Genomic DNA, 60948 nt, shown 5'->3' with positions numbered 1-60948 from the left:
TCACTCACCCAATTTAATTTTAATCATGGCAATTACAAACACCTGAAAAATTACTTATGGTTTGGGGCTGTAATATCCGAACAGAATGTACATTCCATGAGGGCAAGCTTGATTTTCTCCTTCTTAACACTCATAGTTGTGCTTCACACATACTGTGGAGAGAATCAATGAATGACAGAATGAATAACTTTAAATTTGTTGAGAGAGGCACAGCTAGACAGGCTGAGGATTCTGCTAGGGAATATACTCAGGGATGACAAGATGATGACAAAGCTGTGGTCTTTTTCTCACCTACACGGTGTCCTTGGGTCCCCTTGGAGATGACCCCTTTCCTAACCGAAAGGAAAGTCCTGTTGTCCTGTCACCTGTCACTCGCAGTCAGCGACAGAGGCCGTCCCCACGCCAGGCCTTCAGATCCCATTCTCAGAAGCTTTATCTCTCCTGCCAGTTGGGGGACTGTGGCTAGCTTTCCCCATGACACCTATTCTGTATTAAACAGAAAAGCACAAACAAGCACCAGTGTCCAGCACAGAGAAAATTCTTTGAGTACTTCCTGTTACAATAGTGGCCATCACAGAGGAGCCATCTTTAGTTTATGAAGACTTTTTTCTGAAACCAAGAGTGTGGTAATCGGTGGGGTTTTCATTCTGACTTTGTCTTTCCATCCTTTGCATATCATCCTGGGATGGTAGGGGCATCTACGTCTGTTGTTCCCCAATCTCACCACCAAGGGGCGCTGGAGATGAAACAGTTCTGTCCTGGGATGTACCACTGAGGCGTAGCAGTGGAACCACCCACTCTGGAAGGTACCATTGGGGGAGTGCGTGTGACAACACAGAGGGTACCCTGACACCGCGTCGGGCCTCGACCACAGTTCCCAGCGGAGGCGCTCATGGCGCCACTGGATCCAACCGCATTTGCTCCACTCTGTCTTCCAGCCTCATTTGAATTCGAGTGGACACCGATATTAACCTGCAACTTAGTCTCTGAACTTACTCTCTTTTCCAACTCCACCTCTTCTTTTATACATGGTCACATCCAAGGTGGGGATAGCTACAGAGCGAGAGATTGGTTGCCGCTTTGGGGGTGCGGCGACCGGGAGATTACCGGAATTAGTTCTTCCGGGGCGCGAGTACACACGGAAGTCCGGCTACTTCCGCCTTCCTTACTCTCCTGCTGAGTTCCTATTGGCTGCCTGTCTTAGACAGGCACTGAGCTCGCAGAGCTGGAACTCCGGGCGAGAGGCGTGTGTATACCAGTGCGCCTGCGTTCGCTTGCGCGGCTTTTCAGAGTGTGCAATTTTTCTCCGAGTTTTACCGCTTTTCCCGAAGGGGTTGAATAGCTGCCTTGGTTAGTGGCGAGGCTCGGCATAGTCAGTGGCTGTGCAGGGTGACGGTGTTTCAGTCTTAATTAGCTCTCACTCAGTCTGGATCATGTGGCAACGCGCGGTGAGTCGCACAGATGCATGCAATTCATGACCAGGGAGAGGTCTCTGGGCTTGTTTCGTGTCTCTCCCTGGAGAGTAACCTGTGTCAGGGAGCTTGGGGTTGTGTATGGCTACATATGACATCACAGATGCTGTTTGGGGTACAGTTGATCTCTCTGAGCCGTTGGCCAGGATTGTGGGTGATGGGATATTTGATCTGAGTGGATTTTGCGAGCCGTAGTCCAGAGCGTCTAGGATGTGTGTGCCTGTATGCGGCGATGTGCATTTTTGGAGCTTTCGGGCATTTGAGCCCCTGGGTGTGAGATCTCTGTGTAGGCATCTGCGCCCCGGAATTGGACATCTCTGAGCTTTTGATTCTGTGTCCCAAGTTGTGATGGCTCTGAGCTGCTTTGAGGAGGAGTTTGTCTTAAGGTGTCAACTATCAGCTGCTTGGGGTCTGTGCACAGGGTGCAGGTTTTCCATTTGTCTGGGGACTTTATCTACAGGTTGTATGATGCTCTTGAGTTACTCAAAGTTCTTTCTGTTTAGGGGTTTCTGTTTAGGGGTTTCTGTATTAGGTTGATAAGTGTCTGGAGTGGTTCGGAAGTCAGTCTGCGAGATGTGAAGTATCTGTGCAATTCTCATTTGTTTCTGTCTTGAAGACCTTGGTCTGTTTGGAGGCTCTTTGTCGCAGTGTGTTTGGTCTCTGTCGTGTTTGAGGGTCTGAGACTCGAGTTGTGAGCTCTCTGTGCAGATATTCAGTGACCTCTTTTTGGTGTCTCTGGGTTTGTACCTGAGCTGTTTGGAGTCGTTGTGTTAGAAATAAAACCTCTTGTGTTCTTGGCTGTGAGGTCTCTGTCCAGGAACTGAAGATTTGGAGGCTGGCAGATATGATTCGGAAGCCTGGAACCTGACATGCTGACTGTGTGTTGTTGAGCGTGTTACTCATCTCCTGGAATTCCAGTATGTGTGAGAATTAATACAGTGGGGCCAGTGTCCGGCTGAGAGGGTACCTGTGCGTGTTAGCAATGTGTGTAAAGGGCCTGGCTCCTGACTGTCCTTCAGCAAATGTTTTCTGAGCACCTGCAATATACCAGAGCACTATTCGAGGAGTTTGTGACAGGACAAAACGGACCAAGTTTCTCATTTCATAGACCTGGTAGTCAGTAAGTAAATCAAGGGTGGCAGGCACTATGAAGAAAGATAATTCTAGATCAGGGGAAAGGGTGTGTGTAGGTATGATGTTATTATTTTATTCAAGATAATGAGGGAAAGTCTCCCTGAAAGATGTCAATTAAGCAGAGATATGGAGGAAGTGAAGGAACAGGCCCTGGGGTTTCCTAAGGGAAGAGCATTCCAGGCAGAAGGAACAATAAATGCAACAGTCCTGGCAGGGAAATCTACTTGACATACTTCTGAATGTCAAGGAGTTCTGTGATGCTCTGGGTTTGGGATGATTCAATGGGTTTAGCACTCATTAAAAAGGGTCTGGTGCTGCTGTCTCTGTTTCTCCCACAATTTGTAGTCATCCGCATTCACAGAGGAAGGATTCAAGGCTCAAACGTGTTCCCTGCATCTTCTCTACTAGCTATACCTGAAATTAGGAGTGAGACCTTCTGGTCCATGATGAGAGACAGAGATCTTGAGTATACCAGCAGTAGGGATGATAGCATCCATACTGAATGTCAGTCAACCAGCAGATAGCAGTTATAATGCGAGAATCGTGCCTCATAATATTGCTACTCTTGATGGAGGGCAGGACTTAAGAAGGAGAAGGCAACTGGGGCAAAGGAGGGAGGCAGGAAGGGGAAGCTGGACGACAAAGAAAAAATAAAAACCAATGGCTTCATCACATTGCTTGGATTTGGCCCAATTTACCTTGAGTAACTGATTGCATTAGAATATAGTCACATTTTCTCTGTCCCTACCTATTTTTTCCCTCCCTTTCTCTTTTGGACCAGGAATACCACCTGAGCATGGAGATTTCTGTAAATTTTTCAACTACTAGCTCGGTTTTTCAATAAATTATTTATTTCTTTTCTATTTGGCTGAACTTAGTTAGTTAGTTCATTTCACTGAAATTGCAAGATGTAGTTATGTAGAATTGTTGACAGAATCCTTTTAATTTCTGTGGGATCTGAAATCTGTTTTACTCCCGATATTGGGAAGTGTTGTCTTTAGTTATCTTGCTTTTTTTGGTCTATATGGGTAGAAGTTTATGAATTTGTATTAATCTTTTGAAAGAGCCAGCTTTGGGTTTTGTTGATCATCTCTATATTTTTTTCTCATATCTGTTCTGATCGCTATTTCCCTTATTTTGCTGACAGTCTCACTACTAAAGGAGTTTAATAAAGTCCCTGAGAGTTTCCCAAGCATAGTGAAAACTGACAGGTTCTAGGGCACTATTGTAGCTGCACTAAGTGAGATTCACTGAGTGCGGATCATGAAATCTGATTTTTTTTTTTTTTTTTTTAGAATTCCTGAGTTCTGATTCACTTGGACAGAGGAACCTGACAGGCTGCAGTCCATGAGGTTGCAGATAGTTGGACACAACTGAGTGACTAACACTCTAATAGTGAGTGATGACGAGTGTCTCTTAATGTCTTTATTAGCCCTCTGTATGTCTTCTTTGGAGAAATATGTTTAGGACTTTTGCCTACTTTTTGACTGGGTTGTTTGTTTCTCTGGTACTGACTTGTATGAGCTGTGTGTACGTTTTGGAAATGAATACTTTGTCAGTTGCTTCAGTTGCTATTATTTTCTCCCATTCTGAGTGTGGTCTTTTCACTTTGTTTATAGTTTCCTTTGCTGTGCAAACACTTTTAAATTTTATTAGCACCCACTTATTTATTTTTGTTTTTATTTCCTTTATTCTAGGAGGTTTGTCCTAGAGGATCTTACTATGATTTATGTCATACAGTGTTCTGCCTATGTTTTCTTCCAAGAGTTTTATAGTTTCTGGTCTTACATTTAGGTCTTTAGTCCATTTTGAGTTTATCTCTGTGTATGGTGTTAGGAAGTGTTCTAAGTTCATTCTTTTGCACTTAGTTGTCCAGTTCTTCCAGCACCACTTACTGAAAATGCTGTCTTCTTCCCATTGTATATTCTTGCCTCCTTAGTCAAAGATAAGGTGCCCATATGTGTGTGGGTTTTTCTCTGGGCTTTCTATCTTGTTCCATTGGCCTATACTTCTGTTTTTGTGCCTGTAATGTACTGTCTTGATGACTGTAACTTTGTAGTATAACCTGAAATCAGGTAAGTTGATTCCTTCAACTCCATTCTTCTTTTGCAAGATTACTTTGGCTATTCAGGGTCTTTTGTGTTTCCGTATGAACTGTGACATTATTTGTTCTAGTTCTGTGAAAAACGCCATTAGTAATTTAATAGGGATCACATTGAATCTGTAGATTGTGTTTGGTAGTATAGTCATTTTCACAATATTGATTTTTCCTACCCAGGAACCTGGACTATCTCTCCATCTGTTTATGTCATCTTTGATTTCGTTCATCAAATTATAATTTTCTGTATACAGTTCTTTTGTCTCCTTAGGTCAGTTTATTCCTAGATGTTTCATTCTTTTTGTTGCAGTGGTGAATGGAATTGATTCCTTAATTTCTCTTCCTGGTTTTTCATTGTTAGTATATAGGAATGCAGATGATTTCTGTGTATTGATTTTGTATCCTGTGACTCTGCTGAATTCACTTATTAGCTCTAGTAATTTTCTGATAGTATCATGGTTTTCTATGTACAGCATCCCATCATCTGCAAACAGTGAGTGCTATACTTCTTCCTTTCTGATCTGGATTCCTCTTATTTCCTTTACTTCTCTGATTGTTATAGCTAAGACTTCCAAAACTAGACTGAATAATAGTGGTGAAAGTGGACACCCTTGTCTTGTTCCTGATCTTAGGGGGCATGCTTTCAGGTTTTCACCTTTGAGAATAATATTTGCTGTGGGCTTCTCATATGTGGCCTTTACTTGTTGAGGTATGTTCCTTCTATGCCCATTTCTTGAAGAGTTTTAATCAGGGCCAATGTCCCCACAGACTGAGGGGTCCAGAAGTAATAATTTTAGAGTCCCACACCACTTGATTTATGCTGGATGACTCTGCAAACCCTCCAAGCGTTCTTATGGGTACAAACATACACAACAGCACAGCAGAAATTGTGAGCCTGTCTTTGTCTCCTGAGGTAATTGCAGATTTGTGGACTCACTACCCAGAGTTTTCACAGGCCATCCTTTGCTCTTTCTTGTCCTGGACAGGGGCACCGCAGAGATGCGAGGACCAGTCTCCCGTAGTCTGTGGACGTCTCCTGCCTCCTCTACTGGTTTTTAGACATCTCATGTTCTTTCGCCTTCATCTCCGTGTCAGCAGGGGGCTGGGCTCATGCACACACACACAATCACAGGTGACACAAGCACACACCTGTACACAATGCATGTCCAAGGCACAGGGACACAAATGGAACAAATGTGTCAGTACCTGAAGGACCAGTGATTCATACAAAATACAGTGATTTCTTATTTCTATAGGAAACTCTCCATTCTGATCTTCAAATGTGAAATATGCAGAAGTCCAACTTCCATGAAAGAGTGTTCGAGCCTAGATTTTGATATAAGAAATACAAAGGATTTTATATGTCAGGAAAAAACAGTGGTGACATATTTTCATTTGTGAAATAGAGATAATTCCAATACCATATTGGTTCTCAAAATTCTAAGAAAACCAAAGCCATGATTTTCATCTGTGAAATATAGAGACTTCCATATTTGATGTAAGGAAGTCACCACTTGAATTTTCATATATGAAGTATAGAAAATACCATATTTCTATAAGAAACTCAGCATACAGATTTTCATAAAGTAAAATACAAAAAGTTCAATACTTCATGACATAAATTCAGCACTGACATTTTCATATGTAAAATATAGAGAATTCCATTTTTAACTGAGTAAAATTTTACCCTGATTTTCATATATGAAATATGCATATTTTAGGTGGTAAAATAGGTGCACAGACTTTGATATCCAAAATATGATATGATTCCAGATTGCACATGTTTTTAGCACCCAGTTTTTCATGTGTGACATACATAATGTTCAGTACTTCCTAGAGGATAATTTGAGCAGAGATTTTAATATGTGATATATAGAAAATTTCATAGTTTGTGGTAAATGGGTGGTCAGGTTTCAAATGTGATATATAGAGAATTCCAGATTTCATGTGGGAAAATTGGCAATCATATTTTCATATATGAAATATAGAGTTCAGTATTATTTTGTATGAAAATCTGTTCACTGATTGATAAATGTGAAAAGTAGAGATTTCATATTTCATGTAGGTATAGTTTTTCCCAGTTTTGTATAATGTGAAATAGAGACAGTTACATATTTATGTAATAAAATCTTAATTAAGATTTTCACGTATGAAAAATACCCAATCCCATGTATCAGTATAGCAGAAAAACCTTTCCTCCAATTATCATCTGTAAAATATACAGAGGTCCATATTTCATTTAGGAAAACTTCCAATGTGATGTCCACATGCAAAACACAAAATTCCACATTCACATTTGAGAATCTATGCCTACAAAACCCATGCTAATGTTTTAATATGTGAAGTTTAGGGAATTTAATATTTAGTGTAGAAAAATGAATGTCTATATTTTCAAATGCTAAACACAGAGAACTCCATATACCATGTAGGAAAATGTGCAACCAATATTTATAAATGCAGTACAAAAAATTTGGTATTTCATTTGTGAAATATAGAGAAATACATATATTGTAGAATACACAGCACCCGTATTTTCATATGTGAAATATAGATTAGTCTATATTTAAATCAAGGAAATCTGTGCTCAGATCTTTTATATGAAATGTAAAGAGTACCACACATCATGTAAGACAACCTCTATGTAGATTTTCATTTGTGAAATATACACATTTTGTATTACGGGAATGAATATTTGCTTCTGAAATTTCATATTTGAGCTATAGAGAACTGCATATCTCTTGTCAGAAAATTTAATTGAGAAATTCATTTATGAAAGTAGGATTCCATAATTCAGCAGGAGAATGTATGCTCAAATTTTCCTATGTGAATAATATCAAATTCCCTATTCATGCAGGAAAATATGTGTCCATATATTCATATGTGAAACATGCAGTATTCCATATATCATGACCAAACATACACAGCTAGATTTTCTACCATGAAATACAGAAGATCGCCAGCCCAGGTGGGATGCATGAGACAAGTGCTCCGGCCTGGTGCACTGGGAGGACCCAGAGGAATCGGGTGGAGAGGGAGGTGGGAGCGGGGATCGGGATGGGGAATACGTGTAGATCCATGGCTGACTCATGTCAATGTATGACAAAACCCACTGAAATGATGTGAAGTGATTAGCCTCCAACTAATAAAAAAAAAAAAAAGAAAAGAAAAATCTGCACCCATATTTTTGTGTATGAAATATTAAAAATTACATATTTCTGATAGGAAAGTCCTCATTCAGGCTGTCCTATATAAAATATGGAGAATTCCATATATTACGCAGGAAAATCTGCATTAATACTTTAATACAAGAAATGTACAGAATTTCATATTTCATGTAGAAAATCTACACCTAGATTTTCATATGTGAAATATAAAGAATTCCATCTTTCATAAAGTTAACCTGTCCTCATATTTTGATAAGGGAAATACAGAGAATTCCATATTTCATGTGGAAAAATCTAGACCAAGATATTCCTATGTGATATGTAGCAAATTACACATATTATGGAGCTAACTCAGGGTCCACATGTCATGTAGGAAATACAGAGATTCTGTATTTCATAGAAGCATATCTAAGGTAAGATTTCCATATTTGAAACATAGAAAATTCCATATTTCATGTAAAAGATTCTGAACTCAAATTTTCATCCCTAAAATATATACGGTTCATATGTCATGTAAGAAAATCTATACCCTTGTTTTCATATGAGAAATGAACAAAAGTCCATATTTCTTTTTTTTTAATTGATATTTTATTTATTTTTTTTAATTAATTGATTTTATTTTTTTCATTTTTTTTTATTAGTTGGAGGCTAATTACTTCACAACATTTCAGTGGGTTTTGTCATACATTGATATGAATCAGCCATAGATTTACACGTATTCCCCATCCCGATCCCCCCTCCCACCTCCCAAAAGTCCATATTTCATCTCAAAAATTCCTCATCTTGTTTTTACTTGGGAAATATAGAGAGTGCCATATATTTTCTAAAATATCTGGACTGAGATTTCCACATATGAAATGTGAAAATTTTCATATGTGATGTGTGAATATCTGTACACTGATTTCTAGATGTGAAATACAGAGATTTCATATTACATGTAGGAAAATCTGTTCCCAGATAATTAGAATTACATATTCTATGTCAAAAAACCATAACAAAGGTTTTCTTATATGAAATATGCAGAATCCCATATAGCAAAATAGCAGAAAATCTACACTTATCATCTGTAAGATATACATGATTTCATACTTCATTTAGGAAAATCTGCACTCAGATTTCCACACGTGAATCATACAGAATTACATATTTTCACAGTTGAAAATCTAGGCCCATAAAACCCATGCTAATATTTTAATATGAGTTCTATAGAGAATTTAATATTTAATGTAGGTTAAGGAATATCTATATTTTCCAAAGTTAAACCAGAGAATTCCATATATCATGTGCAGAATGTGCACATAGACCTTAATTAGTGAAAAGTAAAACATTCACCATTTAAGCAGGAAAAACTTTTTCCAGATTTTCATATGGCATATTTCATGTTTAATGCAGGAAAACCTCTGTCTAGATTTTCAAATGGGAAATACAGAGAGTTCTATATTTAATGTAGAAACATCAGCACCCATGTTTTCATATGTGAAATATAGAGTATCCCAAAACAGGGAAATCTGTGTCCATATTTCTTTATGTGAAATATAAAATATATCAACTTTCATGTAGGAAAATCTGTACCTAGATGATCATTTATGAAATGTACAGATTTTCTAGTTAAGTAATGAAAATTTGCCTCAGTGTTTCACATTTGAACTATGGAGAATTATATACTTCATGTCTGAAAATCTTAACTGAGATTTTCATTACAAAACTGCAAAATATTCCATACTTGATTCAGGAAAATATGTGCTCAAATTTTCCTATGTGAAATATACAGCATTCCGTATTTATGCAGGGAAAAGGGTGCAGAGATATCCAGATGTGAAATATACAATAGTCCATCTAACATGACCAAAAATATACAGCTAGATATCCAAAGGTAAATACAGATTTCAAATTTAATGTAGAAAAAAACCACACCCATAACTCCTGTGATATAGAGAAAATTGCATATTTCATGCAGGGAACTCATCGTTCGGGTTTATATATGCATAAAGCAGGGCATTCAAAACCAGTGCTCTGGAAAACCCATAGGAATAGGGTAGGGAGGGAGGTGAGTGGGGCTTGAGGATGTGTGGGACATGTGTATACCTGTGGCTCATTAATGTTGATATATGGCAAAAACCATCACAGTATTGTACAGTAATTATCCTCCAGTTAAAACAAATAATTTGAATTAAAGAAAGAAAATAGTGGAAGGAACTCTACTCAGTGCTCTGTGGTGACCTAAATGGGAAGGCAATCCAAAAATGAAGGGATCTATGTATGCCTATGATAGATTGACTTTGATGTACGACAGGAACTGATATAAGGTGGTAAAGCAATTCCATTCCAATAAAAATTGTTTTAAAAATATTACAATTCAACTATAGCTCCAGCAGTGAAGGAATGAATGGTTTCCCCATTTGCAATATATATCTCCTAGGGGACATTATGCTTTTTAAGTATAATATTTCAGTTAGAGGAAGATAAAAAACATATCATCACATGATATTGTTAGTTAATTTACCTAAGTTGTAGAAAAAGAGTAGAATGTGATTATCTGGGACTAGTGGAAATAGACCATGATGTTTTAAGTTCCCAACTTTGAGTGAAAGGTTGAATACTCTCACCAAGGAAGATACTGTAATAGTGGCAAGATGGGCATGGAGCTGCTGTCCTTAGCTGAAGACCATAGAGGTTAGAAGACCAGGTCCTCCAATAGTCAGCCTGTCAGCAGAGTTTAGTAAAATATGTATTTCAACCTTCGTCCATGGCCCTTCAGGTCCTCTGGCCTTGGTCTGGGTAGCAAGGTGTGGAGCCTCAGGACAGGCTAAAGACTGAGTCTCGCAGAGGTCCAGAGACCTTGCTAGAGCCTCTCACTGGCCTGGCCTAGGGTTCAGAGCAGTAGGCAACCTACCTCTGCCATCCCCACCTCCATGACCTAACGCTTGAGGCAATCTGATTGGGTCAGAGTCTACAGGACCAACCACCAACCCTCAGCCCCACCCCCGCCAATTAGGGTAGACTGAGAAGACTGAGGGCAGCTGTGGGCTGGGCACCTGGCTCCCTCATTTAAGGTGGCTGGGTAGAGTATGGGGACCTTGGTAAGAGGAGGGCCCAGAGACTGAGAGCTGACTCTTCAGCTGTGACTGGCCACTGGTGGGAGGACCAAGACTGGGTGCTGGATGAATATCGCAGACAGGATAATCAGCTTGCCTGGGAACTCTCTCCTCCTAAACAGGACTTGGAGTGTGAAAGTCAAGCTTGGAGTCTTACCTTTCAGCATAGAGAATAGTATTGGTTTTGCTAAAGGTTTACAGGAACACAGTTACCTCACCGTGACTTTTCTACGTGTACCCCAATGTTCATAGCAGCACTGTTTATAATAGCCAGGACATGGAAGTAACCTAGATGCCCACCAGTAGACGAATGGATAAGAAAGCTATGGTACATATACACAATGGAATATTACTCAGCCATTAAAAAGAATACATTTGAATCAGTTGAGATGGATGAAACTGGAGCCCATTATACAGAACGAAGTAAGCCAGAAAGATAAACACCAATACAGTATACTAACGCATATATAGGGAATTTAAAAAGATGGTAACGATAACCCTATAATGCAGGACAGAAAAAGAGACACAGATGTATAGAACAGGCTTTTGGACTCTGTGGGGGAAGGCGAGGGTGGGATGATCTGAGAGAATAGCATTGAAACATGTATATTATCAAGTGTGAAACAGATCACCAGCCCAGGCTGGATGCATGAGACAAGTAAGTGCTCAGGGCTGGTGCACTGGGAAGACCCAGAGGGATGGGATGGGAGGGAGGTGGGAGGAGGGATCAGGATGGGGAACAGATGTAAATCCATGGCTGATTCGTGTCAATGTATGACAAAAACCACTACAATATTGTAAAATAATTAGCCTCCAACTAATAAAAATAAATGAAAAAAAAAGACAGTGAAATAAAAATAAATAAATAAAATTAAAAAAAAAAGAATAGGCTATCTGACAGCAAGAAGTTTGTCACAGTGAATCACATCCCTCCCTTAAGTTTTGTATAAGTAGACATTCTTGAAAGATTTTGGGAAGTCCAGGATTTTTAAAGGCATCAACCACCCATCTCCGTGCATAGCCCTGCAAGAAAATCTCTTCTTTAAACTCCAGTGATGTAGTATTGTTTGTCTAACTAACCCATGGGTACATCAGTTCAGTTTAGTCACTCAGTCGTGTTCGACTCTTTGTGACCCCAGGGACTGGAGCACGCCAGACCTCCCTGTTCATCACCAACTCCCGGAGTTTCCCCAAACTCATGTCCATTGAGTTGGTGATGCCATCCATCCATCTCATCCTCTGTCATCCCGTTCTCCTCCCGCCTTCAATATATCCCAGCATCATGGTCTTTACAAATGAGTCAGCTCTTCGCATCAGGTTGCCAAAGTATTGATGTTTCAGCTTCAACATCAGTCCTTCCAATGAACACACAGGACTGATCTCCTTTAGCATGGACTGGTTGCATCTCCTTGCAGTCCAGTGGACTCTCAAGAGTCTTCTGCAACACCACAGTTCAAAAGCATCAATCCTTCGGCACTCAGCTTTCTTTATAGTCCAACTCTCACATCCATACATTACTACTGGAGAAACCATAGCCTTGACTAAACAGGACTTTGTTGACAAAGTAATGTCTCTGCTTTTTAATATGCTCTAGGTTGGCCATAGCTTTTCTTCCAAGGAGTCTTTTAATTTCATGGCTGCAGTCAGCATCTGCAGTGATTTTGGAGCCCAGAAGAATAAAGTCTGCCACTGTTTCCACTGTTTCCCCATCTATTTGCCATGAAGTGATGGGACCAGATGGCATGATCTTAGTTTTCTGAATGTTGAGCTTTAAGCCAACTTTTTCACTCTCCCCTTTCTTTTTCATCAAGAGGCTCTTTAGTTCTTCTGCACATTCTGCCATAAGGGGGCTGTCCAAGAGACTCAGGAGTCTACTGCAACACCACGGTTCAAAAGAATCAATTCTTTGGCACTCAGCATTCATTATGGTCCAACTCTCACGTCCATACATGACTACTGCAAAAACCATAGCATTTACTATATGGAACTTTGTCAGTAAATAATGGGTCTGTTTTTTAATATGCTGTGTAGGTGTGCCATAGGATTTCTTCAGAACAGCAAAACATTTAATTTCATGGCTGCAGTCATGTTCTGCAGTGATTTTGGAGTCATGGCTGCAGTCATGTTCTGCTGTGATTTTGGAGCTCAAGAAAATAAAGTCTGTCATTGTTTCCTTTGTTTCCACATCTATTGCCAGGAAGTGATGGGACCAAATGCTGTGATCCTAGTTTTTTGAATGTTGAGTTTTAAGTCATCTTTCTTCAGTCGCCTCTTTCACTTTGAACCAGAGGCTCTTTAGTTCCTCTTTGCTTTCTGCCATTAGGTTGTTGTCATCTGCATATCTGAGGTTATTGATATTTCTCCCTGCAGTCTTGATTTCAGCTTGTGTGTCATCCAGTCCTGCGTTTCCCATGATGTAATCTGCATATAACTTAAATAAGCAAGATGACAATATTCAGGCTTGACATACTCCATTCCCAATTTGAACCAGTCCGTTGTTTCATGTTTGGTTCTAGCAATTGCTTCTTAACCTGCACACAGATGTCTCAGGAGGCAGGTAACGTGGTCTGGTATTTCTATCTCTTTAAGAATTTGCCACTGTTTGTTGCAACCTACACAGTCAAAGCGTTTAGCATAGTCGACAGTTTGCTAGGATGCATATTTAAATATCTCTTTTCTCTTTGCAGTCTTTTAGTAGTTTGCTTATCATGTGCATCACATTATGCTTTAATACTTATTCGATAATAGAAATGTTTTCCATCCATTATGTCTTTGTGGAGAGCATTTCTAGATTGATAAGAAATTTGAATGTTGTTTTCATCTGCATTACTCCCAAACAATCCAGTTTTTCTTAAGCACCTGCTTTCTGTGTTCAGGCGACCTGGTTAGTGGGATGAGCTTTGGGAGACAGATGACTACATAGCAGTACCAAGTTGAGAGAAGAAAATCAATATTATGAATAAATTGTATTCTCTCAAAATTTGTATGCTGAAGATATAACTCTCTGTACATTATATTTAGTCAAAATGTGAGTAGATTGCCCTTTCTTCTGACCCTATTTGGAAATAGGGCCTCTAAATAGGTAGTTGGGTTAATTCGACTGCTTCTTTATAAGAAAAGGAGATCAGTCACAGACAACACAGAGACATTACTGTGTGAAGACAAAGCCAGAAAATTCTGGACTGACACAGTCCAGAACAGAACAAATCTCCTGATCCTTTAACTATTGATTTGATCCCCAAAAGCTTGAAAAAACATTTTTAAAGCTACCTGGTATGGTTCTCATTGTTCTGGCAACCCTACAAAACCAGTACACCCACTTCCTCTTGAAAAGAGGCTTTCAGTTTCAAATGAGGCCTCCTTTTCTTACCTAGGTTCTCATGGGAAGGAAACTGGTAAAGGAATCTCTAACACTAAACTGATGATCCTCACAGATACCTAACTCCCCCTAAGAGTTTTCATTGTTTCTTTAGAGATCCAATTGGGCTAGTACTTGTTCCTATTTCATCGGTAAAGTTGGCCTGGGAGTACTAGAATGAGCATCATTTACAGTAAGCGGTAGAAGAAAATAAGCCTATCATGAAGGCAGCCCCGCCTCATAAAATAGATGCAGTCCTCTCCTTTCATCTGTAAGAGGCAAAGGGAAGTGATCAAGGCATTGCTGCCTATTGCTTTAGTAATGACACAGAGTCGTGAAGTCATGGCAACCGTGCCTCCCTAAACCTCCCCTAACCAAGACACTAGGCTGTAGTAGCCATGGGGAAGCCTAGAGAATCACAGGCCCTCCCAAACTGTTAAAACCACCTGGGTTTTCCCCCAGAGAGTTTGCGAGGTGTGTTAATGGTACCTTCTCCATGGCAGAATTTGGAGTCTGTGGCCGCCACATTTATCAGCAGTCCTCTGGTTTCCTGAGAACCGCAAGAGACCACCATTCCTACTTGCAAAGTACATATCTGGAAGAAAAAAAGAGAGAGAGAGAGAGAATGCAATCCATTCCAAACTAAAGGGCTCAAACCCATGGAGATGTACAGGGTCCTTAATCCCAACAAGGGCTGTACGAGCAGGAAAACCACAGTTCCAGGCAACCTCAGCATTAACACCTGCAGCCATGTCAGGGATATGTCACAAGTTCCACACTTCAAGAGTGCAGACTTTAAGGCCTCTACAAACTCGAGAAATTGTGCCAACAAGATCTCTTGACTTCCATCTTAACCAAGCCTAAAAGACAGACTCCGTAGTGTAGCACATCAGGCCAAATGCATGATCAACTGAGAATATTTGTATGTAAGAGTACCAGGTACAGGGTATTGTGGAGAAGATGTGCAGTGCGAGTGAAGTCACATGAAAGTCTTTTGTGCCACTTTCAGAGGGAAGCTATTCATCTTCCAGATGATCCAGTCGATAGGATTCATATCACTAATAAAATTCAACTCAGCCACAAGGCAGTGCAGGGTCCCTCTGTGGAACGTAGTAAAGAAGTTCCCATGCAAGCCTGTCTGCAGCCTCTAATTTCCATTCCTCAAATGTTGTCATGCAATCAGCAGACAGTTCAAAATATGGACAATGGGCAGGCACTCGTGGAAGATGATGAAGACTGCAAGAACAGAGCATCTTTCCAGGGCAATGAACACAGAATGCTGCAGGTTGGTGATAAGATGGAAGAAAGATGGACCGGAGAATGAAGGGGAGATTTCAGAGCTAGGATCTGGCTTTTTGGGGTGTGGTGGGAGCTGCTCCAGACCTGCCTGCAAGCCTTGGAGACATATTTCAAAATGTAATAACCAATGTGATCTCTGGCCTCAATGAGCTTTGACAGTCTTAATGCCTCAGCATACTAGGCTAGACCAATTGCAGTGCAATGGCTTAGAAATTCAGGAGATATTATTTGGGGGAAGGGGGATCAGTGACTTAGAGGAGACTTGCTTGTTGAAACAGTGTGAATACTTAATAGAGCTGGAGCCGGGATTCACCTATATACAGACTGTTCTCTTAAGCATATTTCAGTTTCGAGATCATAACGAGATAACCATGTATCTGTGATTTCATTTTCTTTCTCGTTGAATACTTCTCTACTTATACAACCAGAAGATAGCATTAACTTGGAAGTTACATTTTTGTATTAGGACTTTTCTCTCACTTTTCCAACTGTACCAGTTGTGCTAAATGACTTCCTACCAGTAAAGATGGCCCAGTTCAGAGTAATTCCTCCTGCCATACAGGACTCTCTCAGAAAACCAAAAAGACAGATAGAATGCAAAAGCACAGACAAGCCAAGTTTCTGAAGACTGTTTGAAATAAAGAAAGGCCATGGGAATATAGGCCATGAGTTGGCTGATTGCATAGTAGTGTTGTTACAGAATCCGTGGCACCAGAAAGAGACAAGCAGCACTCAAAGAGGCAGAACAGCCAGGTATATTCAGCAGCGGTGTGGGCTCAGTGGAGTCGCCTCCAAAGACTGAGTGCCCTGGCTTTGTTCTGGGTATCTTTTTGTTGTTCTTGTTTGTTTGTTTTTCAATTATTTGTATTAGTTGGAGGCTAATTATTTTATAATATTGTAGTGGTTTTTGCCATACAGTGACATGAATCAGCCATAGATTTACATGTGTTCCCCATCCTGAACCCCCCTCCCACCTCCCTCTGGGTCATCCCAGTGCACCAGCCCTGAGCACTTGTCTCATGCATCCAACCTGGACTGGTGATCTGTTTCACACTTGATAATAGACATGTTTCATTGCTATTCTCTCAGATCATCCGCCGATAACCCTATATGCAAGACAGAAAAAGAGACACAGATATATAGAACAGACTTTTGGACTCTGTGGGAGAAGGCGAGAGTGGGATGATCTGAGAGAATAGCATTGTTCTGGGTATCTTGTATACACCGTAAATTTCCTGCTCAAACGGCTCAGATCCCTCCCTTCCCTAGGTAGCCCTAATTCCGGACAAGGTAACTAGCAAGCAAGAGATCAGACATGGAAGCGGTGATTGATGAGCAGCAGCTGTTAACACAAGATAAAGGAAGGGAAAGCAAAAGATTGTTACTTTAGTTGGGGGCTTTGACTGGTTTCTACCTCATTCCCCCCTCTTGATGTTTAGGGTGCATCTGCAGCTGTCAGAGGACATCATCATTCAGAACTGGCTGGTAACCCTTTAAAAGCAACAACTAGGTGGCTGTTCTCCGTTTGACAACTGTTTCTGTGAATGAACCCTGTTACGTTTTTTATTAGGATGGGTATGAAGCAGGGAATAAGCAGACATTGGTGAGTATGACTACGGCAATCCCAATCATTGTTTTAAACAGAAACATTGTCTGAACCAGAACATATGCAATCTTCCCAATAGTTTTAGCTTTGTTTGCCACAACTTTTCCATTGTCAATTATTTGGATGCAACAGTCACAGCCAGTTTGGTAGAATTTCCGACAAGCTCCTCCTTCCTCCACGATTCGACTTGGAGAGATGGCAGTCCTCATCTGGGATTGTTGCTGTGCCAACAGCAGTTGCAATTTCATTAGTTAAAATCTCAAAGACCGCCTGCAGTCAGATTATTTGGTTGAGCATGTAAATGGGGGCCCTGCATCCCCAACTCCCGTCTTGTGCCTATATGGCCGGACCATAATACTGGATTATCTGTTGGGGAGGACCCTCATCTTTGCCCCAATTTTGTTTTCCCCCTAGCTCGAGGAATCATTTTTCTCTGTGTCTCAGGTTGTCGCAAACTGGGAACACCAGCGTGTCCCCTGGTGTCGGGTAAGAGGAAGAAACCTGGCTAAATTATTCTTATGGTGCAGATTCCTCCACATCTGGATGGGAGACCTGATTAGGCCCTTCTCCCGCAGAACCAAAAAGCCCCTCTCGGGGCTGCCATAAGTCTGGGTTTGTGGAGTAAAGATGCTTCCAATATGGGCTAATGCCTGGGATTGCAAGAAAGGGATTAGTATCAGGTTGATTTCCTGTACAGTTTTGCTCTAGAATCCCAGAAGTGGAGTTGAAGGGAGTGCAAGTGTGATTTCCATTCCCTCCTTTTGGGGGAGCCCAATACCAGGTTGGGGCCCCTGGCATCCATGGAAGTTTCTTACAGGTATCATTATACACCAGGGCTCTTCTGCATTTTGTTTCTCCGACCCAGGTATAATTTATTCCTTCTCGGCTTAGGCATTCTTTGCCTACTGTTTCTGTGGACAGGGTCCAACTCTGAATAGCACCCCCTGCCCGCCTGCTGATTGTTTGATTCCATCGGAATAGCAGAAAGGCATCCAATGCAGTAGACTTCCAAGGCCATGTTTTACACATCAGATCCCCTCCACAAACCCAGCAGCTAGTGACATGAATTCTGGGGCCCCCTCCTCGGCTAGATGGATAAAAGAATTATTTCCAATAGTGGGCATTTCTAACTTAGCTTTGAGGAAGGCTCGAAGCTGGTTGTACAGTCCAGAGGACCCCGTCTTTAGACCTGATGCCAATGGATCTGGCTTGATTACTTGGGCCTTTAACCGTTTGACCACCTCTTGGGCTGGTTCTTTCCTATCCTGGATTGCCACACCCCCATCTGACATCCCAAAATGAATCTATCGAGTCCAGCAGGCCATCTGTCTTGGGGTGCCATAACACGTTAGGCCATTCGCACTGTGGGCTCTAATTTCTCCCTCCCAGTAATACTTCCTTTCCCTAGTGCATGGGAAAACTGAACTATAACATGTGGCTGGTTTGTATGTATAGTCAGTGAATCCTTGGGCCTATTTACCCTCATGGTAGAAAGACTCCATACATTCAGAACAATCACCCTAACTCTCAGATGAGGAGGGGATTTTACAACTTAACAGAACTGTGAGGCAAAAATACGGTCTTTTCATATTTAAGTTGATCACAGTTGGAGGAGACTCCAAAAAACAAGAATTATGAAGAGGTAGGCAAAGCAGAGAGAGAGTTTTTGGATACAAGTCCACTCTTGGGGAAAGAGTAAAGCCTTATTCCAAATAAGATGAATAGGGGGAGTCCCAGACCAATTACTAACCAATACATCTGCCTTTTGTCAGTCCTATTGGTTCCTCAAGCTTCAGCCATGCTTTTATTGACCAGCTTCCGGTGTGCCCAGAGTGGGGCTTTGGGGTGCTTGTTTCCTTTGCAAGGTCAGGCACAGGGCTTCCTCCAGACTAAGGGTCGTTTCTCACTTCTCTTGGCTATCAGTCGGACTTGCAGGTTTGACTCTGGAGTAATTGATCCAAACGTCTGTTCCTGCCACCTTGAGATCAGTGTGTGTAGTTAAGATTACAAAATAGGGCCCTTTCCACTTGGATTTTAAAGACTCTTTTTTGCAATCCTTTACCCATACTCAGTCCCCTGGTTGGTGAGGATGTAGTGTTATGCCTAAGGAAATAGGTATTCTATTAATTATCCATGTATGTATTTGAGCGATTGTGTGTCCTAACCCTTGTGGCTGCCTATATAAGTGCAAGTTCCCCAGTTCTCTGGTGTCTCCCCTTAAGTTGACTAGCGGGGGTTGTCATTCATACAGGATTTCAAATGGCAAAATCCCTATCCCTGCCAGGGGTAAACACCTCACATTTAAGAGGGCCACAGGCAACATGCCTACCCAAGATAAGCTGGTCTCCTGGCATAGTTTTGCTAGGGTTTGTTTGAAGGTTCAATTCACGTGTTCCACTTTCCCTGAGCTCTGGGGATGGTAGGCAGTATGCAGTCTCCACTGGGTTTTCAAAGCCTTTGCCACCTGTGCTTCTGCCTCAGATACAAATGCCAGTCCGTTGTCCGATCCTATGGTCAGAGGCATTCCATATCTGGGGACAATGTCTTTCAGGATTGCCTAGGCTACTTGTCTTGCTTTTTCAGTTTGGGTAGGAAAGGCTTCCACCCAGCCTGAAAAGGTGCACATACAAACTACAAGGTATCTAAATCCTTGATTTGGAGTGATTTCAGTGAAACCTGCTTCCCTATCCTCAAAGGGGGATAGTCCACAATGTTGTGTCCCTGCTGACCCACTAGGCCCCTGGCGAGCATTATTTTGTAAAGAGATTACATATCCCTGGGAGACAGAAGAACAGAGTGCAGGGAGGTGAGCAATGAGATAGTATGGGCCTAGCAAAGTCTCTGAGGCAGTCTTGCCCATATGGGTCAGTGCATGTTGCTGGTGCACCAGCTTGTAGGCAAGTTGTTCTGGAACATAGACTCATGGTCTTGTGTGAGCCACCCTTCCATCTTGGCCTTGGTTTCTGCTTCCTAGTTTATCCATTTTTCCTCCTCAGGAGAGCACCTGGGGGCAGCTGGTATCTCCAGGGCTAGTAGGACTTTCAATTTGTCTGGCGGCTGCCCCCGGCAGCCTCCTTGGTGGCTGCATCAGCGTGACGGTTCCCTTTGTCCACCGGGTCATCTTCCTTCTGGTGGCCTTTGCAGTGGACAACTGCCACTTCCTTTGGCTCCCAGACTGCTTCCAGAAGTTTCAGGATTTCGGCTTGGGTTTTGATCCCTTTCCCTTCTGCTGTAAGGAGTCCTCTTTCCTTGTATAAGGCTCGGTGGACATGTAGAGTAGCAAAAGCATAGTGCAAGTCTGAATAGGTATTGACTTGCTGCTCTCAGCTGAGATCCAGTGCCCTGATTAATGCCCGTAACTCCACTCTCTGCACTGACCATCCTTGAGGAAGCACCTTTCCTTCCTCCACTTCAGAGTCAGTCACTACAGCATACCCAGCCATCTTCTTTCTGTTTTCTATTAAGCTGCTACCATCAGTATATAGGACCAGGTCTGGGTTGTGGAGCGGGTTGTCAGTCAGGTCTGGTCTATTAGAAAATACTTCATCTAGTAATTCCAAGCAATTGTGTTCCAAGGGCCCTGCTTCTTTTGGTAGGAAGATAGCTGGTTTTAGAGTTTGCACAACTTCTAGTTTTACCCGTGGATGTTCACATAGTAACCCTTGATACTTAGTCATCCATGCATGTGTGAGCCAATGGTGGCCTCTGCTATCCATCAGGGTTATAACTGAGTGCATGAACTTAACATTTAGGTTTTAACCCAGCATTAGTTTGTCAGCCTCCCTCACTAGCAAGGTAGTGTCTGCTACTGCTCAGAGGTAGGGTGGCCATCTATTTAGACAGTTGGGCCACCGGCCTTTGCGAAGGCCTGGATTTTTGGATCAAGACTCCCAAGGCCATTTTGTACTTTTGATGAACACAGAGACTGACCTCTCCGGTTACATTGGAAAGCTCTAGGGCTGAGGCATCAGAGACTTTGGCCTTAATTGTTTAAAATGCTGCCTCTTGGCTCCCATTCAAGGGGAACCTTTTCTTCTCCTTTCAGGGCCTCATATAAGGGTCTGACCAGGTCTGAACATCCAGAGATCCATATCCTGCAGAACCCTGCTTCTCCCAGGAGTTCATGGACCCTCCGGTGAGTGGTAGGGGGAGGCTTGGCACAAACTGCTTGTTTCCTTTCAGTTCCCAGCATTCACTGGCCCCAGATGATGTTCAAACCTAGATATTTGACTTGTCTTTTACAGATTTGTGCATTTTTCTTTGATACCCGGTACCCAGCTTCCATTAACAAGAAGACGAGGGCCTTTGTTCCCTCTAGACATCGAGCCTGTGTTATGCTCAATGACCTATTTCAGCAGGGCACGCTCTAACTCCTGTCCAGGAAATTTCACGAAGTCAGTGGCCAAAGCTCTGCTGAAGAGAGTAGGGGAGTTCTTGAAACCCTGATGAAGCCTCGTCCAAGAGAGCTGTTCATTGTTTCCCATGTGTGTTTTCCCATTCAGGGGCAAATAGTGGCTGGCTGGCAGGTGCAAGCTGGAGGCAGAAGAAGGCATCTTTCAAGTGTGAGCAAGTAAACCATTCAGCTGTGGAAGGGATCAGTCCTAGTAGGGTGTACGGTTTAGGCACTGCTAGGTGCAGAGTAATTGTTGCCTCGTTTACAGCTCTTAAGTCCTGAACCGGATGGTAGTCATGCATTCCTGGCTTCTTCACGGGTAGTAGTGGGGTGTTCCAGGGTGATTGGCATTTCATCAGAAGTCCGTGTTAGAGTAGTCTCTCTAAATAAGGCTGGATTCCCAGCCAGGCCTACCAGGAAATCAGATACTGTTGTAGTTTTACAGGCTGAGCTTCTGGTTTCAGATCAGTCAGGATGGGAGCAAGGGATTTTGCCAAACCTGGAGCATTTTCCTCGGCCCAAACTGGTGGATACTGTCTCTGATTGAGGAGGAATGGTCCCTTCTCCTGGAAGGAAGAAATACAGGCACCATTCTTCTTCTCACCTTATGGCAAGAGTCATAATCAAGGAGGGGGGTGGGCCTGCTAGCTTTAGGTGAGGTTACCCATCAGCAGAAAAGGAAATCTGAGCCCCCGTCATAGCAAGCAGGTCTCTTCCCATCAAGCAAATAAGGCAAACAGGGCAGATAGAGGAATTCGTGCTCTACCTAATGGCCCCCCAGTCAGCATTGTCAAGGACTGCAAAATGGCCTGCCAGTCTGGGTGCCTGTGGGTCTGGGTGCCTGTGCCCAAGATGACGGTAGTTTCTTTTCCCGATATGAGGACTATCTCCTGGGTGACCTCAGAATGCTCAGCACCAGTGTCTACCATAAAGTCCATTGGATGACCCCCTACTTGAATTCTGACCATGGGCTCTCAGGGACCCAGTTGGAGAGAATCCAGTCTCCTCTAGTTGGATCCTGCTTGAGCTAGCCCGATCAGATTAGTGCTGGGTGGCTCAGGTTGATACCAGCTCTGTGGGCCTGCTGCTTTGGTTTTCTTCTCAGAGCGCCTGGGGCACTCATTTTTCCAGTGTCCCTTTTCCTTGTAATAGGCACACTGATCGTGGCTGAGGGGAATTGTCCTTTTCAGATCTAGGCCCCTTGCCTTATGGTGTGGTCCCACCGGGGGTGCATGCTTTCACAGGCCAAATGCCAAGAGTGGAACTTTTTGCTTCATCCACTTTTTGCTCTTCGGTTGTGATTGACAACGACTTTGTTGGCAAAGCAGTTCTGTGGCATTTTTACCTGCAAACCCTTCTAACTTCTGTAATTTTTTTTTTCTCAGATGTCCGATGGGGTCTGTCCCTGAAAGGCTGAATTTGTTATCTGTTGATTTTCAGGGGTTTCAGGATCAAAAGGGGTGAAAACCCAGAAGGCCTCACACAGCCTTTCGTAAAAATCGTCCAGGCTTTCATCTGGTTCCTGTAGCACCTCAGTGGTCTTTGCCATGTTAGCAGGCTTCTTAGCCCTGTCTTTTACCCCCTGTAGGAGGGAGGGCCTGTGGATATCTCACCAACTGGTTTCTTACCCCCTCAGTTTTGAGGGTACCCCTCAGTTTGGGCTCTTCCTCTGGAAAAGTTCTCCCAAGCCCAGTTCTCCACATCTAATTGGGCCCCTGGGGTACTAGCCTGGAGTCATTTTCTAGCCTTTGTCATGACTCATTGGCGTTCCTCTGTATTGAATAAGGTGAGGAGATGCTGTAGGCAGTCTCCCCAGGTGGGGCAGTGGGTCTGGAAGATGAATTCTAAGACACCAGTCACTCTTGGTGACTTTCAGAACATGAGGGGGTGTTTTGTTTCCCGTTAAAGAGATCAATCATGGAAAAAGGCTGATAGTAAAAAATGGGTCAACACAGCAGAACCCGTGAGCTTGTTTGTATCTCTTGATGTAATTGTACATTTGTGGAGCCACTGTCCAGAGATGTCACTGTCCATCCTTTCCTCGTTCCTGTTTTGGACAGGGGTGCCACAGAGATACATTGACCAGTCTCCCCGATTCTGTGGATGCCTCTTGCCTCCTCTTCTTGTTCCTCCAAGTGTCATGTCCTGTCACCTTCGTCTCTGCGTCTCATGTGAGCCAGACACATGCACACACACAGAAACACATGCAAACACAGGTGACACAAACATACCTGTGTAAACACACACGAGGAAGGCACAGTGACACAAACACAAACAGGGAAGGCCGGTGTTTCAGGAGCTGAAGATGCCTGGGTCAAGCAATGTGGGAGATGGCATCAGTAGGCACCGTGTCCTGCCCTTTTGGGATCCCTGTCCGTTTCTTCGCCCAGCTGTTCAGTATTATCACCAGCCAGCCTTAAGTCATTTCTGGCTTTTCCTGTGTGGTGGTGGTGAGAGCGAGGTCAATCGGTGGATGTGGAAATTCACAGAAGACCCCAAAATCAGCACAAAAGGGCCAAGGGACAGTGGAAAGAAACGCATTCCAACTGGTGGTGCTTTCCAGGAGGAAGGGCGAGACTTAAGGGCTCAGGGGAATCTTAAACTCAGTGAGCAGCAGGAGGCCTGGGAGTGGCCAACCTGGGAAAAGATGATTCTGACAAAGGCGCTTGATTCACCCTGCCACTATCAGAATCACCTAGGGCTCTCTCATCTTGTAATCACAGCTTCTTCGAGTAATGCTTGGACACACAAAGTCCCCAAGCCTCCAGTCTCAGCTTGTCACTTGCTACCAGTATGCCCCAAATCCAGGCTCCACATCCAGCCTGCATGAGCCTGAGCATCCCCATTTGGGAAAGGAGAATGTTCCAGCCTCTGCATGGCTGTCCCTTCAGAGCCCACCTTTGATCCCCTCACAACCTGTGTTTCTGTCAGTAACCTCCCATGGCAAGATCTACCTCTCTGGGAAATGCTGTAGGAGGTCGACCCACAGGTCTTTGCTGATTCTCTGCTGGCAACACGAACAAGATCAGCATGGGGCTCACGAGGTCCCGAACTCTTCATGAACAGCAAAGAACTCCAACACAAGTCACCAATTCTGCAGAGGCCCAGAGCAACCCCATCTCAGCTTTCCTGTTTGATCCTGGGCTGTTGTGATCCAACAACCAGTTGAGGAAGTTAAGGCTGCTGGTTTCCAGCCTGTGGCTTAGAGCTCCCCATTTATAAATCCAGAACCAGTGGACTGGAGTGCAGTGACATGGTGTACATCCTGGAGGAAGACAGGGGAGGCAGGGCAGGATCGTGCAGGAGGAGCATCCACTCCCTTCCCCACCCACTCACACCACCCTGGGAGGCAGGTTGTACCAGTGATGTCAAGGTAGTACTCCTTAATGATCACTGTGTTCCTGAAGTAGGGTTTGCTCCGAAAAGAAACTTAGTGGCATGCAACGGGACCAGAGATACCTCAGTTCCTACACCTGCCAGGACCAGGAGGAGGGAAAATGTGCAAGTTTCTAGGGTCTGCAGCTTGCCTGCAGTGCAGGCATCAACAGCTTCTGCCTCTCCACTCAAGTGCTCTCACCGCATCAGATGATCCCACACTTCCCTGCCCAGCTCCCTACCTGTCCTCATTCTCCCTCACTGACCTTCAAATCCATCATGTAGCTAAGCAAGACTTCATCTTGTTCACTGATCATGACGGATGGTTGTTCACAATCCGCTGCAGGTCAAGGAGCCAGTCATGCCACGTGCCAGGCCAGGTAGAGCCACAAGCAACAGGGCTAGTCTGGGATGGAACAAGTGAGAGGGTAAGAGGCAGAAAGCCTAGGGGCCTGCAAACGGAAGAAAGGGTCAGACATTTTTTTATCTTTCTCTTAAGCGGCAGCAGAAAACAAACTACAAGTGTCAGAATTTTTTTTCCCTTCTATATACAAAATTGAAAGGAGGTTTCCTTTAAAATTCTGTGTCGCCTTGTTAATGAACTATGTATTTACCCTAGACTCTGTCTGTCTTCAAATTGGTTCCACCCAAGGCTCAGAACCAAAAATGCCCCAATAAACCAGTATGTTTTACTCATACAATGGTTCTCCTAATCTGTGTTAATGAGACTATGTATTTGCTTGGAAACCTGCCTTTTTTCAAGATTCATGTCAGTTGTTTTATGGCCCAGGATGACTCAACTTGTGCCAATGTTATCTCGATGCATGTTGTGGGTGAGAGGCCTGGTGCCACTCTCTTAGGCTTGAGATATTTCCTTTCTCTAACTATCAGACAGTATCTGCTAAAGACTAGCAGAGGGGGCACTCTTTCTGCCGCCTTCTGATGTCTATGTCATCATAGAGAAGGCTTTCTCTATCTCTTTTATACTTTAATAAAACTTGATTACACAAGATCTCTGAGCGATCAAGCCTTGTCACTGGCCCTGGACTGAACTCCCCTCCTCTCCAGGCCAAGAATCCCAGCGTCTGTCATGGCTCAGCAACAACCTTTCACAGGGATACTGGAACAGGCATCTGCAAGCACTCTGGGCACTCACGCTTTCCTGCCCGCCCCACCAATGTCCCCAGCCAGTGCCATAACATCAGACATGCTCACGGCTCTTGGTCCCCTGTGGTCTTCAGCGTCTGAAGGTGTCTGCATTCTCCAAGGGAGGGTCGGTTTCTGACCACTTCTGATCTCTGACTGGCCTGTGTGTGCTGAGTAGTGGCATGTCACTGCCTAGAATGTCAGGAACTGCAGTCCCTTTGGCTCACCTTGTCTGTGGCCAAGTGTGTGTGTTGTGTGTGGGTATGTGTGTGTGTCTTTGTGTGTGTGTGTTTAGCAAGAAAGCCCTGGGTCTCTCACCTGCTCCCTTTCTTCACAAGGGTGTGTCTGGAGTCGTCTGGCACTCATAGCGTATCAGATAGCAGCCCCTTCCAGCGCCACCTTGGGTGTGGAAAACCTCGTACTTCTGCACTGCACTAGTGGGACTGTCTCTGTTATTTCCCGGGATTATCCACGAATACAATAATAAACCTCTGGGAATGCTCCTCTGGCTTAATGTTTCTGGTCACTTCTGATATAGAATCTCCACACTCGGGTACTGCTCCTCTTCAGATGCAGGCCAAAGGAGTCACCCAAAGTCATGGTTTAGACACCTACAGGTGTTCTGGCCATGCCGGAATTCTGCTCCTGCAATATCTTTGGACCTCCACACCCCCAGCACCCAATTCCCTCAGCCACCCCGCTCCCTTCCTGTGCCCTTGTCCCCAACTCTATTCCTGCTCCTGGTCTTTCTCCTCCTCCTGAGCTGCTGACTCTGAGGAACAGCAGTCAGGATAGGGCTTCATCCCAGGAGCTTGCGATGCCCTGGAAGATGGCACATCTCTGAGCCATGTGACCCTTCCTCTGACGGTTGTTCCACCTGATACGAATGTAGGCCCTGTGGTCTTTCACATTCCCAGAGCTAAACTCACTGCCTGAAGGGCCGCCAGTGACTTCAGCCCCTCCAGCGTGGGCCGGTAGATCACTCGGGGTTCCTGGCCTTGCACGTTCCTGGCTCTGCTCCTCTGGCTTCTCCTCTGGCTCCTGCGAGGACAACTGCTCCTGCTCCACGTCTGCCACCACCTCCACCTCCTCCGTGCTGTCTTCTTCTACCAGCAGCCTGACATCTTGCCCAATCCCCGCCATCTCTCCCTCTTCCAGGGCCTCACCTTCCTTTCTTTGCCTCCACACTGAAGAGAGCCGCTTCCTTGCTTGGTGCGCCACCTGGTGCCTGCAAGGACCCTGACGCCCCCACCTTGAGGGTAGGCCCCAGGGCCTCTGTCCCCTGAAGACTTGGCCTCCCAGCTAAGAAGATCCAGTGTCCCTGGGTGCTCCTGCCATCCTCTGGCAGCATCTCGCTCTGGACGCGGTCCTGGCTGTGGCCCGAGCTGGTGCAGCTGTGAAGGGGCTGGACGTGATGACACAGTAGGTGGCCTGCACAGCCGATGCAAATGCTGCCGTCACCCAGTGGCCATAGCTGCCTCCTTCTGGGGGTGCCCTGAGACTGAAGAATGCAGTGGGGAACCACCTGGAGCAAGGTGCACAGGCCGGCCCGATTGCCCAGGCTAATGGGCCCCCTAGGCTGCTGGAGCTGTGAACCACTCCCAGACTGCTGGGCCCAATCTCAGCCACTGGCAGAGAGCATAGTGGGCGTCATGCTCCAGGGACAGGCCCCTAGCCCAAAGAAAGTCACCTCGGTCCCACCCCCTCCCCCCAGGGCACTCCCTCCCCCGGCTTCCAGGGCTCCAGCGAGCTACCTGATGCCACTGCTTCACTGAGTGCCTGCCTCCAGGCACATTGCCTGTCTTCCATCTGGCAAATCCCAGGTGCAAGCTGCCTTTTCCTTGGCCTCCAGAAATTCAAACCATGAATTCCCACTTCCATATCTGAAAAGGACACTCCTGTGTCCCACAGGACCTTTAACCTCTGGGTGCTCTCCCAAAATGTTCAATGAAAGCGAGGGGTGGAGGGGGGGGTGGGGAGGCAATGTGCCTGGATAATTTCCTCGATTGACTCGAGAGCCTGATGTGGTCCGGATTCCACGCTCACACCCTGTCTCTCCTAGGATGCCTGGGGATTCACTCTGAGAGCCCACCTTAGCATGTCATTTGTCTCGCATGGTGCCAATATGTAACACACTTGGAGAGGGAGTGTGCTGGCTGACAGGCTGATCCTAGGCAGCACTAGCCCAGGACTTTCCCAGATCTCCTTCTCATGTGTGTGGAACAATCTGCAGTGAAGCAGGCTCTCATTCCAATCCTCCTCCTTCCAGTCTCTTCCTTTTTCCAAAGGACCCTACCCAGCATTTCCACAGGGTAGCCAATACACCACAGACTGAGGGGTCCACAGACAGTGGTTTTAAATCCCCACATCACTTGATTTATTTCCTCTGGGTGACTCCTGAAACCCCCCCATCACTGTTTACTGATACAAACACACTACGCAGCAGAAATTGTGAGCTTGTTTATGCCTCTTGATGTAACTGGAAATTTGCAGAGTCACTGTCCAGAGTTGTCACCTGTCATCTTTTCCTCATTCCTGTCCTGGACAGGGGCATCACAGAGATGCATCGACCAGTCTCCCCTAACCGGTGAACACCACGTGTCTCCTCTTCTGGTTGCTCCACATCTCATGTTCTGTCACATTCATCTCTGTGTCTGCAGTGGGCAGGACCCATGCGTGCACACACACACACACACAAACACACATACATACAACACAAGCACACATGTGTAAGGGACAGGGACACAAATGCAAACAGGGAACACATGAAGAACCACTGGTTCATACAAAATGTGGAGATTTCCATATTTCTTATAGGAAATTCTCCATTCTGGTCTTCAAATGTGAACTATACCAAAGTCCAACTTCCATGGAGGAGCATTAGCACCTAAATTTTGATATAGGAAATATAGGGAATTCCATATTTCATGGCAGAAATCGTTGTCTTGATATATGTAAGAGAATTGCAAAGAATTCCATATTTCATGAAGAAATAGTGGTGCCGATATTTTCACTTGTGAAATAGGGGCAATTCCAATACCACATTGAATCTCCATACCTTAAGAAAACCAATGCCTAGATTTTCATGTGTGAAATGTGGAGTATCCCATATTTAATGTAAGAAAATCACCATCCAGGTTTTCATGTAGGAAGTGTAGAGAATTCCATGTTTCATGGAAAAAACTCTGCATACAGATTTTAATAAAGTGAAATACAAAAAATTCAATATTTCATGTAGAACAATCAGCATTGTGATTTTCATGCATAACATATACAGAATTCTCTTTTTAATAGAGTAAAAATGTCACAGTGATTTTCATATCTGAAATATACAGAATTTCATATTTTATGTAGTAAAATTGGTACGCAGAATTGGATAGAGATCTTAAATATACAGAATTCCAGATTGCCTGTGGGGAAATTGGCACCCAGGTTTTTCTATGTGATACACATAATCTTTAATACTTCCTCTAGGAAAATTTGAGCAGAGATGTTCACATGTGATACTTAGATATTTCATATTTATGTAGAAAATGGATGGCTCTATTTCAAATATGATAGAGAATTCCGTATTTCATATGGGAATATTGGCACTCATATTTTCATATATGAAGCATAAAGATTTCCATATTTTTGTACAAATATCTGGGCCAAGATTCTCTTATATTAAATGTGAAAAATCTGGTATGACATGTATGAAAATCTGTTCACAGATTTCTATATGTGAAATGTAGGGAAGTCGATCAGTCATGTCTGACTCTTTGCGACCCCGTGGACTGTAGCCTACCAGGCTCCTCCACCCATGGGATTCTCCAGGCAAGAATACTGGAATGGGTTGCCATTCCCTTCTCCAGGGGATCTTCCCGACCCAGGGTTCAAACCCAGGTCTCCTGCATTGCAGGCAGATGTTTTACCCTCTGAGCTACCAGGGAAGCCCATGTGAAATGTAGAGATGTCCTAATTCATGTAGGAAAATCTGTTCCCTGATTTCTATAATGTGAAATACAGAAAATTACATACTCATGTCAGAATATCTTAATTAAGATTTTCATATATGAAATATACAGAATCCCATATGTCAATATAGCAGAAAAGTCATTGTTCCAATTATCATCTATAAAATGTATGTAATTCCATATTTCATTTAAGAAAATCTGCACACTGGTTGCCACACGTGAAACATACAGAATTCTGTATTCCACATTTGAAAATCTATGCCCACAAAAGCCATGCTAATATTTTCATATGTGTTGTAGAGATACTTTAATATTTAATGTAGGAAAATGAATGTCCATATATTCAAAAGTTTAACACGGAGAATTCCATATATTGTGTAGGAAAATGTGCTCACAGATATTCATAAATGTAACATAGAGAAGTCAATATTTCCATCGGGAAAACTTTTTCCAGATGTTCATAGAGTGAATTCCATATATCATGCAGGACAATCTGTGCCTAGATTTTCAAATGTGAACTATAGAGAATTGCATCTATTTAGTGTAGAAATAACAGCACTCATATATTCATATGTGAAATAATAGAGGATTGCATATGTAAATCAAGGAAATCTGTGCCCAAATATCTTTGTGTGAAGTATAAAATATATCAAATTTCAGGTAAGATAATCTGTACCTAGATTTTCATTTTTGAACTGTACAAAGTTTCTATTTCATGGGTGAAAATTTGCATCATGCTTTCATATTTGAACTACTGAGAGCATACTTCATGTCAGAAGATCTTAATGGAGATTTTCATATAGAAAATATATAAAATTCCATACTTCAAGCAGGAAAATGTAGGCTCAAATTGTCCTATGTGAGATATACGCAATTCCCATATTGATGTAGGAAAAAGTGTGCACAGACATCCAGATGTGTAACATCCCATAAACCATGTATCATGACCAAAAATATACAACTAGATTTTCAAAAGTGAAATGCAGATTTCATATTTCATGTAGAAAACTCTGCACCCATATTTTCATATGTGAAACATAGACAAGTACAATTTCATTCAGGAAAGCCATCCTTCAGGTGTACATATGCATGAAGCAGGGCATCCAAAGTTAGTGATCTGGAAGAAGCCAGAGGAATAGGGTGGGGAGGGATGTGGGGTGGGCTTAAGGATGTGTTGGACACATGTGTCCCGATTGCTCACTAAGGTTGATGTATGGCAAAAACCATCACAATGTTGTAGAGTAATCATCCTCCAGTTAAAATAAATAAATCAATTTAAATTACTAACAAAATAAGAAAGAAAAGCACAAGGAACTCTACTCAGTGATCTGTGGTGACACAAATGGAAAGAAAATCAAACATGAAGGGATCTATGTAAGCATATAATTGATTCACACTGATGTATAGCAGAAACTAATACAACAATGCAAAGTAACTATACTCAAATAAAAATTGATTTAAAAATATTACAATGCAACTATACCTCCAGCAGTGAATACATGGTTCCCCCATTTGTAATATATATGTCTTTAGGGACATTACGCTAAGTAAAATAGTTCAGTTAGAGGAAGACAAGAACTTTCTCATCACATGATATTGTTAGTTAAAATACCTGAGTTATAGAAACAGGGAGCTGAATGTGGTTATCAAGGGCTAGTGGAAATGGGCCATGATGGTCCAAGGTACCAACTTTAGTCATACGTTGAATAATCTCACCAAAGAAGATACTGTAAGAGGGCAGGAGGAATATGGAGTTGCACATTTAGCTCATGTCCATTAGTGAAGTTCAAAATCCAGCTCCACTAGAGTCAACCTCTCAGAAGAGTTTAGTTAAAGATATATTGCAGGCTTTGCCCAGGGCCCTCCAGGTCTTCTGGACTTGGGCTGGGGAGCAAGCCAGGGTACCTGGGGACAGGCTAAAGGCTGTGTCTTACAGTGCCCCAGAGCTGCTTGCTAGAGCCACTCACTGGCCTGGCCCCAGGTTCAGAGCAATAGCCAAGCTCTCCCATCCCCACCTTCATGACGGAATGGTTGTGGCTTCTGCATGAGTCAGTCTACAGGACCCAGCCCCCACCCGCTGGGTAGACTGAGGAGACTGAGGGCCAGCTGCATGCTGGAAGATGGTTGGACAAGGTATGGGAAAGGTAAGTTCTCATAGAGAACTGAGAGCTGCCTCTTCAGCTGGGACTGGCCAATGGTGGGAGGATCAAGACTGGGTGCTGGATGAATGCTCCCAGTCAAGATAACCAGCCTTCCCAGGGATCCCCTCCTCCTAAACGGGACCTTGGAGTGTGAAAGTCAAGCTTGGAAGCTTTCCTTTCAGCATAGGGAATAATATTTGTTTCACTAGGGGCTTACATGAACACTGTTACCTCACCGTGATCTTAGTTCAATAGCAGAGGATGTGACAGGCAGACATTTGCGACAGTCAATCACACCCCTCCCTCACCTCTCCCAGAAGTTCTTTTTGCTGAAAACTCTTGGGGACTTCAGGATATTTAAAGTCATATGCCACCCATCTCCTATCATAGCCATGCGGTAAAACTGTCTCTGCTTTAAGCTCCAATGTTCTGATATTGCTTGGCCTAACTATGTTGGGTACATGGGTGCTCATTAACACTATCACCTAAAGTCTCAATTCTGTAGAGGGTAACTATCTGAGAGAATGACTCAATTCAAAACCACATTCAGTCATTAAATTATGTGCAATGTATCATTCTTCCATAGAAAGCAAATTACCAAACAGTGATGGCTACAACCAATTATCAGGTGAATTTAGGACAAAATAACTGTGACAAATGTCATCAGGTCTTATTTGAGGACTATGTATTATTTTGAAAACTTTGTAATGACTGTGCTTAACAGGATCATTTCAATCACTCAGTCGTGTCTCCTTTTCTGCGACCCATGTACTTTTTGAGACCACACACGCCAGGCTTTCCTGTCCTTCTCCATCTCCCGGAGCGTGCTGAAATATATGCCCATTGAGTCGGTGATGCCAATCCAACTTGAAATCAGTGTTGGAAGTAAACAGAATGTACATTTTACTAATGATAGCATATTAAATAGAAAAATATTCATCAGGCACTCAAAAACAAGTGTCTGAAGATTCCTCTTCTCTTCAAAATCCAAAGCATATGAAAAGATTGATTAAAATAGTCTTCCCCCCAAAGAGAACTAGCACACTCTCCTTGCTGACACGAAAACAAGACTGTGGATAACTGAACGATAACAAGAATCTAAGTGGACCTAGTTAAAACTGGACATTAGATTTTCTGTAAATCTATGTTCTATTCAGTTACTTGCTAATTTATCTTCTCTGTCTATAGACTATATGCAAGAGCATTTGGACTTTCATAATTACAAAACAAATAAAAAAACTGAGAGAAAATTAATTTTACTATCAAATAGGAAACCATTTAGTTACTGCTCTTTTGGAAATATATTTTCTTCAATAACTATACCAACATATTTTATGATTGTTCTCTATTTTGAACATTATATAAATGGATTAATTTGAATCTCAATGGAAAAGAAGCACAGACTGTTAAAAACTGGAATAATGAGCATATAGTTTTTCAAAACAATATGAAAAAGACACATAAAGTCAAGATTCCATTAAAATACACAGATATTTGTCTCATGCATCCAACCTGGGCTGGTGGTCTGTTTCACCCTTGATAGTATACTTGTTTCAATGCTATTCTCTCAGAACATCCCACCCTCACCTTCTCCCACAGAGTCCCAAACTCTGTTCTGTACATCTGTGTCTCTTTTTCTGTTTTGCATATTGGGTTATCGTTACCATCTTTTTAAATTCCATATATATGTGGTAGTATACTGTATTGGTGTTTAACTTTCTGGCTTACTTAACTCTATATAATGGGCTCCAGTTTCATCCATCTCATTAGAACTGATTCAAATGAATTCTTTTTAATGGCTGAGTAATATTCCATGATGTATATGTACCACAGCTTCCTTATCCATTTGTCTGCTGATGGGCATCTAGGTTGCTTCCATGTCCTGGCAATTATAAACTGTGCTGCGATGAACATTGGGGTGCACGTGTCTCTCTCAGATCTAGTTTCCTCGGTGTGTATGCCCGGGAGTGGTATAAAAAACAGTTTCTTATATGTTTCTTATATGAACTATGGTATTTTCTATACTTCATATATGAAAATTTGGGTGGTGACTTCCTTACATCAAATATGGAAATCTCTGTTTCACAGATGAAAATCATGGCTTTGGTTTTCTTAAGATATGGAGAACCAAGATGGTATTGGAGTTATCTTTATTTCACAAATGAAAATATGTACACCACTGTTTTTTCCTGACATATAAAATTCTTTGTATTTCTTACATCAAAATCTAGGCTTGAACACTCTTTCATGGAAGTTGGACTTCTGCATATTTCACATTTGAAGATCAGAATGTAGATTTTCCTATAGAAATAAGAAATCACTGTATTTTGTCTGAACCACTGGTTCTTTAGGTACTGACACGTTTGTCCATTTGTGTCCCTGTGCCTTGGACATGCGTTGTGTACAGGTGTGTGCTTGTGTCACCTGTGATTGTGTGTGTGTGCATGAGCCCAGCCCCCTGCTGACACGGAGATGAAGGTGAAAGAACATGAGATGTCTAAAAACCAGTAGAGGAGGCAGGAGACGTCCACAGACTACGGGAGACTGGTCCTCGCATCTCTGCGGTGCCCCTGTCCAGGACAAGAAAGAGCAAAGGATGGCCTGTGAAAACTCTGGGTAGTGAGTCCACAAATCTGCAATTACCTCAGGAGACAAAGACAGGCTCACAATTTCTGCTGTGCTGTTGTGTATGTTTGTACCCATAAGAACGCTTGGAGGGTTTGCAGAGTCATCCAGCATAAATCAAGTGGTGTGGGGCTCTAAAATCATTACTTCTGGACCCCTCAGTCTGTGGGGACATTGGCCCTGATTAAAACTCTTCAAGAAATGGGCATAGAAGGAACATACCTCAACAAGTAAAGGCCACATATGAGAAGCCCACAGCAAATATTATTCTCAAAGGTGAAAACCTGAAAGCATGCCCCCTAAGATCAGGAACAAGACAAGGGTGTCCACTTTCACCACTATTATTCAGTCTAGTTTTGGAAGTCTTAGCTATAACAATCAGAGAAGTAAAGGAAATAAGAGGAATCCAGATCAGAAAGGAAGAAGTATAGCACTCACTGTTTGCAGATGATGGGATGTTGTACACAGAAAACCATGATACAATCAGAAAATGACTAGAGCTAATAAGTGAATTTAGCAAAATCACAGGATACAAAATCAATACACAGAAATCATCTGCATTCCTATATACTAACAATGAAAAACCAGGAAGAGAAACTAAGGAATCAATTCCATTCACCACTGCAACAAAAAGAATGAAACATCTAGGAATAAACTGACCTAAGGAGACAAAAGAACTGTATACAGAAAATTATAATTTGATGAACGAAATCAAAGATGACATAAACAGATGGAGAGATATTCCAGGTTCCTGGGTAGGAAAAATCAATATTGTGAAAATGACTATACTACCAAACACAATCTACAGATTCAATGTGATCCCTATCAAATTACTAATGGCGTTTTTCACAGAACTAGAACAAAAAATGTCACAGTTCATAAGGAAACACAAAACCCCTGAATAGCCAAAACAATCTTGAGAAAGAAGAATGGGGTTGAAGGAATCAACTTACCTGATTTCAGGTTATACTACAAAGTTACAGTCATCAAGACAGTACGTTACAGGCACAAAAACAGAAGTATAGGCCAATGGAACAAGATAGAAAGCCCAGAGAAAAACCCACACACATATGGGCACTTTATCATTGACTAAGGAGGCAAGAATATACAATGGGAAGAAGACAGCATTTTCAGTAAGTGGTGCTGGAAGAACTGGACAACTAAGTGCAAAAGAATGAACTTAGAACACTTCCTAATGCCATACACAAAGATAAACTCAAAATGGACTAAAGACCTAAATGTAAGACCAGAAACTATAAAACTCTTGGAAGAAAACATAGGCAGAACACTGTATGACATAAATCATAGTAAGATCCTCTAGGACAAACCTCCTAGAATAAAGGAAATAAAAACAAAAATAAATAAGTGGGTGCTAATAAAATTTAAGTGTTTGCATAGCAAAGGAAACTATAAACAAAGTGAAAAGACCACACTCAGAATGGGAGAAAATAATAGCAACTGAAACAACTGACAATGTATTCATTTCCAAAACATACAAATAGCTCATATAAGTCAGTACCAGAGAAACAAACAACCCAGTCAAAAAAGTGGGCAAAAGTCCTAAACATATTTCTCCAAATAAGACATACAGATGGCTAATAAACACATGAAGAGATGCTGGCCATCACTCATTATTAGAGTGTTCGTCACTCAGTTGTGTCCAACTCTTTGCAACCTCATGGACTGTAGCCTGTCAGGTTCCTCTGTCCATGGAATTTTCCAGGCAAGAATACTGGAGTGGGTTGCCATTTCCTTCTCCAGGGGATCGTCCTGACCCAGGGATTGAACCCGGGTCTCCCGCAGTGCAGGAAGACTCTCTACCGTCTGAGGCGTCAGGGAAGCTCATTATTAGAGAAATGCAAATCAAAACTACACTGTGATACCACCTCACACCAGACAGAATGGGCATCATCAAACAATCCAGAAGCAACAAGTGCTGGAGAGGGTGTGGAGAAAAGGGAACCTTCCTACACCGCTGGTGGGAATGTAAATTGATACAGCCTCTATGGAAGACAGTATGGTGATTCCTTAAAACAACTAGGAATAAAAGCACGATATGACCCAGTAATCCCATTATCAGGCATATACCCTTCAAAAACCAAAGCCGAAAAAGACACACATACTCCACTGTTCATTGCAGCACTATTTACAGTAGCCAAGACGTGGAAGCAAGCTAGATGTCCATCGACAGAGGAATGGATAAAGAAGCTCTGGTGCATATATACAATGGAATGCTACACAGCCACAGAAGAAAAGGAACGCATTTGAGTCAGTTCTAAGGAGGTGGATGAATCCAGAGCCTATTGTATAGAGTGAAATATTTAGAATGAGAAAAACAAATACCGTATATTAACGGATATATATGGAATCTAGAAGGATGGTACTGATAAACTTGTTTGCAGAGCAGCAATGGAGACGCAGACATAGAGAACAGACTAATGCACAAGGGTAGGGGAGAAGAAGGAGTGGGTGAGATAAGTGCAGAGAGTAGCATGGATGAATATACACTAACATATGTAAATAGATAGCCAATGGGAATTTGCTGTATGACTCAAATGGAACTCAAATGGGGGCTCTGTAATAACCTAGAGGGGTGAGAATGAGCGGGAAGTGGGAGGCATTCAAGAGGGAGGTGACATATATACACCTACACCTAACAGTTAATTCCAGCTGATATATGACAGAAATCAAACCAATACTGTAAACAATAATCAACAATAATCAATCAATAATCAACGAAAACAATAATCAATGAAAAATAAATTTCCCTCTATAAGGATTTTAAAACTTCATATACTCATGTTCTATAACTGTCCAGTGACCACTTATTTCCTGTCATTATACAGATCATATGAAGGGGTCATTAGACTTGTAACTTCACAGAAAACATGCACTAAACTGTTCCATATGAGCACATGATGAAACCTCAGTGCTGCATTTAGGATGCACAATAGCCCCACAAGAAGAGGGGAATACTCACTATGCTAAAAAAAAAAAAAAAAAAAATCCTTCCTCCATGCCTCAAACACTCCATTTTTGAGGCCCTGAAGGGCTGAAATGATACTGCAAGGTCCATTTGGTGAATCAAACGTCGTCTTGACACAGTGTCCCTGGAAAACTATCCAGGGAAATGTGGAACAGCAATAATATTAACTACAGTAATGACAAAGGCTAGAATTGACTGGGAAATTACCATATAGCACACACTATTTGGAAAATTTCCCATGTCTTAACATGGGCAGTGTGGTAGTTAAATTTACTCGAAGCTAGTGCTTCTATGTGGCTAATGGAGGAATGAGGCACAGAGACCCTATGTAAGTTGCTCAGTGTTGCCAGCGGTAAGGGAGCCAACCAGTCTGGAGGCATTGCAGAAAACTCAGTGTGTTCTGTATTTATTCAGTCAAGGGTAAGATCCAACAACTATGGCAAAGTATGTAGAATAACAGCTACCACATAACACAGATTGATCTTACATCATGGATATGCACACTAAATAGAAATTTGATTTCTTCAGAATTCTTTCAGATAGAGGCGTGGCATGATTGAAATCAGGTTGTTTTGTGGAAACGATGGTCTGAGAGCCTCCTCAGAATAGTAGACAGCATGTCTACTGGAGGTCTTGGGTTTGTGCATCAGAGAAGGCAGCAAACCCCTGTCACCTACACATGCTCCCAATGGAGACAGAGGCTGGCAGGAGGCAAAATAAGACCATTCCTCTGCTCTGGTCGTGCCTAGACAAGGTGTCCAGGTCAATCAGAACTGTGGAATTCTAAAAAAAAAATGCAGATTTCATGATCCACAATGAATCTCACTTAGTGCAGCTACAATAGTGCCCTAGAATCTGTCAGTTTTCACTATGCTTGGGAAACTGTCAGGGACTTTATTAAACCCTTTGAGTAGCGAGGCTGTCAACAAAATAAGGGAAATAGCGATCAGAACAGATATGAGAAAAAAATATAGAGATGATCAACAAAACCCAAAGCTGGCTCTTTCAAAAGATCATTACAAATTCATAAACATCTACTCATAGAGACCCAAAAAAGCAAGATAACTAAAGACAACACTTCCAAATATCAGGAGTAAGACAGATTTCAGATCCCACAGAAATTAAAAGGATTCTGTGAATGATTCTACATAACTACATCTGGCAATTCCAGTGAAAGGAACTAACTAAGTTCAGCCAAAAAGAAAAGAAATAAATAATCTATTGAAAAACCGAGCTTGTAGTTGAATAATTTACAGAAATCTCCATGTCCACTTGGTATGCCTGACCCAAAAGAGAAAGGGAGGGAAAAAATAGGTAAGGACAGAGAAAAGGTGACTATATTCTAATACAATCACTTACTCAAGGTAAAATGGACCAAATCCAAGCAATGTGATGAAGCCATTGGTTTTTATTTTCTCATTGTCATCCAGCTTCCCCTTCCTGCCTCCCTCCTTTACCCCAGTTGCCTTCTCCTTCTTAAGTCCTGCCCTCCCTCAAGAGTAGCAATATTATGAGGCACGATTCCCACATTATAACTGCTATCTGCTGGTTGACTGACATTCAGCATGGATGCTATCATCCCTGCAGCTGGTATACTCAAGATCTCTGTCTGTCATCATGGACCAGAAAGTTTCACTCCTAATTTCAGGTATAGCTAGTAGAGAAGGTGCACGGAACACGCTGGAGCCTTGAGTCCTTTGTCTGTGAAATGCGGATGACCCCAAATTGTGGGAGAAACAGAGACAGCAGCACCAGACCCTTTTCAATGAGTGCTAAACCCATTGAATCATCCCAAAGCCAGAGCATCACAGGACTCCTTGACATTCACAAGTACGTCAAGTAGATTTCCCTGCCAGGACTGTTGCATTTATTGTTCTTTCCGCCTGGAATGCTCTTCCCTTAGGAAACCCCAAGGCCTGTTCCCCCACTTCCTCCACATCTCTGCTTAATTGACATCTTTCAGGGAGACTATCCCTCATCATTTTGAATAAAATAATAACATCATACCTACACACACCCTTTCCCCTGATCTAGCATTATCTTTCTTCATAGTGCCTGCCACCCTTGATTTACTTACTGACTACCAGGTCTATGAAATGAGAGACTTGGTCCATTTTGTCCAGTCACAAACTCCTCGAATAGTGCTCTGGCATATTGCAGGTGCTCAGAAAACATTTGCTGAAGGACAGTCGGGAGCCAGGCCCTTTACACACATTGCTAATACGCAAAGGTACCCTCTGAGATGGACACTGGACCCACTGTATTAATTCTCATACATACTGAAATTCCAGGAGATGAGTGACACGCTCAAAAACACACAGTCAGCATGTCAGGTTCCAGGCTTCCCAATCATATCTGCCAGCCTCCAAATCCTCAGTTCCTCGACAGAGACCTTACAGCCAAGAACACAAGAGGTTTATTTCAAACACATAGACTCCAAACAGCTCAAGTAGAAACCCAGAGACACCACAAAAGAGGTCACTGAATATCTGCACAGAGAGCTCACAACTCGAGTCTCAGACCCTGAAACACGACAGAGACCAAACACACTGCGACAAAGAGCCTCCAAACAGACCAAGGTCTTCAAGACAGAAACAAGTGAGAATTGCACAGATACTTCACATCTCGCAGACTGACTTCCTAACCACTCCGGACACTTATTAACCTAATACTGAAACACCTCAACAGAAAGACAGAACTTTGAGTAACTCAAAAACAGCATACCACCTGAAGATAAAGTCCCCAGACAAATGGAAAACCTGCACCCTGTGCACAGACCCCAAGCAGCTGATAGTTGACACCTTAAGACAAACCCCTCCTCAAAGCAGCTCAGAGACATCACAACTTAGGACACAGAATCAAAAGCTCAGAGATCTCACATTCTGGGCCACAGACGTCTACATAGAGATCTAGTATCCCAGGGACTCAAATGCGCGAAAGCTCCAAAAATGCACATCGCCGCATACAGGCACACACATCCTAGAGGCTTTGGACTATGGCTCGCAAAATCCACTCAGATCAAATATCCCATCACCCATAATCCTGGCCAACGGCTCAGAGAGATCAAATGTACCCCAAACAGCATCTGTGATGTGTAGCCATATATAACCCCAAGCTCTCTGACACAGGTTACTCTCCAGGGAGAGACACGAAACAAGCCCAGAGACCTCTCCCTGGTCATGAATTGCATGCATCTGTGCGACTTACCGCACGCTGCCATATGATCCAGACTGAGAGCTAAGTAAGAGTGAAACACCGTCACCCTGCACAGCCACTGACTGTGCCGAACCTCGCCACTAACCAAGGAAGCTATTCAGCCCCTTCGGGAAAAGTGGTAAAACTCAGAGAAAAACTGCACACTGTGAAATAACCCGCAAACCAACGCAGGCGCACTGGTATACACACCCCTCTCGCCCAGAGTTCCAGCTCCGCGAGCTCAGTGCCTGTCTAAGATAGACAGCCAATGGGAACTCAGCAAGAGACGAAGGAGGGCGGGAGTAGCCGGACTTCCGCGTGTACTCCCGCCCCGGAAGAGCTAATTCCGGCAATGTCCCGGTCGCCGTACCCCCAAAGCGGCAGCCAATTTCTCTCTCTGTAGCCATCCCCACCTTGGATGTGACCATATAGAAAAGAAGGGGTGTAGTTGGCAAAGAGACAAAGAAAGTTGCAGCTTAATATCGGTGTCCACTCGAATTCAAATGCGGCGGGAGGACGGAGTGGTGCTAATGCGGTTGGACCCAGTGGCGCCATGAGTGCCTCCGCTGGGAACTGCGGTCGAGGCCCGACGCTCTGTCAGGGCACCCTCTGTGTCGTCACACGCACTCTTCCAATGGTACCTTCCAGAGTGGGTGGTCCCACCGCTACCCCTCAGTGGTACATCCCAGGACAGAACTGTTTCATCTCCAGCGCCCCTTGGTGGTGAGATTGGGGAACAACAGACGTAAATACCCCAACCATCCCAGGATGATATACAAAGGATGGAAAGACAAAGTCAGGATGAAAACCCCATCTATTGCCACACTCTTGGACTCAGAAAAAAGTCTTCATAAACTGAAGATGACTCCTCTGTGATGGCTACTATTGTAACAGGAAATACTCAAAGAATTTTCTCTGTGCTGGGCACTGGTGCTTGTTTTTGCTTTTCTGTTTAATACAGAATAGGTCTCATGGGGAAAGCCAGCCACAGTCACCCAACTGGCAGTAGAGATAAAGCTTCTGAGAATGGGTTCTGAAGGCCTGGCATGGGGACGACCTCTGTCGCTGACAGTGAGTGATAGGTGACAGGACAACAGGACTTTCCATTCGGTTAGGAGAGGGGTCATCTCCAAGGGGACCCAAGGACACCGTGTAGGTGAGATAAAGACCACAGCTTTGTCATCATCTTGTCATCCCTGAATCCCTTGTGATATCTGATCACTGTGTTTCACAGTAATCGTTTACCAATATGCATGCTTGACTGCATGTATTTCTTTACCAAAATCATATTGACTGCTACCTCCTCAGAGCAGTTTCTTCAGAGCTAACCGGATAGCTGTGTCCTGTGCTCTAGTCCCCAGAAGACCCTGAATCTAACTTAAACTCATAACACTTCCACTGTATGTTTCTCTTTACGTAGACACTACTCAAGCTAACAGCTCCCCTTTAGCTCCAAGACCTCACCCCGCTCCCCACAGGGCCCACAGGCTGCACCCTGGGACACAGAGCTCCAAATCTTTCCCTCTGGGCTTCTGTGTGGGCAGCGGCAGTGAGGCTCTGTTAAGTCAACCCCGAGAGAGAGAGGCCACCAGTCTTGCATTCCCTGCAGTCTACATTCACCAGCATGTCATTCTGAGGAAGGCAGGTTCATTCCAGGGGTGTGGTGTGCCTTAGAGCTGAGGAGAAATGAAGCTGATTTCCTATGTCTTGGCCCTGAGTTAGGCCCTAACCCTCCCCCATCCCCGGTAACCTCTAGTCATGGTAACTTTGTATCCTGCCACATGGGAGGTTCAGAGTGAATCCCACATCCACAGAAGAAGCCCTGGGGCCCCGGGAACCTTGTCATCTCTTTCTCAGCACCCACTGTGGGTTACTGAATTCTGGAGATAGGAGAGGTTTTCCCCTCACTGTGCCTGTGACAAATCCCTTACATCCCTCTAATCATCTGTCATTTTCCAGAGTCCCTCTCTTGGTGACAGCTGCCACAGCTCCTCTCTCTCCCCAAATTGTGAACCCTCCCCTCATTTTCCAAGAGGCCTCCCCTCCCACCTCAGGGGCCTCTTTAGCCCCTCCCCCAGCCCTACTCCCAAGGCCTCATTTGCACCCTCACTCAAGTTGTAGCCTTTCAACCAGTACCCGCACTGCCTCAGAGGATCCCCTGAGAACCCTGTCTACTCCCTGAATTCTTTACACCTCTCTCCTGCCCATACACAGGTGTCTGTCATAAAGTCCTGGTGAGGGAGGAGCTAAAAATCTCTCCAGGATCCAGAGAACATCCAGACCCAGACCAGGAGTCCAGGGCACTTCCTTCAGGGCTGGTGGGAAAGGGTGAGTGTCTCTGAGAGAAAGAGCTAGACTCAAGGTCCCACAGGTATGAGAGGGCTTTCTTCAAGGGGCCTAGTGAAGAAGAAGGGAGATGGCACCTAGGAAGTGCTTAGGACACTGCAATTCAGAAGAATAATTATCTGAAACTCAGGTCCCTGCTCACGGATGCCAGCTGATTCCTAGAATTGCCTAAAGCAATCACTGATTGGAGAAGTGTCTCCAGTCTGTTGACTGGGCAGTGAACACTCCTGGAGACTGGGTTCCACTGGTCCGTCAGTGCTCAGGCTCCTAGCCCCCACTGCAAACTCTTGCTCATCAGCCTCAGTGCCTGACTATGTGAGCCCTGGTCTGATCTGGGGTCTCTGTGCGTGTACCCTGCGAGAGCCTGAACCTGCATTTTCCACATGGGCTGCCCAGAATGGTCTAGGATTCCTTGCCTCCCAAACTCCACAACCAATCACTGCTGCCGGTGTATTCAAATCTGCATGGAATGGGTGTGGGCAAAATGGGTCTAGAGTGGCCTCCTGGACATCTGAAAAAGGGGATTCCCCTCTCTCTGCCCTGAGAATGATGTGAGGAGGTAGTAAGCAAGCTTGACTTCTCCTGAACCACAGATGGTCAGCATTGTGGCAGCATCTATCAAAGTGAAAACTCCTGAAAAAACCCTTGTCCTGTTCCTGAGGGAAGGGCATTTTTGTCCGGTTTTGTCAGTCACCCCAGTGCCCAGCAGAGTAGGTGCTCATTGGATGATCGGTGACTGACTGAGTCTTGATCCAGCAACTCCACTTTAAAAATGTATAATCAACACACCTACATTCATAGACCTGTGTATAGTAGGAAGGTGGTAGCAAATAACTGTGCAAGACCTCTTTATGTCTATTAATTGTCAGTGATCTTCGGATGGTAAATGAAAGGTGAGGGGTTCATGGTATAGCATGCAGCACACACTGGCCATGGAAAACAATGAGGGGACCAGTGTGTACTGATGAGATGGAACTGCTTCAGGACATGCTGTTAATAGCTGTGGGGAGGGAAAGTAAATGGGAAATGCTCATAGTGGGGACTGCTGTGTGTATATGTGTGTGTGTGTGTGTGTGTGTGTGTCTGTCTGTCTGTCTATGTGTGCTGTGCTATGCTTAGTTGCTCAGTGGTGTCTACTTTTTGAGACCCCATGGACTCTGTCCAGGCTCCTCCGTCCATGGGGATTCTTCAGGCAAGAATACTGGAGTGGGTTTCCACGCCCTCCTCCAGGGGATCTTCCCAACCCTGGGATCAAACTGAGGTCTCCTGCATTGCAGGTGAATTCTTTACCATCTGAGTCACCAGGGAAACCCAAGAATACCGGAGTGGGTAGCCTATTCCTTCTCCAGGGGTTCTTCCCAACCCAGGAATTGAACCAGGGTCTCCTACATTGCAGGCAGATTCTTTACCAGCTGAGCTACCAGGGAAGCCCTCTGTGTGTGTGTGTGTGTGTGTGTGTGTGTGTGTGTGTGTGTGTGTGTGTGTGTGTGATTTAAATACAGAGAAATTTGTTTGAAAGGAACAAGGAGGCAGCAATAACTAACCCCAGTGGTAGGCCCTGGAAGCAGAGAACGTGGAGTGAGATGACCTGTGCAGTCCATGTTCTGATATACTAATGGAATCTTTCATCAGCCCCATACTCAGATAATATTTGAGTAACTATTAATATATAAAGCAAGGTCATATGATGAAAACAATACCTGTACACAGAGCATTTGTATGTGAGGGCCTCTGGAAGATGTCTAGGAACAGGTTTCTCAAACTTACATGGCCCAGGGCCAGGCAGTTAGTGTGAATAAGGGAACCCAGCTCATGTGAGGGTAGGGAAGAGCAGCGCATGGCCATGGTAAATGTTCCCTGCTGATCTGCTTCTGGTGTAGGTACAATAAAGAAGATGGGGTTGGTGCAGACTCCAAACCCTTGTGACCTCTTCTGCATCAAAAATAGTGGTAATTTTCAGGACTGTATCAAAGTTGTTACATCTTTGCACTGATGTAAACTCCTCGGGAGTTTCCCTTAACCTTTTCATCACTGGACACACACACACACACACACACACACACACACACACACACACACACGTCATAGGGAAGGACAACTGATCCTCTGAACCCAGAATTCAATAACTAAGATGGACTTGAGGGGACTTCCCTGCTCATCCTATGGTTAAGAATTCACCTTGCAGTGCAGGGCATGTGGGTTCGCCACAACCACTGAGCCTGTGACACAACTAAAGAGTCTGTGCACCCCAAGTTGAGTTGCAGATCTTTGCTTGTGGTACACGGACTCTATTTATTTATGTTACAGGTTTACTATTGTGCTAATAAATTATGTCCATTACAAAATATATACAGAAATGCAAATTGTAAAGATTAATTAAAGATAACTTTAAAAAATAAGACAATTATCCTCCAATTAAAATAAATAAATACATTTAAAATAAAAAACTACAAGACTTAGGAATTGGTTCTGCCCATGATGAATTAACAGGCTTGGATTTATCCTCCCTCTTTAAGTAACTAAAATTTTGTGACAGTTTTCATACATAGTACAATGTGCAGAATGCTGATGCCTGAGAGAAGGGGAAAAAGGAGGTGAGAACTACAATTTTCCATGGCCTGCAAGGAATTCCAACCAGTCCATCCTAAAGGAGATCAGTCCTGGGTGTTCACCAGAAGGATTGATGTTGAAGCTGAAGCTCCAATAATTTGGCCACCTGATGCGAAGAGCTGACTCATTTGAAGAGACCCTGATGCTGGGAATGATTGAGGGCAGGAGGAGAAGGGGACGACAGAGGTTGAGATGGTTGGATGGCATCACCGACTCGATGGACATGGGTTTGGGTAGACTCTGGGAGTTGGTGATGGACAGGGAAGCCTGGCCTGCTGCAGTTCATGGGGTCACAAAGAGTCAGACACGACTGAGCGATTGAACTGAACTGAACTTCCTGAAGAAGCTTTCCAAGCAGTAGTGCAGGAAGAGGAAACCCAGCCAGAGGCCAGCACTCTCCCAGATCTGAGGAAACAGAGTACTGCATTCAGGGAGGCCAAAACAGCTAGAATTCCTGGAACACAGAACAAGAGAAAGGGGAGCTGCACCAAGCAGGGAGGACTGCAGAGAGAGAGAGAGCAGGAGCATGTGCTATCGATATTTGCACAGGGTTCCCTGGGAGTCCCCTGCTCCATTCTGATCAGCTCATATGTGTTCAGAACGTACCTAAGGCCAAGAAAGAACCACCAAAAAGGAGTGGGTGGAGCAATCCCAGAGTTCACGGAGGGATGGAGATAGTTCTTCTTACCTGCCAGAGGGAATAAAACACTCATAATATGCAGGTATCTTGTACATTACTCAGCAAGATATTACCTCAGTAGCAGGGCAAATTAGCCCTAGATTAGTGACTGCTCTTGTCCAATCTAACAATGATTAAAAGCAAGCCTGAAAAGGAAAAATCTCCTTCTAAGCATCTGAAATGCATCAAAGGATCAGTCTCAAAACTACTGAAAGGAATTATTATTATTGCTATTACAATTATCATAAAATCCAGAACCCAACAAGGTAAAATTCTCCATGTCTAGTGTATAGTTAAAAAAATGTATTGCATTGAAAATGTCTATGTCCAGAAAAACAACTGAAGGCCAGCTCAACTACTGAAGAGATTGACTCAAATATCAGCGGTGATTCTGATGTGACATCAACAGTGGCAGAAAGAGAAACAAAAAGACACGTTTCATACACAGGAACAAAATTAAGAAAGGCAGAAGAATTCTCATCAGAATTTATACCACCCAGAATGGTCTAATCAGTGCAAATGCTCTTTGAAAAGTGAAGATGAAGTGAAACTATTTTAACCAATTATTATCAAACTAAAAATCTAAAAATATTCATTCCTAACAGATCTGCCTTACAAAGTCTTTTAATGAAGTTCTTAAGGGAGAAGGAAAATTATATCAGAAGTAAATTTGGGGCTGTACAAAGAATTGACTAATACTGGAATTAGTAAAACTTTTAATAAAAATACATTTTAAAAATATTTAATTTCTTATATGATAATCATCTAAAGCAAAAATATTAAGTGTATTGTTGTGCTTGGCACATATGCAAAAATAAAATGTAAGAAAACAATAGCAAAAAGGATAGCAGGAATGAAAGGGAAACAAACAGTTTTAAGGTTCTTAAATATGAACTGGGTATAGTATTAATTGAAGGCATATTGTAAGAAGTATAAAATGCAGAAATCCCTTGCATTCCAATACACTAACAATGAGAAAACAGAAAGAGGAATTAAGGAAACAATACGATTCACAATTGCAATGAAAAGAATAAAATACTTAGGAGTATATCTACCTAAAGAAACAAAAGACCTATATATAGAAAACTATAAAACATTGATGAAAGAAATCAAAGAAGACACAAAATAGATGGAGAAAGATACCATGTACATGGATCAGAAAAATCAATACAGTGAAAATGAGTATACTACCCAAAGTAATCTATAGATTCAATGCAATCCCTATCAAGCTACCAACGGTATTTTGCACAGAACTAGAACAAATATTTTCACAATTTGTATGGAATACAAAAAACCTCGAATAGCCAAAGCAATCTTGAGAAAGAAGAATGGAACTGGAGGAATCAACCTGCCTGACTTCAGGCTCTACTACAAAGCCACAGTCATCAAGACAGTATGGTACTGGCACAAAGACAGAAATATAGATGAATGGAACAAAATAGAAAGCCCAGAGATAAATCCACGTAACTATGGACACCTTACATTCAACAAAGGAAGCAAGAATATACAATGGAAAAAAGACAAACTCTTTAACAAGTGGTTCTGGGAAAACTGGTCAACCACTTGTAAAAGAATGAAACTAGAACACTTTCTAACACCATACACAAAAATAAACTCAGAATCGATTAAAGATCTAAATGTAAGATCAGAAACTATAAAACTCCTAGAGGAAAACATAGGCAAAGCATTCTCTGACGTAAATCACACCAAGATTCTCTATGACCCACCTCCTAGAATATTGGAAATAAAAGCAAAAATAAACAAATGGGACCTAATTAAACTTAAAAGCTTTTACACAACAAAGGAAACTATATGCAAGGTGAAAAGTCAGCCTTCGGGATGGGAGGAAACAATAGCAAACAAAGCAAGAGACAAAGGATTAATCTCAAAAATATAAAGCAACACCTGCAGCTCAATTCCAGAAAAATAAAAGACCCAATCAAAAAAATGGGCCAAAGAACTAAACAGACATTTCTCCAAAGAAGAATACAGATGGCTAACAAATAGATGAAAAGATGCTCAACATCACTCATTATCAAAGAAACGCAAATCAGAACCACAATGAGGTACCATTACACGCCAGTCAGAATGGCTACTATCCAAAAGTCTACAAGCAATAAATTCTGGAGAGGGTGTGGAGAAAAGGGAGCCCTCTTACACTGTTGGTGGGAATGCAAACTAGTACAGCCACTGTGGAGAACAATGTGGAGATTCCTTAAAAAACTGGAAATAGAACTGCCATATGACCCAGCAATCCCACTCCTGAGCATACACACCGAGGAAACCAGAACTGAAAGAGTCACGTGCACCCCAGTGTTCTTCGCAGCTCTGTTTATAATAGCTAGGGCATGGAAGCAATCTAGATGCCCATCAGCAGATGAATGGATAAGGAAGCTGTGGTACATATACACCATGTAATATTACTCAGCCATTAAAAAGAATTCATTTGAATCAGTTCTAATGAGATGGATGAAACTGGAGTCCATTATACAGAGTGAAGTAAGCCAGAAAGTAGTATACTGTAGTTACTGTATACTGTATACTACAGTAGTATACTATAGTATACTGTATTGGTGTATACTAACGCATATATATACAATACAGTATACTAATGCATATATATGGAATTTAAAAAGATGGTAACAATAACCCTATATGCAAAACAGAAAAAGAGACACAGATGTACAGAACAGATTTTGGACTCTGTGGGAGAAGGCAAGGGTGGGATGGTCTAAGAGAATAGCATTGAAACAAGTATACTATCAAGGGTGAAACAGATCACCAGCCCAGGTTGGATGCATGAGACAAGTGCTCAGGGCTGGTGCACTGGGAAGACGCAGAGGGATGGGATGGAGAGGGAGGCGGGAGAGGGGATTGGGGTGGGGAACTCATATAAATCCATGGCTGATTCATGTCAATGTATGGCAAAAATCACTATAATATTGTAAAGTAATTAGCCTCCAAGTAAAAAAAAAATGAAGAGAAAAATTAACACCCACCCAAAAAATAAATAAATAAAAATCCAGTTCGTTAGGATCTTTTCATACAGTTCTTCCATGTATTCTTTCCATCTCTTCTTGATCTCTTCAGCGTCTACTAGATCTCTACCATTGCTGTCCTTTAATGTGCCCATCTGTGGGCTAAATGTTCCCTTGATATTTCCAGTTTTCATGAAGTGATCTCTGCTCTTTCTCTTTCTATTAATTTCCTCTTGTTTTATGCACTGTTCATGATGAAGGCCTTCTTGTGTCTCTGTTCCCTTGTTTGGAACTCTGCATTTAATTGGATGTACCTTTCCTTTTCTCCCTTGGTTTTTGCTTCTCTTCTTCCTTCAGCTATTTGAAAGCCTCCTCAGATGACACCTTTGCCTCTTGCTTTACTTTTTCTTTGGGACCACTTTGTTCACTGCCTCATGTACAATATTATGGACCTCCGTCCACAGTTCTTCAGGCACACTGTTAACTAGATATAATCCCTTGAAATCATTTGTTACCTCCACTGCATATTCATAGGGGATTGGATTTCAGATGTACCTGGCTGTCCTGGTGGTTTTCCCAGCTTTCTTTAGTTTAAGCCTGAATTTTGCTATGAGAAGCTAATGAGCAGAGCCACAGTCAACTCCAGGTCTTGTTTTTTCTGAATGCATACAGCTTCTCCATATTTGGCTACAAATATGTAATCAATTTGATTTTGGTATGGACCATTTAGTGATGACCATGAGTAAACTCGTCCCTTGTGTGGTTGAGAAAGGGTATATGCTATGACATATGCATTGCCTTGGCGGAATTCCTTTAGCCTTTGTCCTGCTTCATTTTGTTCTCCAAGGCAAAACTTGCCTGTTACTCCAGGTATCTCTTGAAGTTCCACTTTGGCATACCAATCCCCACTGATGAATAGAACATCTGTTCTTAGTGTTAGTTCTAGGAGGTTTTCTATGTCTTTATAGGACTTATAAGCTTCAGGATTTTTTGGCATCTGTGTGTAGGGGCATAGACTTGAATTACCATGATGTTGAATGGCATGCCTTCGAAACGACCTGAGACAGCCTGTCATTTTGGAGATTGCACCCAAGTAGCACATATTGGGAATCTTTTATTGATTATGAGGGCTATTTCATTTCTTCTATGGGATTCTTGCCCACAGTTGTTGATATAAGAGTCATCTGAACTAAATCCATCCATTCCTTTCCAGTTTCGTTCACTGTTATCCAGGATATTGATGATTATGTTTACTGTAATTAAGTGAGCATAAAGATGAAGTAGAGCTAGCAAGTTAATACAGATATGGAATATCCTACTGTACTTAATACAAAAACAATATTAAAAAATATCGAAAATATATCTTTAGAGTAAACCAAATGTTACCCTGAAAGCATTCATTTACAAATGAAGGTAATAAAGATAAATAGGACAAAAATATGAATTTTAGAAAAAGTAAAAAGAAAAGAGCAGTCATATATTTGATCATATTAATAATGGTACAATAGGGGGTTGCCCTAAGATAGTGGAAGAATAGTACAGGGAGACTACTTTCTCCCCCACAGATTCATCGAATGAACATTTGAACACTGAGAAAATTCCACAAAAGAACTTCTGAATGCTGGCAGAGGACATCAGGCACCCAGAAAGGCAGCCCATTGTATTCAAAAGGAGGTAGGACAAAATATAAAAGATAAAAAGAAAGACAAAAGAGGTAGGGATGGAGATCTGTCCCAGGAAGTCTTAAAAGAGAAGTTTCCAAACACCAGGAAACACTCTCACTGGCAGGTCTGTGGGGAATCTTGGAATCTCAGAGGGCAACATAACCAGGAGGAAAAATCAATCAATCAGTCAATCAATAAAACAATAAAACCCAGAGAATACGTGCCTAATGGCAACTCCCAGTGCTCGCATCCACCACCAGCAAGTGGGGGCTGAACAGGGAGGCATGGGCTGCATTGCTTAGGGTAAGGACCGGGCCGGAATGCCCTGAGGGCAATTTGAGAGAACTAACATGAGATAGCAACCCAAACTGTGGGATAATCAGAGAGAAAGAAAAAGAGAGAGAGAGAGAAACTATCCTGCAAAAAGCCCTAACCTGAGGCACTACCAGGCCCAGTCACAGAACAGAGGACTGAGAGAATACCAGAGAACAGCTAGCAGGCTGTGAACCGGTCCATCCCCAGCCAACGACAAGCAGGCAGAGGGGGCAGCCAAAGCCAGAAAGGGGCTATCATGGCCCCAGAGAGGCATCCTCTACCAAACTGCAAGCAGGTTCCCTTGCTAACCAAGAGCTCTGGGATTTTGGATGGTTGACACCTGCCAGGAGGGTCGCAGCCAGAGATCAGCTCCCCAGAAGAGATACACGGCACACCTGAGAAGGCGTGCTCATTGTGCACCCAGAAAACTGAGCGGCTGGGACAAGGGAGGCAGTAAGATGCACCGCCCACCTGGGGCTGACTGCGCTCGCCAAGCACCTGGTCACCTGAGCTGCTCAGACCTGGGAAGGGCAAAAAACACAGGCCTAACCGAGTCTGTGCCTTTGGGGAGTACTCGAGAACCTCCAGGCTTAGACCTGGAAAGTGCACACAACCGAGGGCCCGCCTTGAACAGTTCCTGGCAGAGCAACCTGGAGCCTGAGCAGTGTAGACCAGGTAAGCACACACGCCGTGAGTACGGGCAAACCCAGTGCAGCTGAAGCACTGCGAGCACTCCCCACACACGCCAGTGATATTTGTTTGCAGTGTTCCTCCCTCCCCACAGCACGACTGAACAAGTGAGCCTAAATAAGTGACAACCTTCATCCCCTTGTGTCAGGGCAGAAATTAAACACTGAAGAGACCAGCAAACAGGAGAAGCTAAAATAAACAGAGGGAACAGCTTTGGAAGTGACAGGTGCAATAGATTAAAACCCTGTAGTTAGCACCGACTGCACTAAAGGGTCACCAAACGGGACGACAGAGGATGAGATGGCTGGATGGCATCACTGACTGGATGGGCATGGGTTTGGGTAGACTCCGGGCGTTGGAGATGGACGGGGAGGCATGGAGTGCTGTGATTCATGGGGTCGCAAAGACTCGGACACGACTAAGCGACTGAACTGAACTGAACACTGGAAAGGGCCTATAGATCTTGAGAAGTAAAAGCTGGATCAAAAAACTACCTGAAACTGAAGTGACACCACGCTGCCAGCAAAAGCTCCAGAGAACTTCCTAGATATATTTTTGCTATTATCATTCTTTAAATTAAAAAAAAATTAAGTCCTCTATTACTCCTTTTTCATTTTTTTAAATTTTTTTCATTTATTTTATTAGTTGGAGGATAATTACTTTACAATATTGTAGTGGTTTTTGCCATACATTGACATGAATCAGCCATGGATTTACATGTATTCCCCATCCTGATCCCCCCTCCCACCTCCCTCTCTACTCGATTCCTCCGGGTCTTCCCAGTGCACCAGGCCTGAGCACTTGTCTCATGCATCCAACCTGGGCTCTTGATCTGTTTCACTATAGATAATATACATGTTTTGATGCTGTTCTCTCGAAACATCCCACCCTCGCCTTCTCCCACAGAGTCCAAAAGTCTGTTCTGTACATCTGTTTCTCTTTTTCTGTTTTGCATATAGGGTTATCATTACCATCTTTCTAAATTCCATATATATGTGTTAGTACACTGTAATGGTCTTTATCTTTCTGGCTTACTTCACTCTGTATAATGGGCTCCAGTTCCATCCATCTCATTAGAACTGATTCAAATGAATTCTTTTTAATGGCAGAGTAATATTACATGGTGTATATGTACCACAGCTTCCTTATCCATTCGTCTGCTGATGGGCATCTAGGTTGCTTCCATGTCCTGGCTATTATAAACAGTGCTGTGATGAACATTGGGGGTGCACGTGTCTCTTTCAGATCTGGTTTCCTCAGTGTGTATGCCCAGAAGTGGGATTGCTGGGTCATATGGCAGTTCTATTTCCAGTTTTTTTAAGAAATCTCCACACTGTTCTCCATAGTGGCTGTACTAGTTTGCATTCCCACCAACATGTTAAAAGGGTTCCCTTTTCTCCACACCCTCTCCAGCATTGATTGCTTGTAGACTTTTGGATAGCAGCCATCCTGACTGGCGTGTAATGGTACCTCATTGTGGTTTTGATTTGCATTGCTCTGATAATGAGTGATGTTGAGCATCTTTTCATGTGTTTGTTAGCCATCTGTATGTCTACTTTGGAGAAATGTCTGTTTAGTTCTTTGACCCATTTTTTGATTGGGTCATTTATTTTTCTGGAATTGAGCTGCAGGAATTGCTTGTACATTTTTGAGATTAATCCTTTGTCTGTTGCTTCGTTTGCTATTATTTTCTCCCAATCTGAGGGCTGTCTTTTCTCCTTGCTTATAGATAGTTTCCTTTGTAGTGCAAAAGCTTTTAAGTTTAATTAGGTCCCATTTGTTTATTTTTGCTTTTATTTCCAATATTCTGGGAGGTAGGTCATAGAGGATCCTGCTGTGATTTATGTTGGAGAGTGTTTTGCCTATGTTCTCCTCTAGGAGTTTTATAGTTTATGGTCTTACATTTAGATCTTTAATCCATTTTGAATTTATTTTTGTGTATGGTGTTAGAAAGTTTTCTAGTTTCATTAATTTTCATTTTTATAATCTACTATTACTTTGCAAAAAAAAAAAAGACCCTGTTTTTAAAGCAAACTTCATAAATATGTTTTATAATGTTTGTGATTTTGTTTTGTTTTTTAATATTGTGTTTTTGAGAGTCTAACCTCTACTCTAGATTTTTAATCTGTTTTTCAGCATTTGTTATCAACTTTGCACCTTTAAAAACCCAATCTTCAGTGCCCATTTTTACTTGGGAGTGTGATTACTGGCTTGATTGCTCTCTCCCCCTTTTGACTCTCCTTTTTTTCCACCAGGTCGCTTGTATCTCCTCCCACCCCCTTCTCTTCTCTACCCAACTCTGTGACTCTCTTTGTGTGTTCCAGGCTGTGGAGAAAACTTAGGGAAATGATTACTGGCTAGATCTGTCTCTCTCCTTTATATTCACTTTTTTTCTCCTCCTGGTCACCTCTATCTCCTTCCTCCTTCTTCTTTTCTTTGTCTAACTCCGTGAGCATCACTGAGGGATCCAAACTGTGAAGAGTCCACAGAGAATTGATTACTGACTCGCTTGCTGTCTCCCCTTTTGATTCCCCCTTTTCTCCTCCTGGTCACTTCTATCTCCCTCCTCCCTCTTCTCTTCTCCACATAACTCTGTGAAGCTCTCCGGGTGTCCCTCACTATGGGGAAACTTTGCATCATTAACCTAGATGTTTTATCATCAGTGCTGTATAGATGGAGAAATCTTGAGGATGCTCAAGGGGACATTAATCAACAAGAGCTCATCCAAAATCCTCCATACCTACACTGAAACCAAGTAACACCTAAGGGCCAACAAGTTTCAGAGCAAGACATACCATGCAAATTCTTCAGCAACACAGGAACATAGCCCTGAGCTTCAATATAGAGGCTACCCAAAGTAACACCAAACTCACTGACATCTCAAAATTCACTACTGGACACTTTATTGCACTCCAGAGAGAAGAAATGCAGCTCCACCCACCAGAACACTGACATAAGCTTCCCTAACCAGGAAACCTTGACAAGCCACCTATCCAACCCCACCCACAATGAGGAACCTCCACAATAAAGAGAAACCACAAACTGCCAGAATATGGAAAGTCCACCCCAAACACAGCAATCTAAACAAGATGAAAAGGCAGAGAAATGCTCAGCAGGTAAAGGAACAGGATAAATGACCACCAAACCAAACAAAAGAAGAAGAGATAGGGAATCTACCTGAAAAAGAATTCAGGATAATGATAGTGAAAATGATCAAAAATCTTGAAAGCAAAATGGAATTACACATCAATAGCCTGGAGACAAGGATTGAGAAGATGCAAGACATGTTTAACAAGGACCTAGAAGAAATAAAAAAGAGTCAATATATAATGAATAATGCAATAAATGAGATCAGAACCACTCTGGAGGGAATCAACAGTAGAATAATGGAGGCAGAAAATAGGATAAGTGAGGTAGAAGATAGAATGGTAGAAATAAATGAAACAGAGAGGAAAAAAAGAAAAAATGAATGAAAAGAAATGAGGACAACTTCAGAGATCTCTAGGACAATGTGAAACGGCCCAACATTCGAATCATAGAAGTCCCAGAAGAACAAGACCAAAAGAAAGGCCATGAGAAAATACTTGAGGAGATAATAGTTGAAAGCTTCCCTAAAATGGGGAAGGAAATAGTCACCCAAGTCCAAGAAACCCAGAGAGTCCCAAACAGGAAAAACCAAAGGTGAAACCCCCAAGACACATATGAATCAAATTAACAAAGAGCAAACACAAAGAACAAATATTAAAAGCAGCAAGGGAAAAACAAGTAACACACAATTGGATTCCCATAAGGATAACAACTGATCTTTCAATAGAAACTCTCCAGGCCAGAAGGGAAGGACAAGACATACTTAAAGTGATGAAAGATAAAAATGCACAACCCAGATTACTGTACCCAGCAAGGATCTCATTCAAATATGAGGGAGAAATCAAAAGCTTTACGGACAAGCAAAAGCTGAGAGAATTCAGCACTACCAAACCAGCTCTCCAACAAATGCTAAAGGATCTTCTCTAGACAGGAAACACAGAAAGGGTGTATAAACTCAAACCCAAACCAAGACAACAAAGTAAATGGCAATGGGATAATACTTATCAGTAATTACCTTAAATGTAAATAGGTTGGATGTCCCAACCAAAAGAGAAAGACTGGCTGAGTGGATACAAAAATAAGATCCCTATAATGTTGTCTAAAAGAGACCCACCTTAAAACAAGGGACACATACAGACTGAAAGTAAAGGGCTGGAAAAGTATATTCCATGCAAACAGAGACCAAAAGACAGCAGGAGTAGCAATACACATATCAGATACAATAGACTTTAAAGCAAAGTCTGTGAAAAGAAACAAAGAAGGACACTACATAATGATCAAAGGATCAATCCAAGAAGAAGATATAACAATTATAACTATATATGCACCCAACATAGGAGCACCACAATATATAAGGCAAATGCTAACAAGTATGAAAGGGGAAAGTAACAATAACACAACAATAGTGGTAGACTTTAATACCTCACTCACAGGTATGGATAGATCAACTAAACAGAAAATTAACAAGGAAACACAAACTTTAAATGATACAATAGCCCAGTTAGACCTAATTGATATCTATAGGACATTTCACCCCAAAACAATAAATTTCACCTTTTTCTCAGGTGCACATGGAATCTTCTCCAGGACAGATTACATCCTGGGCCATAAAACTAGCCTTGGTAAATTAAAAAAAAAATTGAAATCATTCCAAGCATCCTTTCTGCCAACAATGCAGTAAGATTAGATGTCAATTACAGGAGAAAAACCATTAAAGGTTCCAACATATGGAGGCTGAACAACTAGAAAAGGAAGAAATGAAGAACCCTAGGGTTAGTAGAAGGAAAGAAATCTTAAAAATTAGAGCAGAAATAAATGCAAAAGAAACAAAAGAGATCATAGCAAAAATCAACAAAGCTAAAGTCTGGTTATTTGAGAAGATAAATAAAATTTACAAACCATTAGCCATACTCATCAAGAAACAAAGGGAGAAGAATCAAACCAACAAAATTAGAAATGAAAATGGAAAAATCACAACAGACAACACAGAAATACAAAGGATCATAAAAGACTACTATCAGCAGCTACATGCCAATAAAATGGACAACTTGGAAGAAATGGATACATTCTTAGAAAAGTACAACTTTCCAAAACTGAACCAGGAAGACATAGAAAAATCTTAACAGACCAGTCACAAGCATGGAAATTGAAATTGAAATCAGAAATCTTCCAGCAAATAAAAGCCCAGGACCGTATGGCTTCACAGCTGAATTCTACCCAAAGTTTAGAGAAGAGTTAACACCTATCCTACTCAAACTCTTCCAGAAAATAGCAGAGGAAGGTAAACTTCCAAACTCATTCTATGAGGCCACCATCACCCTAATACCAAAATCAGAAAAAGATGCCACACAAAAAAAGAAAACTACAGGCCAACATCACTGATGAATCTTGAAGCAAAAATCCTTAACAAAATTCTAGCAAATAGAATCCAAAAACATATTAAAAAGATCATACATCATGACCAAGTGGGCTTTATCCCAACGATGCAAGGATTCTTCAATATCCGCAAATCAATCAAAGTAATAAACTACATTAACAATATGAAAGATAAAAGCCAGATGCTAATCTCAATAGATGCAGAAAAAGCCTTTGACAAAATTCAACATCCATTTATGATAAAAACCCTCTGGAAAGCAGGAATAGAAGGAACAAACCTCAACATAATAAAAGCGATATATGACAAAAACCCACAGCAAACATTATTCTCAATGGTGAAAAATTGAAAGCATTTCCCCTAAAGTCAGGCACAAGACAAGGGTGCCCATTCTCACCACTACTATTCAGTATAGTTTTGGAAGTTTTGGCCACAGCAATCAGAGGATAAAAAGAAATAAAAGAAATCCAGATTGGAAAACAAGAAGTAGAACTCTCACTGTTTGCAGATGACATGACATAGAAAACCCTAAAGACTCCACCAGAAAATTACTAGAGCTAATCAATGAATATAGTAAAGTTGCAGGATATAAAATTAACACACAGAAATCCCTTGCATTCCTATACCCTAACAATGAGAAAACAAAACGAGAAATTAAGGAAACAATTCCATTCACCATTGCAACAAAAAGAATAAAATACTTAGGAATATATCTACCTAAAGAAACAAAAGAGGTAAATATAAAAAAAGTATAAAACACTGATGAAAGAAACCAAAGAGGACACAAACAGATGGAGAAATATGCCATGTTCATGGATTGGAAAAATCAATATAGTGAAAATGAGTATACTACCCAAATCAACCTATAGAGTCAATGCAATCCCTATCAAGTTACCAATGGTATTTTTCACAAAACTAGAACAAATAATTTCACAATTTGTATAGAAATACAAAAAACCTGGAATAGCCAAAGCAATCTTGAGAAAAAAGTATGGAACTGGAGGAATCAACCTGCCTGACTTCAGACTCTACTACAAAGCCACGGTCATCAAGACAGTATGGTACTGGCACAAAGACAGAAATATAGGTCAATGGAACAAAATGGAAAGCCCAGAGATAAATCCATGCACCTATGGACAACTTATCTTTGACAAAGGAGGCAAGAATATACAAAGGAGAAAAGACAATCACTTTAACAAGTGGTGCTGGGAAAACTGGTCAACCACTTGTAAAAGAATGAAACTAGAACATTTTCTAACACCATACACAAAAATAAATTCAAAATGGATTAAAGACTTAAACATAAGACTAGAAACTATAAAACTCCTAGAGGAAAGCATAGGCAAAACACTCTCCGACATAAATCACAACAGGATTCTCTATTACCCACCTCCTAGAATATTGGAAATAAAAGCAAAAATAAACAAATGGGGCCTAATGAAACTTAAAAGCTTTTGTACAATGAAGGAAACTATAAGCAAAGTGAAAAGACAGCCTTCAGAATGGGATAAAATAATAGCAAACGAAGCAACAGACAAAGAATTATTCTCAAAAATATACAAGCAACTCCTGCAGCTCAATTCCAGAAAAATAAACGACCCAATCAAAAAATGGGCCAATGAACTAAACAGACATTTCTCCAAAGAAGACATACAGGTAGCTAACAAACACATGAAAAGATACTCAACATCACTCATTATCAGAGAAATGCAAATCAAAACCACAATGAGGTACCATTACACGCCATTCAGGATAGCTGCTATTCAAAAGTCTCCAAAGAATAAATGCTGGAGAGGGTGTGGGGAAAAGGGTACCCTTTTATACTGTTGGTGGGAATGCAAAATAGGACTGCCACTATGGAGAACGGTGAGGAGATTCCTTAAAAAGCTGGAAATAGAACTGCCATATGACCCAGTAATCCCACTGCTGGGTGTACACACCGAGGAAGTCAGAATTGAAAGAGACAGGTGCACCCCAATGTTCATCACAACACTGTTTATAATAGCCAGAACATGGAAGCAACCTTGATGTCCATCAGCAGATGAATGAATAAGAAAGCTGTGGTACATATACACAATGGAATATTACTCAGCCATTAAGAAGATTACATTTGAATCAGTTCTAATGAGGTGGATGAAACTGGAGCTTATTATACAGAGTGAAGTAATCCAGAAAGAAAAATATCAATACAGTATACTAATGCATATATATGGAATTTAGAATAATACTAATGATAACCTTATATGTGAGACAGCAAAAGAGACACAGATGGAGAGAACAGTCTTTTGGACTCTGTGGGAGAAGGTGAGAGTGGGATGATTTGGGACCTTGGCATTGAAACATGTATATTATCATATGTGAAATGGATCTCCAGTCCAGGTTCTATGAATGGGACAGGGTGCTTGGGGCTGGTGCAATGGGATGACCCAGAGGGATGGGATGGGGTGGGAGGTGGCAGGGGTGTTCAGGGTAGGGAACACAGGTACACTCGTGGCAGATTCATCAATGTAACGCAAAACCACTACAGTATTGTAATTAGCATTCAATTAAAATTTATAAATTTATCTAAAAAAAGAAAGAGAAAGACCAAAAACATAATGGTGAACTGAATAATAGATGAATAATAGATGAACTGAACAATCTAATAAAAAAGCAAACATTTTGGGACTAGATAAATAACTAAGATCCAACTATTTGCTATCTGTGGCAGACATAATTTAGAGTCCAAGATATAGATTTTAAGTGAAATGACTGAAAAAATATATATCATGGCAATATCAACCAAAGACAGAATTGGCTATGCTGTACTAATATCAACCAAAAATGATTTTTATTAAAAACTGTTGCTAGGGTTAAAGAAGGACATTTATATTGATAAACAGGGGACTCTATTAGGAAAACATAACAATGCACCTAATAAGGCAACTGAAAATTGCATGGAGGAAAAAAAAAATACTGACAGAAATGAAGAGAGAAATAAACAATTCAACAATAATTGCTAGACTTTACTAATTCACTTTCAATAAGGGGTAGAAAGACTAGGCAGAAAATCAACTATGAAATAGAGAACTTGAATGATAATATAAACCAGCTGAACCTTAAAGACACCTATAGAGCAATTTATCCCATAAAGGATATTCACTCTTCTTAAGAGTGCAGGGA

General features: G+C 42.3%; 1 long non-coding RNA gene across 2 annotated transcripts; it reads left to right on the top strand.

Annotated features, from left to right (window-relative positions):
* The first annotated feature begins 1137 nt into the window (after window positions 1-1137).
* Window positions 1138-26006, top strand: LOC133053146 (uncharacterized). Of its 2 annotated transcripts, XR_009692093.1 has the most exons (5): window positions 1138-1448; window positions 3902-4001; window positions 17060-17223; window positions 21272-21361; window positions 21471-26006. It is a non-coding gene; the product is annotated as an uncharacterized LOC133053146 (long non-coding RNA). The 2 variants fall into 2 exon arrangements; XR_009692092.1 differs by lacking the exon at window positions 17060-17223 and having other exon boundaries at window positions 1174-1448.
* Window positions 26007-60948: the final 34942 nt, after the last annotated feature.

The sequence above is a fragment of the Dama dama genome, chromosome X (assembly GCF_033118175.1).
Source record: "Dama dama isolate Ldn47 chromosome X, ASM3311817v1, whole genome shotgun sequence".
In the NCBI taxonomy this organism is placed as follows: domain Eukaryota; kingdom Metazoa; phylum Chordata; class Mammalia; order Artiodactyla; family Cervidae; genus Dama; species Dama dama.
This window is presented reverse-complemented; position numbering and strand designations above follow the sequence as displayed.